Source organism: Zingiber officinale, chromosome 6B (assembly GCF_018446385.1).
Source record: "Zingiber officinale cultivar Zhangliang chromosome 6B, Zo_v1.1, whole genome shotgun sequence".
Lineage (NCBI taxonomy): Eukaryota > Viridiplantae > Streptophyta > Magnoliopsida > Zingiberales > Zingiberaceae > Zingiber > Zingiber officinale.
The window spans coordinates 10,375,259-10,447,347 of record NC_055996.1 but is presented as its reverse complement, the minus strand read 5'-3'; the positions used below and the strand labels follow the sequence as shown (position 1 = coordinate 10,447,347).

The following is a 72,089-nucleotide window of genomic DNA, read 5'->3' as shown; positions in this document are numbered from 1 at the left end:
CAAAGGGAACCCCCCACCATCTCTAATATGCCCATTTTACCACTCCTTTGGTTGCACTAAGATTGAAAATTGTTCATTTTATCTAATTTCTCTTGTAACTCTAGACATGCTACGAGTGAATATTCACATAAAACTGCCTCCATTACTAATTTAAAAAAAAAAACTGTTTGTTTTTATAAGAGTTGGGATGATTTTTGTTTCAGTTGATAAAAGTGAACAATTTAATTGAAATTGTTCACTTTTAATAAGTATGGATAAAGAGAGGAACAATCGTTATACTTGAGGCAATAGGATGCTATTTTGATAATTTTCCTTTTCATGATTTTAAGTATAAAGATTACTTCTTTGATATAATTTTGTCCCAAGGCTCGTACCATTATAGGGTCTTGTGGTGGTCACTGGATGTTAACTTACATTTCGGATTAGGAGACTTTGTGACAAGGGCACTCTCTTTTAATTAGAGGTAGTTCATCATTGTAATTTCTTTGGATACTCTTATTATAGTTTGGATTTGATCCCTGTTCGAAGCATTTGTTCAGATAGGGGACCATAGATTAATGTAAAAAAATTGATCTGATGCGTGTAGCACTTTCTGTAATGGAATTCCAGGTCAATCAACTGTTGAAGCTATACAATGAATTAGAGGTTTCTCCACAGCGTTTACTTTTCAAAATTCCTTCAACTTGGCAAGTAAGACATGAATTTAGTTTATCTAGAATTTCTAATATTGAATGAATTAGTATGCAAATATTGGCTGATTCATGTTCAATCTATTGTCTTCGATTAAAGATTTCCCCCCTATATTCAGGGAATAGAGGCCTCTAGATTACTGGAATTGGAAGGAATACAAACCCATTTAACCTTTGTATACAGGTATTTACATTTTCTAATAATTCAAAAAAAAAATACTAGTTCATCAAAATTGAAAATTAAGAATTTGGTGGGACAATGAAATTGCTCGAGTAAAAAAGAATTTGCTAAAAGATAAGAAAAATAGAAAAACTATTTACTATTTTTTTTTTGTCAAAAAAGAACAAAAACTTGAATATATTTGGAATTGAACAGTTTTCTGAGAAAATAGGAAGCTATTAAAACATTTGCTAAACAAACATATTAGTCTATATTTCAAGTGAATTGATTGACCTTGTGTTAGCTTTTGCGGTTTCAAATTTAAACAATATGGGAGGTTAAACACATATTATTTATTCATTATTGATTAACCATGGTGAGTTGTCAAATCTTTTATTGGATCAAGTGATCCCATAACCTCTGACATGGCTCTGCCCCTAGACTTAAGGGCATTTAAACATTCATTTCCCATAAATAAGATACTGACATACATAGTCATAATTTTTTAAAATAAAACTTGCAACATATTTTGTGTCAAGTTTTAAGCAAATGCATTGTCAACCATTTTATAAAAACTTTTTTGGTACTTTTATTTTGGAAATGCTGTCGTTGATTAACTGCAGATTTTATATGTCTGACCTCTGAAAAAAAAGTTCTTGACCCCATTCCTCCATTTTTTTCCAAGAGTATTTCCATACTAAAATCATAGAAATTCTGTGTTTCTTTTCTCATTTTATTGCCATTGTTTGAATTTCATGTTATTTGAATAATTAACTGCTTGCTGTTGTTTACTAGTTCAAATGCAAAATCATGTCATTTGGGTACTCCTTGTTGATTGCACATAGACAAACCTTGTCCTTTTGCCCTTATCTATTTAATCAAAGAGGATTTTCAAAATTCCAACTTAGCTTCTTGTTGGTCATTGGATTATATCATCCATTACTTTGCAACAACGATAACAAGTGTAGCTGTCATTTTTATGCGGGCAATTCCATCTTTGGGCTGTTCTGATCTTTAATGTTTTTGCCTCCTTTGAAGTTTTCCTCAAGCAGCAGCTGCAGCTCAAGCTGGTGCATCTGTTATCCAGATATTTGTTGGCCGTATTAGGGTAATTCTTGTGTTGATTTATTATGCCTTAAAGTGAATATTCTTATAGTCAATATGAAAGTACACTTCAGGATTGGGCTCGCAATCACTCTGGTGATCGTGAGATTGAATCATCTAGCAAGAATGGTGAAGATCCTGGATTGGCTTTGGTGAGTTCAATTGTTCTCATCTGGTGAAAGTTTATGTAAGAATTGATATTATGTGGCTAATGAGATAGCAATACCTCGTGAGTCTCATGAAAATGACTTTACTACAGAAAATATAACTCTATTCGAGTGGTTTATCAGAATCATTTCCGAAAGCGTGTTAGAATAAGATTATAGACACTTCATTGGTCAACATTTTGTAGATCAAGTAATCAATATAACAAGTTTATCTAATAAAAAATTAAATTGGAACATTGAGAATAATGTTTATCAAAATAAGTTTTATGACTCCTCTTATATAGGTTATACTACATGATAAGTGTTGACCTAGGGATGGGTTGACGGGTGTGCTGGGGGCTAGTGAATCGCCTTTTGCCACACATAATACAAGATAAGAGGGGGCCAGCCATTTCGAGGCACCCAGGTCAGCATAGGACCTTTTTGCAAAATTTACAGAAATATAATACAAGATAAGAGATAACTAGTCCATGCGGGATTACCATTTTAACAATTATTCAAAAACAGTAGACAGTCAATGATGAATTCAGGAACCAACAATAATTAATTTGTGAAAATATTATTATGATAAACATAATATTATCATAAAAAAGACGATTACATTCTATTATTACCATGCTAGGTCTAGAATAAAGAGTCTTACGCCTTGACATTATATAATCATGAGACTTTAGGAATGTTTATATATCTAAATGTTTAGCCACCTGTTGAATAGAATGTTACATAAGGATGAATTTTAAATTATTTAATTTTTCTTCTTTTAGTTACTATATAATTCTGAATAAACTATTACTCATAAAAAATAATTAAAAATGATAATATGATATGGTTAGTAGTTGGAAAAGCTAGGAACATTGCACTATGTTTAATGGAGAGTAATTTTCTTAATGAAAAAGAGAACAAAAATGATCTATTACATTTGTGATTACATATAAATATTATCATATTGAACAAAATTTCTAGAAAAAAGACTGAGTAGAAATATTAAAAAAAGAGCTAAAAATATGTTTCATTCAATACTTAAAACTTATAAACAGCCTAAGGATTATAAACTTTTCTCCATGAATCCACTGAGCTCTGCTTATATCCACCCATATATATAGCTAAAAACAATTTTTTGTAAGGCCAAGTTTTCAAAATAATATGCTAAAGAGGGAAGTGAGGTAGTTAAATACATTTCTAGGGAAGGATAGGTAAGTAATGCCTCACTCGTGTTCTCTTGGAGTGAATGAAATTATGAGAGAAATCTTTCTTGATGTTTCCTTGGTGAGAAATATGTTTGTTCTGAAATTGATTTTGTATACAGGTAGAAAATATAAAAATAGTCTGCTATTCGTCTTTTTTTTTTAATAACAACGCAGGCTGAGAAAACTTACAACTACATTCACAAGTATGGCTACAAGTCAAAGCTGATGGCAGCTGCAGTTCGGAATAAGCAGGATTTATTTAGCCTCCTCGGGTAGCCTTTATTCTATCTTCTTGTATATTCTGGGATTTGCATTGCTCCTGTCAATTGAACCTTAGGAATGTTTCTCAGAATTGATTACATAATTGCACCTCTAAAGATTCTAGAGTCCCTAAAAGAATCTGTTACTGATCCTGAGGAACGTTATTCTTATGTGAGAAGGCTAGCACCAGGGTCTGCTAGTGTGTACAATTTTACAGAAGAAGAGGTAAGATTTTAATTCTTCTCTATTGTAAAAATTAATTATCCATTTTTGTATGTGTTTGTGATTCATTTTCATCAAATTCATATTATGCTTGTTTTAAGATATCTGTTTGATTTTACAAATTAAGATTATGCGTGCTAACTGGTGAGGAGTTCCCCGACCAAATCTGCTTCTGAAACCATGTCATCCTGCCATACTATTACTGTGTTACATCCCATACTCTTATTTCAGTTAATGAAAGATAAAGATGCTTTAGATGCATGAACCATGAGATTGATTTCACTTTTGTACACTTCTATTTATTAATTACGTCAACCATTACAACCAAGCCCAAGTACCTTGTAACAAATGTAGCCAATTGGGATTTTGACTGTACAATCTACTACTTTTTTGACTTTCCTGTACTCCATAATTTATATTTATGTTCAGTTCCCATATCATGCAGGAATTGAGATGTTGAATTGGAAGTCTTGCAATTAAATCTTAGTATAATTAGAACTGAAGTCTGTAAAATGATAACTATTTATACTTTAAAGTTATCAGTCAAACGCTTAAGTTGAGCGAAACAAATTGGTGCATTGATCAAGAGGAGTACTTGATGATGCTCCTCCTTCCTCTTGTTATATTATATTTCAACAATCTTAAAGCTTAAGAGAGGGCTCAAATGTCAAGATATTTCAATTGGGAACTTCTTAGTATTTAAGCACATTATATTGATGATATAGAACTTGAGAGGGGGGCACTGCATTAGATGATATTGATTCTCAAATCCACAACCTTTAGTCAAAAGTCCTTTGCATCTAACTCACTTACCACTAGACTTAGCTATTGTTGGCTCTTCCTATTTTCTTTTACATGTTCTATCATGTCAGCAAGGGCGAGAGAATGGCAAGTCACTTAGGTCAGGACATCTTGCTATTTAAGCATATTGTAGGAACCTTATTTGGAGTTACGAGATTTACAGGTCTTCACACCTTCTATGAGATGTGAGAGATTGTTTGAAGGTTTTCCCCTCCACACTTTCTACTCTTTACAAAACATCAACATCGAAATTGTTTGTTGATTCATATGCAAAGATTCACTGTTATATTGCATGAGGAAACTGCTTCAGATGTTTGTCTTCCATGCCACAGCTTGTGAAGTGGGATCAAAGGAGTTTTGCATCTGCAATTGGACCTGCTGCAGAGGAGCTTCTGGCTGCTGGTCTTGAAGGGTATGTGAACCAGACCAGGCGCATTGAAGAGCTTTTTGGGAAGATCTGGCCACCACCCAATGTCTGAACTTCATACCTTTCTGAAGATAGAGCTACCAAAGAAAATTACAAGTTGGAAGATAAAAATTTAGTCGCACCAGGTTTTCTTGGATTATCTAGGGTTATGTATGAGCCAGTTGTTCTGAACCTACATTGGTTTAAGGCAAGATCAGTTCTGTCCATCGAGTTGAGAATTAAAGACCGGTTCGATACCATTGTTTTTGTCTTTATTTCTTTCTTAACGACGTTCAGGTTTCTCAGACCTTTGCTCAGAGATCAAACAAAAGGAGTCTGATCAGGTAGGCTAAGGAGTAATTCTGTTGTTTACTTCATAAACTCTGGATTGTTTTTGTAGGATTTTCATGGCTGTATTTACGATGAGCTAAATGAGGAAGTTACATGTTCCTTTGCGTGTTAGTTATCAGATCATTATTGTGGCAAAAAAATCGAATATGTTCGTCTCCAGCTCCCCCGTCAATCCGTCCCAAGGTCAACACGGAAGAGGTAAATCACGGTTGGTTACTAACCTTTGGAATAGTGACTAGCACATAAAGGAGATATTTATTTCAATTTTATCGAGATTTAAACCCCAATCTTATTGTGGTAAGGATATGTTTAAATGGCTGAATATATTACTTAATGGTCCAGTGTGACAAATGTCATTTGCGTATCGGCCAGAGGATAGGGCTTGAATTTGATTTGCGAACATTATTCAACTAACGATTTAACTCCATAAATTGTTATAGTTTTCGTTTAGAATTGGATACCCGACAACAAGCTCAAAATCATCTCATTGATAACTCTACTTTCTCAGTTATTCACCGTCTCTCGATCACCTACTCCAGTGAAAATTGAACTGATCGTCTTTTTTTTTTTTGAAATAAATTAAATGGATTAAATTTTACTATTACAAATCAATAAATTAAATTGATTAAATTATACAGTTATCAAATTAATTATTTTTTTTTAAAAAAAAAACAGTCAATTGATAATGTATTCCATTGTTATTGGAGTTTGTTCGACTTATCAATCACGGTTCAATTTAATTAAATTTAAAATTTTAAAATCATCTGCTCAACTTCGTGGAATTTTCTTTTAATATATTTTTTTCAAAATAAATACGGTACAACAGGTTGTACTTGTACATTTAGTTAGGGAAGTTACGAATAATAATGGGCTCGACCGCGCGCGTTTTTTGTTTTTTCGTTTTTTTGGCGGCCGGTTCCGATGAAAGCGGATATATCATTATATATATCTATCTATCGAGGCGAGGAGAAGAGTCAGATCATTCCACAACCAAACCTCAGTCTTCCTGCGCCGACGTCGACGTCCAAGTTCTCCATGGCGATCTCCTCGTCCAAGACGCTGGATCACTGGCGGGAGGTCTTTCGGGCGGCCGGCGAATCGGACGTCTTCCACGTCATCCGACAAGCCATCCACTTCGCTGCCTCCAATCATCCGGATGAGTTCAGGATCCGGAAGGATAAAATTGTACAAATGCTCTTCACCGCAATTCCCCACGTCGAGAAGACCGACGAGGACCATCGCAACGATGTCAAAGCAATGAAGGAGAAGGAAGATGATAGCCTTGACAACGCGATTGAGGATGAGGAGGAGGAGGAGGAGGAGGAGTCTGGCCGTGGCAACCCCGTCAAGAGTGCTGAAGGTTTATTGGCTGAACGGACGACAACTCCCTCAGAAACCTGGAAGATAGTGTCGGCCTCGAAAAATGGCAATATCCGCCTTAGAAGAGTACTCCATGACCATGATCAAACTAAGCCATCGAATCCGCAGACAACAGAGCATCAACCTGCAGATAAACCTCTTAATCTAGAAGGGTCGCTTAAGCTTATTCCAACATTTGCAGAGCAAAAACCAGATGAGCCTCGCAATCTGGAAGGGTCGCATCATCCTGAGCCTGTGACTGCTCATCCTGAGCCTCGCAGTGACGATCAGGAAGGGTCGCCTCGATCTAATCTGTTAGCGGCAACAAAGCGCAAGCTCAGCGAAGGCTGCTACCACCCATTTGAGCCGAGACCGAAGAAGTTCTGCAGAAGGCCTCTCCAGTTCAGGATCTCCGGAGCTCGGTTGCTGCGATAAATTCATGAATTCAAACACAAACCATCCACCAGTCGCAGCAAATTAATTAGGGTTTAGGGTTTAACCCTAAACCATATATATTCTGCTTCGGGAGCTCTAGCTGCTTCCAACATTCTTGATTTCTTTTCCTTTTCTTTCTTTAGAACATGACACACTTATGTTTATCTTTGTGCATTTGTCTGCTGTAAACAATGTAAATGCATTCAATGCGAGGCTTTATTATTGTGGCATTACCTTACCTTGATATATATGATGCTTCAATTCATCAAGAATATATTTCTAATAACTTTATTTATAATTCATAATTAAGATTAATTCCATTACAATCCACAAAGCAAACACTTTGATTGTAATCCAACAAAGAAACAGTAACATTAATTCCATGGTCTAGCTCGTATCATGGAATTCAGAGAATTAAGCAACACAATCCTAAAAGCATCTTCAATGCAGCTTTTTTAACCGGTTTATAAAGTTGAAAAAGCTCAACAAAAAAACTCTAATGAGTGGAGATATAAGTTTTAAGGTTTTTATTTTAAGAGCAGGTTTGATATTTTAAATCTGCTTTTTTCTTTTGAAGATGGAGCCATTAATCATTGAAAAATTAATATTGCATGTTTAATTTTTTTAAAATCATTAAATATTTTATTTAATAGTTAAATTATACACTTTTCTTTTAAAAATAAATATATTTGATAAGTTAAAAAAATACAAATGACTATAATTAAATTAAAATTTATAAGTTAATTAAATATTAAATAAAAATTATAAATTAAATTAAATTAAAAATAATAAGTTTATTAATTTATTAATTAAAAATTACGAATAAATTAATTTAAAGATGAGAATTAAATAAAATATTAAATAAAAATTATATAGAGATATTAAATAAAAAAATAAAAATACAGAGGTATGATTTGTGATGTAGGACCTATAAAAAAAAGTTGTATGGAGGTTTTTTGATTGTGGAGAGAATAATAGATTTTTTTATTTTTGATGTGACATTAATGTAACATATTGAAAATTAAAAAAAAATTATGAAGAAGTTTAACTAGTGAAGATGCCCTAAGCGGCATCTAAACCTCTTTTTCCGTCGTTGCCGTCTCGCATAGACGCTTTTATACGCCGGCCGATCAGAAACATATTCAATTCTCAACCTCGATCGAATCTAGCAATTAACACCTGGATTTCACTCATCTTTTGCATTACCCCTATCGGTGTAGAGCTGAAGGACCCACTCGTCCCTCTACGTACGTTCCCATTGGCCAAGATCACCGTGGTCCCGCTTCTGATGTTGCTGCTTGGTGTACCAATTAGAGATTGAACTCGACTCGCACTCACTCAAAAGATAAATATGAATATAATCGGACTGTAGAAATCTAAAGTTCATTAGACAGATTTAACCAAAACTTCAAACCCCCACCAGTGTTACGTACGTTCTTGAATATTGATATTACTTAATCAACCCTTTTTAACTATGGAGTTCACCTTAAAGAAAATAAAAACACACACACAATGTGGAACATAAAGTGGGCCCTTTAGTTCCTGTTAACAATCCCTCCATCTAACTTGTTAATATAATTCTCTTTGGTCCTCTTGGCTGCTCAGTTCTTGGCGGTAGAGAAGCATCGTGCTGATATGAGCAGTTTGCCCCATGCCGACACCCTTTCGGCGTGTTGAAGAAGGCGCAAGGCCTAGGGATTTAGGTCTTACTTCTCTTAGACGACTGGGGCCATAATTTACTAGTTAACAACATTCACAGCCATCATAACAGCAGCATCTGGATTCTCACCGCCATGTTCATACATTTTCTTAATGATATTTATTATTTTAAAATTAGTTATAAAAGGACACTAATTAAAAATGATTCATTTCTTTCTTTAAAAAAAAGAAATCAGAGTAGACCCACACATAGTTTATAAATGCCATTATATTATAGGTATAGACGTATTAATCAACTTATTATATTATATGTATAAACATATTAATCAACTTATTTAACTTTTATAATGTAAACCTTCCCTTCCTACTCGCCCAACAGCATGATTTCTACACTCTCCTTAGCACCAACTTCTTGTCAGAAGAAGAAGAAGAATACGAAGAGGGAAAAAAAAATGAGAGCAATAATAAATCTTATTATTTATTAATATTTATCACAGTATAATATATAACATATAAGAAATATTTAATCAATTAATCAATTAATAAATAATAAAATTATTTTAATAATTATAATATAATTAATTTAATAATCTTAATCCTAATAATAACTTGATTTGATTTGGTTATTTGATCCGGACAATTCTGGTATATTAAATAATTCTTTTTTACCACCAACAAATTTAACGAGAGATCTTTGACGTTGAGTTTGCTTGTTAATTTATTGAAATGTTATCTGGATAATGACTTAATAAATATATTAGTAATTTAATCTTCAGCAGAAATATAAGAGATGGATAACTGTTGAGTTGTCACATGTTCACGAACAAAATGAAAATTAATTTCCACATGTTTTGTACGAGCATGAAAGATTAGATTAGCTGTAAGATATATTGCTCCAATATTATCGCATCAAATTTTTGGTACAATATTTGATACAAGATGAAGTTCAGAAAGAAATGGTTGAAGCTAAATAATTTCAGACATTGTATTGGCTATAGTTTTATATTCAGTCTCTGTGCTTGAACAAGATACTATAGGTTGTTTTTTCAAATTCCATTTGATAAGATTTCATCTAATAGATATTGCATATCCATTTATAGATCGTCTATCTTTAGGAGAGAGCTTGCCCAATTTACATTGCTATATGTATGTAAATCTATAGATGATTGACGATATAAAAGAAGACCATGTAAAATAGTACTATACCTTTGAGATAGTAAAATTTTCTTTTTTACATATCCCAATTTTGTTAAGTTAGAGCATGACAAACACGATTTACTGCAAAGGTAATATCAGGTTGTGTGATAGTGATATATTGTAAGGCTCCAACAATTCTTCGATAAATCTATAGATTAGACAGAGTAGGAGAGGAAGAAGTTGTAGAGTTATTTATAGCAATTGGTATAGAAACTGGACGTGCTCCATCTATTTTGACTCTTTAGAGAAGCCCATTAATGCATTTGCTTTAATTTGAGAGAGAAGATAGTCTTCCTCATATGGAATAAGTTCAATACCAAGATAACAATGAACATTACCCAAATCTTGAGTAAGAAATTCTTAATTAAGAAGACTTAATAAAGTTGTAATACCCTTGTAATCATTACCGGTTATTAGGATGTCATCTACATATATAAGAAAAAATATCATAATTCATCATTATATTTGTGGAATAGAGACGAGTCAGTCTATAATCTAGAAAATCATTGAGCATGTAACCAATTAGATAATCGATAAAACCATGCACGAGAAGCTTGCCGAATACCATATAAGGATTTCTTGACTTGATAAATATGAGATGGAAACTATGGATGAATGAACCTAAGTAGTTGATCCATAAATACACTTTCCTCAAAATGACTATGAAGAAATGCATTTGAAATGTCTAATTGTCGAGTCCTTAAGGAGGCCGAGTCGAGTCCTCAAGGAGATCGAGTCGAGTCCTCAAGGAGGTTGAGCCAAGTCCTCAAGGAGACAAGGAGACTGAGCTGAGTCCTCAAGGAGGCCTAGCTGAGTCCTCAAGGAGGTCGAGCCGAATCCTCAAGGAGGCCGAGTCAGTCCTCAAGGAAGCCGAGCCGAGTCCTCAAGAAGGTCAAGCCCTTAAGGGAGTCGAGCCCTCAAGAAGGCTGAGCCCTCGAGATGGTCGACAATCCTAGGCGACCTAACCCCATCCGAGAATGAGGTCCAATCGGACGTCAGAGGAGACTCGTCCAACACACCGTCAAAGTGTATTACTGACCGATTAACTCAACGGTCTAATATCCCTTTTTATCATTTTATGTAACCATCAGAGAATCAAGAGAATATTGTTGGAAATCGGATGACCAACTAGAAGGGGGGTTGGATAAACGGTGACCCTAATTCATAGTTCTTCCTGCTTGCCTATGCTGTTAGCACAGTGGAATAATATAAAACAAACAAGCTAAACACTAAAAGAAAGGCAAACTGGTAACACACTCAATGTAACGTGGTTCAGAGATTGCTTGCTCCTACTCCATTCCACGGCTTGCCCTTGAGGTGGATGATTTCTATCCATCGGTGGATTAGTCCCCGAAAAACTTCGACTATCTCAAGTCTCCTTGTGGGTGGAGAAACATCACCACAACACTAACTAAGACCTCTTGGGTTACAATGAGTACTAGAAAACTTGTTGACTACTAATTAGAGTTATCCACTACTAATTTCATCAACATTAATCAAGCTTCCAAGCCTTGGTTATATACTTATATAGGTCACAAGTTAGAAAACCCTGCCTACCAGTCGATTGGTGAAAGTGTCTGTCAATTGTCCTCCGTGATATTTTGACCATTACATCCCAACGACTCGATACCGGTCTACTGGTGAAAGTGCTAGTAGACTGCTCCATAATGGCTGAGCAAATAGAAGCATTCTGTTCGCTCCCAATCAACTGAACCAGTCGACTGATGAAAGTACCAGTTGACTGGTACCCCGAGTGCAATCTCTCAGCACTCGAACTCTCACCCTTATGACTCACTTGACCCTTCCTTGCAACCTTAACATTTTGCCTTCAAGCCTACTTCCTTTGACTCTCGTTCCTCGGATGCATTCAAGCTCGTGGCTTGTACCAATGTCATCCTTCGCGTATGCCTCAAAGTTGCTTCCCTCAGCTCTTGTCCTTGCTGCCTTGTTTACAGTCCCTTGGATGCTCCATCCTTCATCGGACCTGAAGCTATCAAGCTGAGTCATATGTGTATCCTGCAAACCTGCACACTCACATACACATATTAAATAAAAGGGTAAACCTAACTTAAACCTTTTGCCCAAACCATCAAAACTCATGGTCACCCCGAACCATCTTGAGGCAAGATTGCTCCAACAAATATTCCCTGTGCAATCTATATGACAGAAACTTTTACCCTACAAAACACAGAATGGTGGGTCTATTTCAGGAAAGATGTCAAAATAGTCAGCCTTATTTTAGTAATGCATCGATATTCATGTAGAGAGAGAAAGTAATATCATATAAGGAGTCTCCATCTACAAATGCAAGTAAACTTCACTATCAGAGTTCACTCTTTGTCGCCACTGTTCTTCATTTTCTCCACAATCCTCTATTTAATTTGAGCGTCGGAATGCTTGTGCTGGAGATCCCTCCCTGATCCAGTTAATGACATTTTTTACTTTTAGTTCTTCTCTTTGATACGTAGGCACAATCTCAGCACCAGGTCCCTCCTACTCGAAGTCGCCTCACAATCAACCTCAATGCCACCTAGCCATTTTGCTATCTTCTCCGATTTTAGATCAATAAAGTTCTTGACCAACGAGCCCTCCATGAGGATCTTCTTCGTCTAGCAACACGCCCAGGTGTAGATGCCCTACCTTCTTGGCGTCAAGGTAGCTCTATCTTCTGTTTAACAATTCTATGACTTCCAAGCATGATTTCCATTCCAATCTCCCCGGTTCAGAAACGCAGATCTGACTTTTGCAATTCTTGTCCTCCAATTTCAATCGCAAAGTTGATTTTGTCGGATTTAGCCCGGGCATTCTTCCTCCCCTTATTAGGATTTTAACCTGAATGTTATCAAGGATGCAAGCAAAGGTCCTTAGATCTTCCTTAACGAACAGTGTTGCTTAACTATGGAAGCTTTTATTGAAGCCTTTTATCTTCATTCTACATTTTCCGTATCAATTTATTTGAGGTTCTTGTGTATCTTCCCCTAGAATTTGGTTTTTAGTATTTGTTAGATTTTCGATATAGGTGAGCACTTGTTTGTCAACTCAAAATCGTTGAAATTAAGTTCAGTGTCGCTTGAGTTTCCCACACTAGTAAGCTCAATCTAGCAGAAAAAAAAAACACATATCTGCTGTCTGAGTACAAAGAAAAGCCTTTTTACTCATATTGTTTACCATCATCCTTCTCTTCTCTTTTTAAACGTTTACACTTGGTGTTCTATAATGGATATCAAGTAGAATACGTGAGGTTTCTGATTTCGTTAGCATGTCATGTAATGATTGAAGCAATATCTGTAACCATATCATATATGTGAACCTTGCTTTTAAGGATTTTGTACTTGAAATGTCTAGATCAATATGCCTATTTATTTGAAAGGGATTTATTTATAGAAAAAAGTTACGCGTCACTCAATATCTCTAATCCATGATCCCATAGAGTCGTATTATACCATTAAATAACTCAACTTTATATGTCATTCCAGGTGGAATGACTGAAGGAGATGAACGTCCTGAGTCCTATTATATCCACATTCTTAGTGAACAATCTTCTTCTGTAGGATCTTCATGCTCACTTGGAAAAATTATGATTCTTATGTTTTGCGTCTCTCTTCATATCTTGTGTAGGATTTTTCATGTTCACTTGAAAAAAATTGTCATCTTGTGTTCCTTCTCTATTCTTACCTTCACTATGCTTATTCTTTGAGTTCATTTTTGAATGTTTAGTTTTATAGAAACATGAAAAGTTTGAGCATCCATTGTAGATACCATGCGACCAAAACGCCACGGAATCAGTGGAATAAAACAGGATTAAATTGAGGGGAGCGAATTATATTTAAAAGCTTGATAAATATTTTTTTAAAAATAATAATTCTGAAATAAAGTTTGATAAATTCTTATAGAGATTTAAAGGGGAGTAGGTTGCTATTTCTTTTGGTGTTTATCCAGATAACACGAATACAATCAAACACAGTTTTAACAAAAACTGGAAATCACAGTTTTAATGCTTTTGTAAGATTTAACTTTGAACACAGCTTTTTAAACGGATCGAGATTGAACTTTGACTCGAACTCACTCAAAAGATATATATATATATATATATATATATATATATATATATATCTTAAGGGATGTAAATGAATCAAGCCGCTCGTGAGCTATTCGAATCTCGATTCGATAAAAATTCGTTTGAGCTCGTTTAATAAGGCTCGTTAAAATAAACAAACCAAGCTCAAACTTCGTAATATTCGGCTCGTTAGCTCGGGAACACGTTCGTTAAACTCATTAATCAACTTTTAAATGAAAAAAATAATAATTTTGATATTAATTTATAAATTTTACACTCTACTTATGAAAAATATAGACAAATATATTAAATTTATTTATTAGAATAAAATTATAAATTTTAATAATAATATTATAATTTTCTCTAAATATATAATTTAGTTTTTAATGAATATTTAAATTTATGATTTATATTTATTAAGCTCGTTTAGGCTCGATAAAAGATCGAATAAACTCGTGAGTCATGAATATATTCGTTAAATAAAGCTCGAACTTGACTCGATTATAAACGAGCCAAGCTCAAACATTCAAGAGTTCGGTTCGACTCGGCTCGGCTCGGCTCGATTACACCCCTATATATATATATATATACATGTTCCTTTGCGCGTTAGTTATCGAATTAAGTTATGAATGAATTTGGACGACGACTTGTATTTTAATAATTAAACAATGGGCCGATTTACTCGATAGCGGACCCAAAACTCTAATAATGGGCTGGATGCGCACGTGCGCGCGCTTTTTGGTTTTTGTATTTTTATTTTTTTGGCGGCGGATATATATCGAGGAGGGGGGGGAGAGTCCGATCATTCCGCTACCTAACGCCAAAGTATCACTCTCCGTTTTCCTTCTTTCGCCGACGCCGCCAAAGCCTCCGTTCAAGTTCTCCATGGCGATCTCCTCGTCCAAGACGCTGGATCACTGGCGGGAGGTCTTTCGGGCGGCCGGCGAATCGGACGTCTTCCACGTCATCCGACAAGCCATCCACTTCGCTGCCTTCAATCACCCGGACGAGTTCAGGATCCGGAAGGATAAAATTGTACAAATGCTCTTCGCCTCAATTCCCCACGTCGAGAAGGCCGACGAGGACGATCGCAACGATGTCAAAGCAATGAAGGAGAAGGAAGATGATAGCCTTGACAACGCGATTGAGGATGAGGATGAGGAGGAGGAGGAGGAGGAGGAGTCTGGCCCTGGCAACCCCGTCAAGAGTGTTGAAGGTTTATTGGCTGAACGGACGACGACTCCCTCAGAAACCTGGAAGATAGTGTCGGTTTCGGAAAACGGCAATATCCGCCTTAGAAGAGTACTCCATGACCATGATCAAACTAAGCCATCGAATCCACAGACAACAGAGCATCAACCTGCAGATAAACCTCTTAATCTGGAAGGGTCGCATCATCCTGAGCCTCGCAGTGACGATCAGGAAGGGTCGCTTCGATCTAATCTGTTAGCGGCAACAAAGCGCAAGCTCAGCGAAGGCTTCTACCACCCATTTGAGCCGAGACCGAAGAAGTTCTGCAGAAGGCCTCTCCAGTTCAGGATCTCCGGAGCTCGGTTGCTGCGATAAATTTATGAATTCAGACACAAACCATCCACCACTCGCAGCAAATTAATTAGGGTTTAGGGTAAACCCTAAACCCTAGATTCTGCTTCGGGAGCTCTAAACTCTGCTTCCAACATTATTGATTTCTTTTCTTTTTCTTTTCTTTAGAATAGAACATCGTACACGTACTATGTTTATCTTTGTAAACAATATAATTTCATTCAATGCAAGGTTTTATTACTGTGGATTTCACTCTATCTTTTGCATTACGCCTATTGGTCTAGAGCTGAAGGACCCACTCGTCCCTCTACGTACGTACGTTCCCATTGGCCAAGATCACCGTGGTCCCGCTTCTGATGTTGCTACTTGGTGTACCAATTAGAGATTGAACTCGACTCGAACTCACTCAAAAGATAAATATGAATATAATCGAACTGTAGAAATCTAAAGTTCATTAGACAGATATAACCAAAACTTCAAAGCCCCACCAGTGTTACGTTCTTGAATATTGATATTACTTAATCAACCCTTTTTAACTATGGAGTTCACCCCTGTTCCAGGTTGACGGGGTGTTGAGGACGAATGTAATCATCTTTTACCACCGTATAATGGGATTTAACAAATTCACAATTCTTGTCGGTCGACAATATTTTGGATCATATATAAAGTGAGCACTTTAGTTCATGTTAACAATCCCTCCATCTAACTTGTTAATTCTCTTTGGTCCTCTTGGCTGCTCAGTTCTTGGCGGTAGAGAAGCATCGTGCCGATATGAGCAGTTTGCCCCATGCCGGCACCCTTTCGGCTTGTTGAAGAAGGCGCAAGGCCTAGGGATCGATCTTAGGTCTTACTTTCTCTTAGATGACTGGGGCCATAATTAACTAGATTAACAACATTCCCAGTCACCATATAACAGCAGCATCTGACTCTTAGAGTTATGGTGCAGCGACATGATATTTAAGTTATCATTCAGACATTCATAATTTGATCCCTAACTATGATGAATTTATAAAAAAAATTCTTCCAAATAGAACGTGCAACCAAAGAATATCAAACCTCTTGACCATCTACTAAAACACTTTCCGATTCAATAAGACTAACTAAATTTATCACATATTAATGATTTCTTCGCTCTAGCACCCTTCTTTCTTTCCTATCCACAGTAGCATGGTTTCTTCCCTCTTCGCAGCATCGCCTTCCTTCTTTCCTCTCCACGGCAGCAATATTGTTTCTTCCCTCTCAGTAGCAAACAAGGAAGAGTTCAAAGGTAACCTTATTAATTTTTCTTATTTCGAAGCACTGCCTTCTTATTGCCTCACCAGCCAGCCGATTCACAAACGGCCGCACACGAGATGACTTGATTCGCGAGCGGCCGCACGCAAGGGAGCCGATTGCCTCACCAGGCAGCCAGTTCACAAACAACAGCGCACACCAAGAGACAACTGCCTCACCAAGCAACATGCGCCAGATCTAGTAGCATTAATTCCATGATCTAGTGCCATGTAATTAGAAGCTCCGCGCCAAAGTTGATTCAGAGGCAACAAACACAATCCTAAGCAGCATCTAAACCTCTTTTTCAGTCATTGCCGTCTCCCATATATGGACTGATTTATATGCCGATTGTGTCTCCGGTATCATGATAGAATATTTAAATTATCATTTAGATATCCACGATTCAATTTCAAATTATATTATATTTAGAAGAATTTTTTATAGTTTGGGGATTGGAAATCGTTACAATTCTCAACCTCGAATATAGCTGGCTATTAACACATGGATCGACGGCTGTGAGGGGTGGGCTCGCGACAAGGAAAAGAAGGATTGGGACGGGGCAGTGTGTGGGTCCGAGTGATTAATTTATTTTAATTGGAATTTTGATCATGTAATTTTATTTTTACCTATTAATTTAATTCTTTTATCAAATGAAAAATCTTAATTTTTAAAATTTCTTTCTAATATAAAAATCGTGACAGCGGACGTTGCGAGTTGGTCCCGCACGCAGCTAAGGCAGCGACCTGGTGAGTTGGACGGTCGAGATGACTAGGTCGTGATCATAATAGCTGCTGCACGGCAATAAATTCTTTGATTTTTTTTTTTTTAAAAAAGTAGATATTTATTCATCTACTTCCCATATTCATTTCGTTTTACTATCAAATATATAAAATTAATTAAAAATATAATTTATGTTATATATATATATATTAAAAAATAAAAATGATGAAATAGAATTAATATAATATTTCTCTAATCTATTTTATACTAAAATAACTAACAACTATACGATTTGTAATTCTCTTATAACCTAAAGTATACGTAGACATATAATCATTTAATATATTTTTATTTTTATAAATTTATAATTTTTAAATATTTTTTAAAACTAATTGATAATAATTATGAATCATATCGAATTACGCGCTTGTTATTATTTTTATTATTATTTTCTTTTAGGTTTTCTTTTATATATAAATCTTCCCGCAGATTGCTGAGAGTGAGAGTGAGAGTGAGAGTGAGAGTGAGAGAGTCAGAGCGGCCGGCGACGATTCCGTGAGAGAGGGAGCGACCGGCGACGATTCCGTGAATCCATCCGACGACGTTTCGCATGACGACCACCTCCCTCGACCACTGGCGGGGCTTCTTCCGGGAGTCCGGCGACTCGGATATTTTCGACGTCATCCGGGAAGCCATACGCGTCGCTGCCTCCGATCACCCGGACGAGTTCAAGAGCCGGCGGGATGAGATTGCACAAATGCTATTCGCGGCGCCTCGCCGCGTCGAGAAGGCCGACGAGGGCCGCGGAAATTCGGTCGAACCGATCGATGAGGATGACGGCCGTGGCAACGCCGTCAAAGCGACGGATGTCAAAGCGATCGAGGAGAGGGAGGAGGACTCTGGCCGTGGCAACGCCGTCAAAAGCGTTGGAACTTTATTACCGTCGTTGATGACTCCGTCTCCGTCCGAAGAACAGAAACCTGCAGATGTCGGTGTCGATCAAGAAAAAGCAGATACGATGAGCCGAGAAACCTGGAAGGTGTCCGTTTCAGAAAATGGCAAGATTCTTCTTAGAAGACTACTCTGTGATCCAACGAAGCCATCGGAGCCACGGAGAACATCGAATCCTCCTGTACCCAGCAATCAGGAGTTCCTTCGGGCATTCACAGAGCCTCCTCTGATTGCTCCATCCACAGGACATCCACAAGGCAGATTACAGAGAACATCCAGTACAGAGCATAAACCTGAGATTGCTGTTGCTCAACCAGAGCCTCCCAGATTACTGCCAAACATGCCTCTAGATGTAAGTTCATCAGCTATTATAAGTTGTTTCTAGCTTAATTTATATATAATTATATTTGTTATAACAATTCAAATGTCTTGATCAGGATGCATTGCTTCGATCTAAGCTGGAAATGTCAAAGCGCAAGCTTCGCGAAGGCTACCAACAAACTGAAAACGGTATGCTGGATATTCAACTAATTATTTATTTAATTTCTGTGCGGATTGAGTGTTTGATAATGTTTGATCCCGAAGGAAGATTAGTGGCATATGTGTTTACTCTGCAGCAAAAAGGCAGCGAAGGATACAAGTGATACAACCTCGAAAAGAGATACCCAAGGACAGCAATAAAAAGCCTTTCCTGTTTAAGAGCTTGGGAACTTGGCTGAGATAAATTCTATCGATCTTTCAAGCTGCATGTCACAACAACTCCAGAAATAGGCTACACTGATTTTCTCAACGTGAAGTCTTGATGTGTACAGGAACCACATCCACACCACTTACAGCAAACTAGCTAGCTTTCTAGTTCTCTGCGGATCGAGGACAAAACTCTTCAACACAAACTGTAACCTGATCACTTTGTAGTTCTCTTCAGCAAGTTGAAATGACTATGGAATGCCACTTTTACTTTTGGGTTTGGAATTGATTAGTGCGTGATTTTTCATTTTGGTTGTCACCTCATGATCATGAGGTTTAATTTCTGCAGCAATTCCAGTTGTTGAGATCTAAGATTCAATGGAAATAACCCAGTTTATAATCCCATTACTTAGTTCCAATTTCCACCATTGCATTTGATTGATATATTTGACAATATTCAGAAGGATCATCAAGAGACCTTTCAAATTTTAAGTTCCATCGATTCATCATAAAGCTGCTTCTTTTATTGCCTACTTGTAAGTAGAGTGGAAGAATTCAAGTGAACCAGTACTCATAAGACAGGAAAATAAGTTCCCCATGATCATAAACAGGAATTGATTGGTGAGTTGACAACCAAACCTCCGTCTTCCTTTGCAGACGCCGACGTCCAAGTTCTCCATGCCGATCTCCTCGTCCAAGACGCTAGATCACTGGCGGGAGGTCTTTCGGGCGGCCGGTGAATTGGACGTCTTCCACGTCATCGGACAAGCCATCCACTTCGCTGCCTCCAATCATCCGGACGAGTTCAGGATCCGGAAGGATAAAATTGTACAAATGCTCTTCACCGCAATTCCCCAGTCGAGAAGGCCGACGAGGACCATCGCAACGATGTCAAAGCAATGAAGGAGAAGGAAGATGATAGCCTTGACAACGCTGCAAGCAGGAGGAGGAGGAGTCTGACCGTGGCAACCCCGTCAAGAGTGTTGAAGGTTTATTGGCTGAACGGACGACTACTCCCTCAGAAACCTGGAAGATAGTGTCGGTCTCGAAAATTTATTGTGTTTATGAATATACTATATTCATATGAATGAATTGAAATTGAAAATTGTCTCTTCTCGTTATCTTATCATCCTCCCTTTTTCCTTAACAGATCATGCTTCCATGCTCATTGCTTTTCATTATTGCTGTGAATGCAGCAGAAGCAGCTGCGACAACATCAGGTTCTGTGCTGCCTAAAATCCTAGCAGCAGCTGTATCACCCTGTGCCGTGGTTAGGGCAGACTGCAGAGCGTCACCAAGGGAGTGTTCTGTATCTGAGGTATGAGCTGGAATATCATATTGTTGTATGTTCTGAGCACTTGTTCGTTGGAATTGGCCGAATGAAGATCCAGTTTCTAATTGTTCCGATGGATCTTCATCTTCAACAGCAGTTAGGGATGATATTAGTGTTTGGGAGTCATCGCAAAATGAATCTTGCATCTCGGATGAAACTGAAGGACAGTGTTCTGTTCGGACTCAGGTGACAAATTGAGGTTGGTAAAAGGTATTAAAATCATATTCAACAATAAGCTAGCTAACTTTGGCGGTACAGAAGTTGAACGCGGATAGATTGCTTCGAGCACTCTCATTTGTCTTTGATTCTGCATAGCAATTTCCTCACTTTCTGCTCCAACAGCTACTAACCATTTTGTGAAACTAATTTTAAAATTTATGTTCATGGTGTGTTGTTGTATGACTTTAACCTTTACTAAGGTAATGTTTGGTTAAATGATTAGAATGATTATAGGTATGAATTTAATAGTAAAATAAAATGAGAATGGAAATAGAAATGGTAATAGAAATGGGAATAAAATTATGATTTTGACTGATTCCTATAAATCTAAAAATTATTTCTAAATTATCATTCTCAAATCCACAATCCAAATATTATCTTTTACTATTATTTCATTGTTTCATTTTTAAACTCATCAAACAAACACCCTCTTAAATAAATTAGGAGCACCAAATCCACTCCTAAAACCATGTCATCCTGTAGTTATGAACACAACCATACTACTACTCTGTGTTATGAAAGATAAACATGCTTTAGATGCATGGACCAAGATTGATTTCACTTTTGTCTAGGCACTTCGATTGCTACTTGCTTCTATTCAATAATCACGTCAACCATTACAACCAAGCCCAATACTTTGTAACAAATCTAGCTTATTACCGGGGCTATAGTATCGTGGTAAGATATTCATATTATTATCCAGGTATTCGTAGTTTGAACCATAACTATAATATATTTATAAGAATTTTTTCTCTTTAATGGCCGACGGAAAACTTTCGTAGGACTAAGCCGATCACCCCTAAGGATAATTAATGAGACTAACTAGAATTATCATTTATTTTTAACGGTTCAGACCCCAGCTATGATGTATTTGTAGGAATTTTTTCTCCAAATGAGGAATACAACTAAAGAATACTAGGCTTCTGGACAAACAGCCATGTACACTTTTTGATTTATCTTAGTAACCAATGGAAAACTTTCATGGGATCAAACTGACCACCCTAAGTATAGTCAATAATAAATTTAATTGTCTCCTTAGAATGATCTAGTGATTAGTACATGCTGTTGCTATAATAATAAATTTAATTAGGATTGTTATTTTTTTTCAGGGTAACAAATGTAGCCAATTGGGATTTACCTGCACTCTCAAATTTATATTTATGTTCAGCTCCCATGTCATGCAGGAATTGAGATGTTGAAAAGGGAGTTTTGCAATTAAATCTCAGTAAAATTAGAACTGAAGTCGGTTAAAATGACAACTATTTATACTTTAATGTTATCAGTCAAAAGCTTAAGTTGAGCGAAACAAATATATCGGTGCATTGATCAAGGGGAGTACTTGATGATGCTGGGCAGAGAGTGTCAAAGGGCTCCTTACTCTTGTTATACTATATTTAACCACTGCATTTAAGGAAATATTCAACAATCTTAAAGCCTAAGAGAGTGTTAAAGGCCTCCTTACTCTTGTTATACTATATTTAACCAATGCATTTAAGGAAAGATTCAACAATCTTAAAGCCTAAGAGAGATGTCTCGTTCCTCTTTTTATATTATATTTAACCAATGCATTTAAGGAAAGATTTAACAATCTTTTATCATATTTAACTAACCAATGCATTTAAGGAAAGATTCAATAATTAATCTTGTTATATTATATTTGGCGGCCGGTTCCGATGATTACGGATATATAAGAGAAGTAGAGAGTCCGATCATTCAACCACCAAACCAAAGCCAGAGGATCAGTCTCCGTTTTCCTTCGTTCGCTCTCCATGGCGATCTCCTCGTCCAAAATGCTGGACCACTGGCGGGAGGTCTCCCGGGCGTCCGGCGAATCGGACGTCGTCTTCCACGTCATCCGACAAGCCATCCGCGACGCTGCCTCCAATCACCTACATGGCAACTCCGGCAGAGAGGTGAAGGAGAAGGAAGATGATGGCCGTGACAACGCCGTCAAATCGATTGAGGAGGAGGAGGAGGGGGAGAAGTCTGGCCGTGGCAACCCCGCCAAGAGCGTTGGAGCTTCATTGGCTGAACGGACGACTCCTCCCTCCTCAGAACACAAACCACCACGAGCCGCTGTCTCTGTTTTCGAAGAAAAAACAGAGACGAAAGAAACCTGGAAGATAGTGTCGGTCTCAAAAAATGGCAAGATCCTCCTTAGAAGAGTACTCCATGATCACGATCAGGAAGGGTCGCTTGGATCGAATCTGTTAGCGGCAACAAAGCGCAAGCTCAGCGAAGGCTACTACCACCCATTTGAGCCGAGACCGAAGAAGTTGTACAGAAGACCTCTCCAGTTCAGGATCTCCGGAGCTCGGTTGCTGCGATAAATTTATGAATTCAGACACAAACCATCCACCAGTCGCAGCAAATTAATTAGGGTTTAGGGTAAACCCTAAACCCTATATTCTGCTTCAGAAGCTCTAGCTCTGCTTCCAACATTATTGATTTCTCTTCTTTTTCTTTTCTTTAGAATAGAACATCGTACACTATGTTTATCTTTGTAAACAATATAATTTCATTCAATGCAAGGTTTTATTATTGTGGATTTCACTCTATCTTTTGCATTACCCCTATTGGTTTAGAGCTGAAGGACCCCGCTCGTCCCTCTACGTACGTTCCCATTGGCGAAGATCACCGTGGTCCCGCTTCTGATGTTGCTGCTTGTGCACCAAATAGAGATTGAACTCGACTCGAACTCACTCAAAAGATAAATATGAATATAATCAGCTGTAGAAATCTAAAATTCATTAGACAGATTTAACCAAAACTTCAAAGCCCCACCAGTGTTACGTTCTTGAATATTGATATTACTTAATCAACCCTTTTTAACTATGGAGTTCACCTGCATATGCATATGATGAGGTTTAACAAATTCACAATTCTTGTCGGTTCGACAATATTTTGGATCGCAAGGCAGTGAACAGCACTCGCACAGGTATTTTTCCGAGCAGACGAATGATAACAATGATGTAAAGAAGAAAAAAAGAAGGAACCACAAAGTGGAACAGAAAGTGAACACTTTTAGTTCCTGTTAACAATCCCTCCATCTAACTTAATTCTCTTTGGTCCTCTCGGCTGTTCAGTTCTTGGCGGTAGAGAACCATCGTGCTGATATGAACAGTTTGCCCCATGCCGGCACCCTTTAGGCGTGTTGAAGAAGGCGCAAGGCCTAGGGATCTTAGGTCTTACTTCTCTTAGATGGCTGGGGCCATAGTTTACTAAATCAACAACATTCCCAGCCACCATAACAGCATCTGGCTTCTCACCGCCATGTTGCTGGACTAAGCTCTTCAAATAATTTGCATCTCTAATGACCGCTTGAGCACTCTGCATAGGTTTCAGAGGGATTGAAGGGACAGGAAGGGATGGCACAATATGAGCATGCATAACTGGGGGCGGCAATGAACTTGGCAAAGGATACATTTGTGGAGTTCGATAACCTGGCAGGGGAGGTGCACGGTTACTTATTGAAGGAATTCCTGAAGGTGGAACTGAAGGAGGGTGAGCTGGGGATTGGACTAAGTGAGATGGATGTGAGAATGAGATGGATGAAGAAGCCAAAGCTGGCTGAGATTCTTTAGCAGTTCCATACTCCGAAACCAACTTCCCCACTAAGCTAGGATTGGTGAGGATAGTAATCAGAAGGTCACGGTCGATCATGTTTCCTTGCTCATTGCTTTTCATTATTGCTGTGAATGTAGCAGAAGCAGCTGCGACAACATCAGGTTCTGTGCTGCCTAAAATCCTAGCAGCAGCTGTATCGCCCTGAGCCATGGCTAGGGCAGACTGCAAAGCATCGCCATGGGAGTGTTCTGTATCTGAGGTATGAGCTGGAATATCATATTGTTGTATGTTCTGAGCACTTGTTCGTTGGAATTGGCCCAGTGAGGATCCAGTTTCTAATTGTTCTGATGGATCTTCATCTTCAACAGCAGTTATAGGGATGGTTAGTGTTTGGGAGTCATCGTAAAATGAATCTTGCACCTCGGATGAAACTGAAGGACTGTGTTGTTTGGACTCAGGTGACAAATTGAGATTGGTAAAAGGTATTAAAATCACATTCAACAATAAGCTAACTTACTTTGGCGGTACAGAAGTTGAACGCGGATAGATTGCTTCAAGCACTCTCATTTGTCTTTGATTCTGTATAGCAATTTCCTCACATTCTGCTCCAGCAGCTACTAACCATTTTGGACTCAGAAGTATCTAGAATTGAAAGTCCAGATGAGCACATGCGATGTCACAAGCCTCTCTCCATGTAACAAAATTAAATATAAACGTTTCATGAAATACAAACTGAACAGATTATTCCTTACTCTGAGAGGACATTTCCACTCGGCCAAAGGGATTTGTGTGACTTGAGATCTTAATTGATATGCAGGATGAGGTGATTCAAAGCCTGGAGGAAGAGAAGAATCATCATTGCTGATGCTGGAAGAATGCAATAGCCATGAACCCTTTGCTTGGAGATTATCTTGGGCCCCCGATCCAGAGAGAGCAGGGGCATCCTCTGCTAAAAATAATCTTACCTGTTATTCAAGAGGAAGAAATAATCATAATTAACCTAGTAATTTGTAGCAATAAGTTTATCATCTGAAGAATCAAATTGAGAACAAGCAAATGAAAAATTCAGAAAATAAAACTCAGATCCACACTGGTGCTAATTAGCCCTATCATTTAGTGAACTCATGTTCGTAGCAAGATATGTTTCTTTTGGTTGTAGATTATTTCATTAATCAAGGTAATGCTCACAAAGATGGAGAATTGTTGCTTTTGCAAGTTAGTTACTTGCATAATGATAGACATCTTTTGTTGCAAGTATACTTTGCACATTTGTGTTCGCTAACTTGCTTTGTCAGCTTTCAGCTTTAGATGTTAAGAAGGTTTCACTAAATAATCATGGTTTGTTGCAATTCTCAGTGGAGGTACAGTATATTTTATTGTGCTTTGATATATTTAATATAAGTGTGTTGGACAACACCTAACATTCGGTGGTTTGACCCTGGAAACGACTTGACCTTTGTTGTGTTATCCTATCCTATCATGTTAAGATTCTGATTCTATTGCCATAGCCGAAAAAACTCAAGTTACAAGCAAAGCCCAGATATAGATTTAAAAAAATGATGTTAGTTCAACTCCATATGGAGAAAAAATAAATCCTAGGGAAAAGTACAAGCTCAGTTGCAGGAAAGATATTCCTCATACATGTACAAACAAGCTGAAAAGATGATGGCCACGCATATGAAGAATTAAGATAGATAGAAAAAGAAGTGAGTAAAAGCAGGTCATACTGATCTTACAGATATGGGCCATGTTTGAGATTTACAAAGATGCCAAGAGGATTAGTGACGCAAAACAACTAGTACAAACTAAAATGATTGACAAATTTGAAGAAGAGAAAATTTCAAGTCTCTAGCTCATTCAGATAGAGGATTTATGCTCAGTTGAAGAATGAAGTTTTATTTTACAAGAAGACATAACCAAATGTGGTCTCTTAAACTTTCTTGGCATGAAACAGTGTGTTTATCAATACTTTCAAGCCAGCACAAACCATCAAAATCTGGTTTGTGTGAGCAAAATCTCACCAGTTATTTGAGTTAATTCTTCAATAACATTCAAATTACAAGCATACCAAGGTAAATCAATTCAAATGGTGAGGGATAGAAAAATTAAATATCTGAATATCACTAGAGAAACAATCTTACTTTGACTGAATAATGGGATCAAAGTCATATAGCCAATCCTCAAAAAATGTGGCTCATGGCTTCTTATTGTTATTATAAAGATAACAACTGTTAGTTTTCATCTAAGATCAATTCCTTTGGTATGAATGAATGAAAACAAGTATAAATTCTCAGAGTTTCCTTAACATTATTGTATTAAATTGACTTGCAAATGTCAAGTTACTTTTTGGAACAGTTACTATTAAAATGGCAGATATTTCACATATGTGAATAGCAAACAACAATGCAGTTACACTTCATATAAATCCATTGCCAACAACTCAATTCTCAGTAATCATCTCAGTTAATTTACTGTACCTGTCCATCTACTACAAAAAGATTTTCTATAAGTTGTGTCTCTTTAAATGAAAAGAGTAATACCAGCATTTAAAATCTCAGCAAAATTTTTCAAAAATCAAGCAACACTGGACTTATCTTTGCCAATGAATCACAAACCATTGATGCAAAACATACAGGAGCCAGAATGGCATCATCGGCAATCCATGTCCGATTTTCTCTAACATTCATTATTAATTTAGTTTAAGTAGGACAAGAATAATCAGTATTCCAAATCTGAAAGGAAAAAATGCCTAACATATGACAATGGCACAAAAAATGATTTCACCTTCAAAAATAAGATTATATCCATACTCCTTTTTTCCCTTCATTAAGATATTAGTTAAACTTCATTACAGATTAAATTTCCATTTAATACTATAAATGTATGTGTCCACTAAAAATGTTCCAATTTTCCAGCTTCACTACTTATGAGAATTGCTGGCAGCTTGGCATGTAAAGAATATATTGGAGATAATCAATTCTTTTACTTTCTTAAACTTTCTTGTGGATGATAGTAACAAGATCAGATTGTGCTTTCAGTGGCAAAGCATTTCGAGTAGAATGATTGTATGCATTATTATTTGAGCAACATGCCCTAATCAAGCTCATCCCATTTTTCGAGACCAAAATACCATCCACTGTTTTGTCAAAAAACATTATTCTTACTTGATCAAGGATCAAGCTATTTCATAGAACAGCATTTGTGGCTGGAAGATTTCCCAAAAAAAAATACAAAATGAGGTAAATACCAATTTAACTCTATAGTTAATTATTTTTTTTTACATTTTTTGTTAGTTAATTTCAATCCAACAAGTAGTTTAGTAAAAATGTCTTGATACACTGAAATTAGGAAAAAAAAATCATTTTATAAAGAAAAAAAACCACCAGACTTAAATAGGTGTTCAAGTCTTATTATTATTATTTTTTAAAGTTGAATAGCAGCTTGATACTCAAGTTGTATGATGAAATAGTTTGGCGTACCAAAATAATTCAGAAAAAAAAATTATAGAGGAGGCAATTGTCCCTTTTTTTTTAGTTGGCACTAGGTATGCAAGTCTTTGGCTCGACTAATCCTAAAGGTGGTCGGCCCAGCCCCATAAAAGTTTCCCACCGGTCACTTTGGCAAATCAGATAAATGCACATGGAAGCCCATCTTGATAGTCAACGTTCTCGGGTTCACTATCCATTAGGAAGAAAATCCTCCATAATACGTCGTATGCAATTGTCCGTTTAATTTTATAGGTAAGATTTCTTTTAAAAAAATTAAAAAGGAAAAATTAATCAATCTCATTCTATCAAGTTGTATGGTGAAACAGCTTTGATTATCATGAAGCCCATGATGATAGTTAACGTTCTCGGGTCCGCTATCCATTAGGGAGAAAATCCTCCGTAATACACCACAGGCAATTGTCTGTTTAATTTGATGTGTAAGATTTCTTTTAAAAAAAAAATTAAAAGGCAAAATTAATCAATCTCATTCTATCAAGTTGTATGGTGAAACAGCTTGATGCACTGAAATAATATAAGAACTAAATTATCATGTATTTTTCATTTTATTTTTTGAAAAAAAAAAATCAATGGTTTCAGTTATACAAGTTATTTCACTAAATAGCTTCATTCTTGATTCAAATAGTTTGGTGAAATACTATGAAATATATTTTAAAAATATTAAAAAGAAACTTTATTATTAATTTCATTCCACCAAGTTGTTCTGTGAGAACAGCTTGATTTTTTACTAACACCCACTAAAGATAAATAGGCGTTTGCCACTTTTCATGTTTTTTTAAATGAAATATTTCAGTTCATTAAGTTATTTTGCAGAAAGTTGAAATACAAGTTCGTTGAAACAATTGATGAACCAAAATAATTGAAAAAAAAAAATATAGAAGAGGTAATAATCCAATTAATTATATGGGTAACTTTTTAAAATATTTTTTAAAACTGGCAAAATTAATCAAACTCATTTTGTTAACTTGTTTGGTGAAACATCATGATGGACAGAAACTTGATAAACTGAAATTAGCAAAAAAAATTTATTTTTTAATTAAAAAAGATAAATACCAATTGACTTGAATAGATTTTTATCTGTTTATTTTTATTTTTTGGAAAAATGAAAATCATTCAGTTACTCGAGTTATCTTAGCAAATAGTTTAATTCTTAAATCAAGTTAATTGGTGAAATAGCTTGGGAGGGTATTTTGGTACAATAAAAGTGGAATGGACCTGATTTGGGAATTTTTCAAATTGAGAGGGTAATTTTAAGTATTCTCTAATTTAGGTAAGTGCTCTTATTTTTTACTTGTGTGTAAAAAAAAAAACAAGGACGGCCAAAAAGAAAGACATAATACTTTGTCACTTGCTCTCATGTTTGGTCAATGGGTTTACCAAACAGTACAGAATTATTATGTTTCAGAAAGATCTAAGATGAAGTCAGTATTGAGTTTAGAGCAATCTGTCTTAACCACATCATCACAGATTAATTACATAAAACCGACAAAGCCTCAAATCTAAATTGATTTTTGAAGAGATCAAATAACTAATTGGTAAACTTGTATTACATGTTCTTGTATTAGTATTTTAAGAAACTATCTATTGGTTTGCTGAAATGATAGTTAGCAACTAAACTTTCTAAATAGAACAGTATGCTAGTTCTTTTATGTCAACAATGACATGTCTGGCTAGTCAATACTTACATAGTAAATTGCACAACTAATTGTTGAAACTTAGCTCAGACATTGAATAATAAGCAAACAATTGCATACAAAATAAGCAAAAACATAATAGGAAATATAAATAAGATTTAGAAAACAAGTTTAGTAAGAAATATACTTATTAAATTCACTTTGATCATTTTAGTTGATCATGACGTTCAAGTAAAGTGATGTTCAATGAGCAATGAGTATGTGCATCCAATAATGTAATAGATTCCTTATATGGGAAATCTTTTGTGAATGTGATCAAGGTAAATCTTTGTTAAAAATTAGCTACAAGGGACTTCTTTAGAGGGGAAAAAGTAAACAATAATAATTTGTGGCTTCCATTTGGACAGTATTTTAATTATTTTTCACATCACCGGGAACATTTTAGTTGGGAATGTTTGTTATTTATTACTTGATGCTCCGCTGCAAGATGTGAACAACTTTTACAGGAAGAATTGGAACCTACATAAACATCCAATTGTTAGTTGATACTGAAGTCACATTCATTAGTTTGTTATCCATGGTGATTCTTAACTCTGATGATAGAATCCGAATTAATTCCTTTGTTCGTAACAGGCAATTTTTGGTACTGCCAGTTCTCCATCCAATTCCTGCTAAACATTTCGTCCAAATCTTACCGAACAAGTAAATGAAGAGTTAACCACCAACCCAAACCAGGAAATCGATTAACAAAGGCAGGAAATTTTAACTACACGCGAAATAAAACAAAAGATTAAAAAGAAAACGGCGACTTTCGAAATCAGGAATACAAAAACTCATAACATTACGCCGATCGGCACTTTCGATACCCCCAATCCCAACAACAAGAAACTTGGTCATAATCGAGAAACGGCAAGGGCGAGCAATCAACGAGCCGAAAGCAAGATCAGCAGAAATCGCGCACTCCCGGAGATTCATAGCATCGGGATGGATCCAGTTCGATTGTTACCTGATTCAACTCTCTGGCCCAGGAAACCCTCTTCAACTGCTTCAATCCAGCCATGCAACTCGACCCGATGAAGAAGTTAAACGAGCAGCAGACCGCTCCGAGCAAGGCAACGATTCCTGGCCTGGCGAATGAAGAAAGGGAGGGGGATCTGCGGTAACGATCTCTTCTAGAGGGTTTCGGGAGAGAAGGGGAAGAACCAAACCCTAACAAAGGCAGGCGGGCGAGCGAGTCCGTTTTGCGCCGCTGGCATTTGGACATGCCTTTTCATTAATAATTGATTATTTTTCTACTATTTTTAGGAATTTCCGAAAATAAATAGCATCATTCCTTCAGTACGTGAGGCCGGTAATAGATCGGTTGATCTGAATCAGTAAGTTGAATTATTAATTATTTTTTAAATATAAAATATATATATATAAAAATTATTAACCAATACTTTGAAAATTTAGAAGCTAGCTACAAAATATATTATTATTAATATCAAAAACTTCCACCTCTAGAAGGAACAAGGTAGAGGTGTTATCATTATAAGATCTATGATTCGAATTTTGATAAAATCGAGATAAATATCTCCCTTATATACTAGTTATTATTCCAAAGGTTAGTAGTCGTCCGTGATTTACCTCCTTCGTGTTAGCCTTGAGACAGGTTGGTGGGGGCGCTGGAGGTGAGCGTATTCGCCTTTTGCCACCAAGGTAGAGATAGTTGCACACCTATAGGCTACTAGTGATCCTAGGATGTCGTATCAGGAGTCATGCCACTTCTTGGATTTAATTGATAGATGAAATATGAGATCAACTGTCTATATAGATTTTTTTTTAAAAAAAATAGGGATAGTCTAAGCAAAGATCTAGTTTCATCCTATCGGGAATCTGAGAAAACGGAACTACCGGAGTAACGTGGCTGGAATGTTGACCACATCTCCATGACCCGGATGGTGAGCTGTCTTCTGTGTTGATCAAGTCATCAGAAGTTCTCCGGTCAACAATACCTGCAGCCAGCGACCAGATTGCCCTGATCTCTGGTACCCCGGTGCTCGAGGCGGATTCCACAAATATATATATGAGCAACCGAATAATAGTGTAACAGTGAAATAAATACAAGGTGAATACGGTGATGTACCCTGGCCCTAGGGGGCGCCCTCGGATGGATCGGTGAGCTGATCGCAGTGTTGATCGAGTCGTCGCGACCCTGACGGATAGATGGATGTGAGTCACCTGAGGAGCCGGATCTGAGGACGACGACACGGAATCTGATGCAGCATGGATCCAAAAAGACGGCGCGTAGGTCGGATATGATAACGGCTCGCAGGGCGGCACATGGCACGCAGGCTGGATATGATAGCGGCTCGCGGGTCGGATGATACAAGTAACTCACAAGCATAATAATAGTACAAATAGGAAAGCACAACGGCTCGATGCCCGGAACCCTATCTCAACTCGAAGGTCGGCATAGACAAATAGTACGAGTGGCGCCGACCACTGGAGGCGATGGTGGTGGCCGCAGGGGGCGGCGACGGCGCTCGCTGGGGGCGGCGGTGGAGCCCGCTGGAGGAGGCAGCGGCGACGCGTGCTGGGGGTGGCACCGGCGCCCGCTGGAGGAGGCAGTGACGGCGCGCGCTAGCGCGTGGAGGCAACTGGCCAATGGGCTGCGGCGTGCTCCCAGCAGCGGCGATGGCGCAGGGAGGCCACGACATACGGGGAGGAGCAACGGGAGCGTTGTCGAAGTCGTCGGTTGATGTCAGCGTGGTTGAGGCTATGCGAAAGAGGAGAAGCGGCGACCGGAGGTTTCTACCGGCAAGAGGAGAAGAGAGGAGGAGGCGGCCTCCTCTAACGGCGGAAGAGATGGAGGCGGAAGAAAGATCCCTAAGCTTCTTGTGCTCAGCAACGGCAGAAGACTCAAGCACGAAGCCTCTTTCGTGCTCGACGGCGACCTCCAAACCCGAACCAGCCTCTTCCTTAAATCTGTGAACAGTGCTTCTTATAAACTCAAACCCCTTACTCTGTGAAATGACGGAAATACTCCTCCCTCTTATCTCCTCACCGTATCATAAGTCTCCCCTTTAAGTCTAGTCGAAAGAGGCGCGAGTCCGACTGAATTGACAGTCTATCGCAAAAGCTGCATCACTCTCGATAATAGAGTCAAATCGTGAACCCCTCGTATAATGTCACGCAAGCGATCGCTGTAGTAATGGTGTCACACGGGAGATGATAGCAATGCCGAGCGAACTACGGAAAATGGTACCAAGTCGATAACTGGATAGATGCTGAGCGGGTGGCAAAACATTAAGCGAACGACGAGTAAAATGATAGTCGACCGAGCGGCACGCGGGATGCCGAGCAGACCGAGCGGGCGATGCTGAGCGGGTGATCGAGAAAGTATCAGCCAGTCGACTGTAAGATGCTGACCAGACCATCGAGAGAATGTCGAGCGTTCGACCAAGTAGTTTAAGTGTGTGGCCGAACGGACGGTTGAGCGATACTTGCCAAGTGCTGACAGAATGGCGCGCGCTTGGCAGAGTGGTGAGAAAAACGTGTCGACCGAGCGGCGAAAAATAGTGCCGAGCGGATGCCACGCAAGCTATCGGGCGAACACCAAGTGAGCACCCGGACGAATACCGAACGAGCAATGAGGCAATGCCGGGTGGAAGTGGTGCTCGAAAACGGAGCGGAAGCATAACCCGCAAAATCACATGCGCACGGAAACGAAAGTCGTGAGTCGAGCGGGCGCATCGCTTGTGAACTGAATGGGAGTATAGCCCATGAATCGAAAGCGCACGTGAGCAAAAGTCGTTAGCCGAGTGGGCGCGTCGCCCGAGAGCTGAACGGAGGTGTAGCTCGGGAATCGAAGACGCACGGAAGCAAAAGTCGTGAGCTGAGTGGGTGCAGAGCCTATGAGATATTTCGGTCCGAAATCAGTGGGGATACTCTTGTTCGCGACCAATGGAGATAGCTCGACCCCGAACGGGGGAGATAAGCTGCTCTGATATTCTTCGTGACCAATGAAGACCTCTCGACCCCGAACGGGGGAGATATGAGATCCGATGAGCTAATTCGAGACCAGTGAAGATCACTCGACCCCGAACAGGGGAGATAAGGAAATATGATATGCTGGTCCGATACCAGTGAAGACCGCTCGACCCTGAACGGGGGAGATAGAATATCTGATATGCTGGTCCGCGACCAGTGAAGACCGCTCGACCCTGAACGGGGGAGATAGAATATCTGATATGTTGGCCCGCGACCAGTGAAGACCGCTCTACCCCGAACGGGGGAGATAGAATATCCAATAAGACTAGTCCGTGACCAGTGAAGACCGCTCGACCCCGAACGGGGAAGATAAAATATCCTTTAAGACTGGTCTGTGACCAGTGAAGACCGCTCTGTGACCAGTGAAGACCGCTCGACTCCGAACGAGAGACATAGAATATCCAATAAGACTGGTCTGTGACCAGTGAAGACCGCTCGACCTCGAACGGGAGAGATAGAATATCCAATAAGACTGGTCTGTGATCAGTGAAGACCGCTCGACCCCGAACGGGGGAGATAGAATATCCAATAAGACTGGTCCATGACCAGTGAAGACTGCTCGACCCCGAACGGGGGAGATAGGAGATCCAATATGTGACGATCGCTCAACCCCGAACGGGGGAGATAGGAGATCCGATGGTTGAGACCTGGGTTTAAGGTCGCTGCTCGACCGTTGGTGAAGACCTGGGTTTAACATCGTCGCTCGATGATTTGATGAAGACTCAGGTTTAAGGTCGTCGCTCGACCGTTGGTGGAGACCTGGGTTTAACCTCGCCACTCGACGGTTGGTGGAGACCTAGGTTTAACGTTGCTGTTTGACGATTTGATGAAGACTCGGGTTTAAGGTGGCCGCTCGACCGTTGGTGGAGACCTAGGTTTAACGTCACCACTCGACGGTTAGTGGAGACCTGGATTTTGTAAGACCGTTGGGTCGGCTAGGAGGGGGTTGTTGGATAGTCCTGTAGAATAAAAACAAACAACCCTTCTCGAACTCTTTAAGCTAACACTTGTATATAAAAAGTAAGCCGATAAATTAAAAACATAAAGAAAAAGCGAGGCACAAGGATTTACTTGGTTACAATCGATGTGGTTGTTAATCCAAGGAAGATTAAGCTCACTAAAAACTCCTTCAGGCGGAGAAGCCTCGTACAACGTTAAAGTGCAGAAAACAGAAGTTCAACTCTAGACTAAAGCTTACAAGCGTTGGATTTACAATTCAGAGTTCGTTGAAAAGCTTCTGGACCAAGACTATATTTATAGCCTTGGTCGGGGCGCCCCGAAGGGGTTCCGGGCGCCCTGGGGGGATAAACTTTATCTCCCAACGATCAAATCGAGTCAAATCTCGATCCTGGTCAAAACTCTGGTCCGAGCACCCAGAAGGGTTTCGGGCGCCCCGGAGCCCAAAGTCAACAGATGTTGACTTTTTCATCCGGGACCTCTTCTCTGGTTCAGTCCCGCCTCGGTCCGGTTCTTCTCCTCCGGATCCGCTCGCTTGGGTGATCTCTTCCATCCGGAAAAGGGCTCACCCGAACCTAAGTTCCGGTCTTCTCGAGCAGTCTTCCGCTCCGGCTTCTCGTCCCTCAGAATCGCCGCGTGTTTCCTTCTCGTCCACCAATGTACTCATCCGCAGTCTTCGTCCCTCGGTCGCACCCCATGCCGACCTTCTCGCTAGCTGCGTCTTTTGCTCCCCGAGCAATCTTCCGCTTCGGCTTTCATCCCTCGGAACCACCGCACGCTTCCTTCTCGTCCACCGGGGTACTCTTCCACAGCACCTCGTCCCTCGGACGCACCGCGTGCCGTCCTTCTCGCTAGCTACGTCTTCCGCTCGAGTATCTGTGCTCCTAAGCTCCTGCACACTTAGACACAAGGTTAGAACAACACAGGACCTAACTTAACTTGTTGATCACACCAAAACAACCTTAGAGTTCCAACAGGTTTAACGTTGCTGCTCGACAATTTGATGAAGACTCAGGTTTAAAGTCGTCGCTTGACCGTTGGTGGAGACCTGGGTTTAACGTCGCCTCTCGACGGTTGGTAGAGACCTAGGTTTAACGTTGTCGCTCGACGGTTTGATGAAGACTCGAGTTTAAGGTCGCCGCTCGACCGTTGGTGGAGACTTGGATTTAACGTCACCACTCGACGGTTGGTGGAGACCTGGGTTTAACGTCGTCGCTCGACGATTTTCACATGGGTTTATAGTCGCTGCTCGACTTCTAGAGCCTATGACTCTAATATAACTCAAACTCAACCAATCGACGCGGGAGTCTCTGATTTTGAGCTCGTGGCTCTAATATAATATAATCCCGGCCCGATCGGTGTTGGAGCAATCTAGGTGCCCTAGGTTTTGATATTTGGACAAAGGTTTAAGTTAGGTTTATTGTTGTATTTGATATGCATTGTGAGTGTGCAGGATACAGGTACAACAAGGAAAGTCCAAGTGTGATCTTTGCAAAGGAGGAAAGTCCAAGTATGTAGTCTTGGCGGTGTAAGTCCAGGTATGTAGTCTTGGCAACATAAGTCCAAGTGTGACTTGACAATGGATGAAGTCCCGGAGGCGCGACCTCTTGGCAAAGGAATACCCGACAATAATGACAAGGCCGATGGAAGTTCCAGAAGGCAAGACGTGAAGGATGGGGAGGCATCCGAGGGATGCAAGGCTGATGAAGGAGGCTAGAAGGCTAGGTCTAGGTTGGTCGGGCGAGAACGAGTGCTGAGCGAATGTACTCGAGGCAAAATCCTAAAATTAGGGGGTACTGTAGCAGTACTGTAGCAGTCGACTGGTGCACTGTAGAGAGCCGTTGAGAGAGTCGTTGGGCTGGCACCAGTCGACTGGTGCAAGGACCAGTCGACTGGTAACGGGCAAATCAGCTTACTGATTTGCTCCAAGCTCTATAAGAAGGAGCTTGGGATGACCGGCCAAGGTGACGAAATAGACTTGGTTAAAGCCTATTAGAGTCTCCCAAGCCCTCGTGTGATCGGTGTGCTTGTATTCAAGTGTTTGTGGCGAGGTTTCTCCACCGACAAGGAGCTTGAGCTAGCCGGAGGTTTTCCGGGGAGTCATCCACCGACGGATCGGGATCGTCCACCTTACGGACAGCCGTGGAGTAGGAGCTTTATCTCCGAACCACGTTAAATCAACGTGTTAGGTTTGCTTTCTCTTGTTAGTATTTGTTTTTGTATTTCCGCTGTGCACTAACATTATAGGAAGCGATTGATTTGGGTGAGACGCTATTCACCCCCCTCTAGCGGACGTCAAGGTCCCAACAATCGGCACGGGAGTCTTCGACATTGAGCCCGCGGCTCTAACATAATATAATCCCGGTCGATCGGCACGGGAGTCTTCGACATCGAACTCGTGGCTCTAATATAATGTAAACCTGACCAATCGACACGGGAGTCTTCGACATTGAGCCCGCGACTCTAATATAAGACAAGCCCGGCCAATCAGCACGGGAGTCTTCGACATCGAGCATGCGGCTCTAATATAATGTAAACCCGGTCGATCGGCACGGAAGTCTTCGACATTGAGCCCGCGTCTCTAATATAAGACAAGCCCGGCCGATCGGCACGAGAGTCTTCGACATCGAGCCTGCGACTTAATATATTGTAAACCCGGTCGATCGGCACGAGAGTCTTCAACATTGAGCCCACGACTCTAATATAAGACTAGCCCGCTCGATCGGCATGAGAGTGTTCGACCGGAGAACTATGGCAGATCCTATGATCGAAAGAGAAAATACAATGGAAAAACTGACCTACCGTCCAGTAGAGGATCTGACTCAATTCCTCGACTCCCAAATACCCATGGAGTGAGGAGAATATGATACGCTCGTCGAAACCCACCAAAGTCATGAGTATGGCAGAATTTTCCGGCGTCGTCCATCTTCACATTCCAGATCAGGCGAAGTTCCCACAGACGACGGCAATATGATCCTATCGGGAATATGAGAAGACAGAACTACCGGAGTGACGTGGCTGGAATGTTGACCGCATCTCCATGACCCGGATTGTGAGCTGTCTTCTGTGTTGATCAAGTTATCAGAAGTCCTCCGGTCAACAATATCTGCAGCCAGCGACCGAGTTGCCCCGATCTCTGGTATCCTGATGCTTGAGGCGGATTCCACAAATATATGAGCAACCGAATAATAGTGGAACAGTGAAATAAATACAAGGTGAATACGGTGATGTACCCTGGCCTTAGGGGGCACCCTCGGATGGATCGGTGAGCTGATTGTGGTGCTGATCGAGTCGTCGCGGCTCTGACGGGTAGATGGATGTGAGTCAACTGAGGAGTCGGATTTGAGGACAACGACACGGAATCAGATGCAGCAGGGATCCAAAAAGACGGCGCTAGGCCGGATATGATAACGACTCGCAGGCCAGCACACGACACGCAGGCCGGATATGATAGCGGCTCATAGGCAAGATAATACAAGTAACTCACAAGCATAATAACAGTACAAATAGCGAAACACAACGGCTCGATGGCCGGAACCCCATCTCGACTCGAAGGTCGGCATAGACAAATAGTATGAGCGGCGCCGGCCGTTGGAGGCGATGGTGGTGGCTGCTGGGGGAGGCGGAGAACGCTAAGGGCGGCGGCGGCACCCGCTGGAGGAGGCAGCGATGGCGCGCGCTAGCTATGGCATGTGGAGGCGGCTGCAGCGCGTGGAGGCAGCTGGCCAGTGGGCTGCGGCGTGCTCCCAGCGGCGGCGATGGTGCGAGGAGGCCACAACATACGAGGAGGAGCGACGGGAGCGTTGTCGGAGTCGTCGGCTGATGTCAGCGTGGTTGAGTCTGTGCGAAAGAGGAGAAGCAACGGCCGGAGGTTTCTACCGGTGAGAGGAGAAGAGAGGAGGAGGCGGCCTCCTCTAACGGCAGAATAGATGGAGGCGGAAGAAAGATCCGCAAGCTTCTTGTGCTCAGCGGCGGCAGAAGACCCAAGCACGAAGCCTCTTTAGTGCTCGGTGGCGGCCTCCAAACCCGAACCAACCTCTTTCTTAAATCTGTGAACAATGCTCCTTATAAACTCAAAACCCTTACTCTGTGAAATGATGGAAATACCCTTCCCTCTTATCTCCTTACCGTATCATAGTTCATAGGAAAGCAAGGCAAACTAAGGGACAACAATGTAGAAATCATCTCTAAGCTCAACGACATCATCCCATAGATGTATTTAATTTTCTACTCAGGAATGAGCAATCTCAGTGCTTAAACTAACATCATCACCCATGTCTCCGTTCCATACAATTTCACCATCACTCATACAACAATACATGAATCTCTCCAACAGGCATGCCCTAAACCTAGGGGGGGAAAATACAACAATATACAAGATGGGCTGAAGAAAAAAATCCTAATAAGTTAGAAGATCACTCTTGCTTTGTGATCTCAGGCATGATCAAGCTCTGGTTCTGATGTTTTGCGCAATGTACATCAATTTGTTCAATGGTTTATGCAAAGCCATCCGTAAGCGGCACACCATCCTCACTCATCTGTTGTACCTCAGAAGGTGACAAAATTCTGATGCATCTAACACAGTTGATGAACTCCCTACAAGCACACAAGTGAATGTTTTTTTTCATATTAGCAGTAACCCATTTACTAAATCCTTTTATGTGTGAATATTTCATGAACTGGACATAAAGTTATCGAAAATCGGATGCTTGAGCAATTAAAAGTAACAATAGCTTGTGTATGATCAAAGCGTTGAGAATGCAAGAAAAAGTGATTATTTTAGCATGATTAGTAACTATTGATAGTTGCAAGAGAAAGATGGAAGAGTGCATACTCCCATGGATCGTCTCCAACCAAGAGAACATCATTTTCATAATCCACATACACAAGCTTCCACTCGGAGCTACGTGGATCATCTAGTTGTCCCTCTAATCCAAACATGCACGATATGGCCAATCTCAATTCGCGGTAATTGTTGAAACGCATCACGTCAATGGATCTTCCAACCGATCCAAGTTTCTGAACCTGTTCAGCATAGATGAATAACATGTCAGGAAGAAAACAAAAAGGTCCATTTGGATTTTAGTAGTTTAGTTTGAGCACTAATGGTTTCACCTTAGTATATGTTCTTAAAGGTTGTTGACATGTTTGCTTCCTAGATCCTCGGTACAGGTTGTAATCATTCGCTGCCATGCTGCTGGTTGAAGTCCCTGCGGAGCTGTCAGGGATGTCTTGTAGAGAAAAGGCTGAATCTGTCATTCTTGACGAAGTAATCTGAGACATTGTTTCATGATTCGAAGTGAAATTGCAAAGGGGCATCACTGGAGGAATATGAAACTCTGAAGACCCCAAGTTATTCAGGCCTTCTATGGCCATATTTGGAACATGAAGATTGTTAATTGCATTGCTCTGGTTGTTGCTTTCCTCCGATAAGTCCATTATCCCACATGAGTTGGATATACCATGCATGAAACTGCACTCTCCTTGAACCTCAGACGATAAAATACCTTGGACGACTAGCTCATCATCAATTGAGTTCAATTGATTGCCTAAATATTCTTGATTATTAGTCGTGAAGCGCTGAGGGGTCTGCGAATCTGAAATGCATGGAAGCTGAAATGTCTGAATGGGCTCAAAAGCACGGGGATCCGCTATAAAAGACACATCCGTAGAGCAAGTTGCACCATTTCCGGTAGAAGATACATAGGAATCTGACTTGATGCTCATGTAAGGAAATTCCAGTTTCTTTGACGAACCTACAAAGGGTTGCAGACCGGAATGCTGCATCATCCAAGCATCATGGCCCGGGACATGATGCGGGTAGTCATGATGCAGAAATAAGTTATTTAAGTTTGTGATATCAGATGATTGTGTTGTGTTGAACCCGTGTGAAACCGATGCTAAAGTTTCATTATGCTGCTGATGAACAAATTTGCCATGACCTTGTTCTGTCACCTGTAAATCTTGATTTACAGGTACATGATCAGTATTCCTGCGATCACTGAAAGAGCCTGAACCTGTTGAATTTTCTTCATTTTGATGTTTCACAAATTCTTCCAGGCATTCGAGTATGTCACCAGAATCTGATTTGACCATGTTTTCTGATTTCTCTTCCAATTCAACAGCCGGTTCCACGGACACTATCGCTTGCTGACAAACAGACTCATGCAATGATGCACTTTCACTCATTTGTGGGTTATTTGGATTCACACCCTCTACATCATGATCATGAAAATTTTGTTCATCTTCTGCTGGATGGGCTTCTTCAGTGCTCGATACTAGTGAAGTAACATTGGTTCTGGTAAAATCTGATTCAACACCCTGGGGTATCGAACTATGTTCTTGCGGGATTACATTTCCAGAAACAAACATCGATTGCTGCAGACGGAAATGCTGTTTTTGTTGAATTGCTGCTGAACCGACCACTTGTTTGGTAGAATTTCTTGTTGTCCCTAAAGCCGGCATAGTTATGTTTCTGTAAAATTCATTACTTCTGGCATTTTGCAATATATTGGCATATATTGATGGATGGTGCCCAAGCAGACCATTGTAGTTAGGATTACATGACTTATCGAGAAACCTAAGAAATTCTTCTGGACCAATGCCGGCAAAGTTTGGTGGATCGATGTTCCCATTGCTGTTTGGATTCGGTAAGGTTTTCAGATTTCCTAGATGCCTGTTTATTGCAGGACCTACAAAATACAAGGACAATCAGGATCTTATTAAATCAAAGTGCATGACAAAAGGACAAAGATGTTAGATCTGTGACAACTTATAGAGAAAAATCCCATTCTATCAAACAATAGAAAATTATTACACAACAAATTTCATCAAATTAATATGAAAGAATTAAAGAGAAAAGATGAAGAACATAAAACTGGTGGTGACAAAAGATGAAGACTTTGTCTTCATTGTAGGGTGATTTGGATCTCTACCCAAAATCACTGTCTTTTTGAAGTTGAAGCTACACTAGGAAAACATGAAAGCTTACCTACATATCCAGGAAGACACTGTCTTTTTAAAGTTGAAGCTACACTAGGAAAAGCAAAAAGGCTTTCTGGGGTTTCGATTTCCCATACACTGACCCGATCAGATCTCTCTCCATAACCATGTTCATCCCATTCTACCTGACAATTATATGAGTCGCAAATATTAGGCACATGGGCGCTGCATCACCCTATATTACTGAATGCTAAGAACTTCAAGAACAAAAATGAATTAGAGTTGACTTACTTGCAAATTTCGCCACTTTGAATTAGGCCATCTTAGAGGATCATAATCACTGATGCCTACAATTGTGCCCATGTATCTATAAACATGACCAATAACGGTCATGCCAAATTGCATACGGTGTAGGTATTAAGCATCGACTATATGAGGAGTATTAGAAACTAAAGTTGGACTTTCTTATATTAGAATAAGAACCTGCGTTTGCTTGACTCCTCGGTTTCAAACGTCATGCCAAATCGCATCCCAATTGATATTTGGGTATATGCAGCTTTATGGAACTTGGTTAAAGGAATTACAAACTCTGAAGAACATGCTCTGAAAAATTCAGATAAAGACTAATAACTAAGAATTGAAGTTTGAAGCAGGAAAGATGGACAAAGAGGAATCCATTGTACCTAGGATTATAATATACAGTGAATGGGCTCCGACTTGATGCAGCATGAGCAGCAGCAGCAAGGACACCGATGTGCATACTGTCTGCGGAGAGTACAGATGATGGCAGGGATATTTGCTTTCGATTGGCACGTCTAACACCCAAGAGTAGCTGAGACTTCTCATCCCTATGAATCAAAAGTTGCATCAGTTCCTATTTATATCCGGAGGAATACTTTCTCAAACTCAATAGCTGAAAAAAAAGTCTAGTGATAAACCAGCCAACTCCAATATAAATATTCTACTAGTACTCAGCATATGACCAAGTTGTTCGACTATTTGGATAAGAGCAATTTGTATTGTAACATGTTTAATATGCCACTAGTCCTAGTTGTTGTACAGGCGAGCAAATTGTTATTTCACCTGATAAATAATACAGAATCACCAGCTTTTAGTCTTTTTGCACCCACAAACAGACTCCATCCCGTCGTAAGAAGATGCCTCTTTGGCTGTCCTGGAAAGAAGAGCAGCACAAGAATAAAAACTCTATGCCAGTAGAAAATGCATATGAGAGAAAACACCAATTAGGATTAAAAAGGATGTTTTTGCATAAACATTTTTCTTTAAAATGAAGTTGTATTAAGTTCCCAAAACACCAATTTTCATACCACGATAAATGTGTCTAAATGTCCAGGAGTTATCATGCAAATCTCTAACAATAAGTTCTTGATTTGGAGGTTGCATAGAATAGTCCTGGAAAAAGAAAGCAGATTTAGAGGCGCACATGATAGAAACGAAGAATTCACAAACTACTCACCAATTGTGGAAATAGTTTTTCAGCAGCCCTTCTAGGTACAGAGAATCCACCGTGTGTGCTAGTATCACTTGCAGTTAAAATCTTACAGAAGAATTCAGATGGATGCTTACATTTACTAAAACCAAGGTCCGGGATGGGGAAAACATCACTTTCCTGAAATGGGAAAACAGATTCATGTATTGTTGTTTGAGCCTTTGAGGAACTTTGTAAAATGACATGACCATATGACCATTTTAAATCTTTCACTCTGAGGTCATCTTATATGTCACTAAGTGTTCTCAGGTGTTACTGAACAGCTCTAACTTTGAAGGAAACTAATAGGAATACTCTAATACTCATATGTTGCTGCATTCTAGTGGTTTACTTTTCTATAATATAGTTATATAGATGAGTTGTTCATCATCTGTTCACCAAGCAATAATTCTTACAAGGTATCACACAAGCAAAAAATGATTCTAATTTTTTGATACTGTCTAACCAACAAAACATATTGATTCTTAGATTGCAACACACTGAACAACATTTTAAAAAAAAAAAAATCCATGATGAAAAGTGAGTATCTTACAGAATTGGCAGGCTGAAGTGTCATCTGAGCATATATTTCATCAGTCTCTTTGTCGGCCTGTAACAGATGCCAAAATCAACAATGTATATAAATAACTCTTTTCTGAAAAGATGTGGATTGACAACTTCAGTCAAAGTATTCTCACATGTAACGTGACATTATGAACTTGGCACATCAACTGAGGTGGGAGATCTGTGTAGGCAGGGATCTGTGAATTTGCTATTTTCCTAGTCGATGCAGTCACCTAGCAGAGTGCCAGTAGAATACGCAAGAAATAAATACTTATTTGTAAAATACTTTAGAAGCAACAAAAAACTGATCATGTCTCATTGTAGCTATACGCTGTGTAAATGTGAACTTTTAGTCATAATTTTAAGCGAAAACAAAGCTTGAAGTTCTATCCATATGGATTCTTGAGCAAATAGATCGTATCATGGATGTTGAAACTTTTGAAAATATGTTAAGGAAAGAAGGAAATTAACCTGCTCGCTATGCCCTTGTGGGAAATAGTAGACAAGGTTGCCTGGTTGGGGTAATGATACAAGTGGCCCAGCACAGGCATGCCAAAGCTCAGAGTTTATCACCTTTCTTGCGCCTGCAAAACCAAATTGGTTGCTTCAACAGCAAGAACACCAGGATGAACACCATAAAGCTAAGTAACAGAGGCACACGCTTTGGATAGTTGCAAGAGTGATACACATTACGCAAGAGTTATGACATGCGAGCAAGATACTAACTTGACTTATTGGGAGCTTCTCGCAACAGCTTCATTTCATCGAGCAGGGCAGCTGCATTATTTAGACTAATGGAAGACATTTTCAAGTTGTAGTATTAGAGTAGTTTCTAGTGTGAGATATGTGAAGACTGAGAGCAAAGCCACTGTTGCCGCATTTTGAATCCCTCTGAAGAGAATCCTTCAACGTCGTCAAATTTGCATCTTTGTGAAGCATGGAGAATTAAAATTTCATTTTTAGTGGAAGAACGCTGAGGAACAGGGCACACATCGAACCAACAGAAAAGAGGCGAAATCGCAGAAAAATCCAAGGCCAGAGAAGCCAAAGTAGCAAGAGACCAAACTGTCCCAGTTCGCAGGAAGAAGAAGAAGAAACAGATTACGGCCACAGTAACAAGCAATCGACTTATGAGGAGCTAGATTGTGACGTGGGCGGCGAATGCGAATGCAAGTTTTCGTCGTCGAGCTGATGATGAAGAGGAGGCAGAGGGCCACAAGATGCGTTAGAAGAAAAAGGTGGAATTTTTTGTTGCCAGCCAAAGAAGCACGCGAAACTATAGCAGCATCGCAATGAGTGGTCGAATTCGGGGCGCTCCTTTTTATCTTTTTATTCTCTTTTCGCCATAAAGATACCGACCTTTCGATGATGGAAGACGCCATGATTCACCCCCCTCTCTCTCCCTACGTACCCTTTTTAACCTTTCTACCATTCCAAATAGTGTAAACGAATCCAAATCCTCGCATCTCTTCTCATCATCCATCGTTTTATCTAATCCCATTCCAAATTGTTTTTAGCGGAGCAACAAATTCTTTTTCGAGAGCAAAGTGGCTTCTTTTTCTCATGGCATGTTGTCTGAGTTGTGGCAGCTTTAGGCACAGCAGCGGGCAAAGTCGAGAACTACACGAAAGCAGTGGCCTGCCACAGAGTCGTTGTTGCAGAGCCTCAGCAAGAACGAAACAGCTCACTGTTCTTGTTCTTGTACTTAATGTCTAAAAATATGCAAATAAATCACTCTAAACGCAGCATCAATCTCTTCAGTTGAGCCCCAGGCGCGTTGGGTATGCTTTAAGATTTTCTGCGTGAATGGAGCAAATCCTCACTTGACTGCGATCTCAGACAATCTAATCCGGGTTGCACTTTCCCGTGCAAGGCCGGCAATTCATTGGCACAGAAAAAGCTCAGCTTTGACCGGGCTATTTATTTAGCTTATCTATCCATCACGCAAATTAGGCAGAAGAACGGGGAAAATTTTTGCGCCAACTCCGAGGAGGAGTGCAGTCTGCATCGTCATCTACGTGGTTTCGTACGCAAGGAGCGTGCATGAAGCATCAATTCGCCGATGGAACAGCGACTTGGACGGTATCTGGTTGCAAGCATGCATGGGCATTGGATGCGGTGAGCAGAAGGCATCAATGGCGACGGGGCCACCAGGGGAGGAATGAGCCATTCAAGAGCAGGGAATGCTGCGACCATGCCTGCTCCACACGCGACAGGGTCGCCTTTGTGACGTCAGGCGCGAGGACCGACGGCGCAAAAGCGAAGGGCGGAAGAAGAAGAAAGCGCCTGCCGCTGCTCCCCTGTTTCACTCATCATGGCACGTCACCACCAATCCAAAAGCATGGAACTGAGACGAAATACAAATTTAATAATTCTATATTTTTATTTTATAAAATTATTATTATTATTATTTGGATAAAAAGTAAGATGAACGAATTCGACATAATATAATATTTAAATGTAATATGAAAAGCACTTTATCAATTTTTTTATTATAGATATTCTAATTCCAATAATGACATTAGTTATACTTATTATAAGTTTTAATACCTAACTTAATAGTAAAACACTCACATAATAATAAGAAGAGTCCTCCCGACTTGATTAAAACCCAACTCTCCTCTTGGCTCGATAGATAATCGAGTCTTTTCAATTTACTCGGAGCCTCTAGATATATGATCCAACCGAAATTCTTATCGGATCGGATATCGAGTTTCTAAGATGGTCAATCTTTTTCAGGTGACTTAACTTACTTAAGAGCGATGTTCAACCGGACAATAAAGGGGACTCAGATCAGCTCACTGTTAAAATACGTTTCGTCATTCCAAAAGTCCAATATCCCTCAGCGTCTTGTATAATTATTATTAGAAAATCAAAGGCATATTTTTTTTACAGTCCGTACAGATATAAACACTGAAGTGGTGAGCCCAATTTAGAAAAGATGATAAAATATCTAAATAATTGATCATATTTTAACAATATATCCATATTCATTAAACTATACTTTTCTTATTCACTATTTTTTTTTTCTTCGTCCTCTAACTAACTTAAGCGTCAAAATATCTGTATGAAATCCCTCCGATCCTTAGTTGGGGCGTTTTTTTCTTTTAACTCTTCTATTTGACATCATGACATGCATACTCAATTGTGACATTAGATTCTTTTTGCTTGGAGTCTTTTCATTATGACAAAGGTGAATATATTCGTCCCCAGCGTCTCCGTCAATCTGTCTCAGTGTCAACACGGAAGAGGTAAATCATAGATGACTACTAGCCTTTGGAATAGTGACTAGCACATAAGGGAGGTATTTACTTCGACTTTACTGAGATTCGAACCTCAGACCTCATTATAACAACACCTTATGTGCTAGCCATTAGACCTATCCGAGAGGACACTTGGAGTATTCTCATGATCAAACTCGATGTCACCTTGTTAGCACGTCATTTTCCCTTATTTCATAGGATTATTTATCCATTAGATTTTAAGTCGAGTTAAAGCGTGTGTCGTGTAAATAGTTCTGAGTGCAAGGGTGAAAATGAAAAAGTACAAATGCTAAATTTGTGTTTATAATAAATGGGTACGTTATACGTAGGGGGAGCGGGAGAACAGGAGAGGGGGCTTTTTGTGAATACGTGGTGTTTTGGAGTGGGAGGGAAAGCTTTTTGTTTTATCCGGACCATGAAAAGCATGCGTCGGCATCGGCGATGGCGATCAGCAAAGCCGACGGCCACGATGGCGGCGCGGCCTCCGAAGAGCACGCGCGCTGGTAGTCTGAGGGCCCCGCGGATACAAGAGATCAGAAGGAGGAGGAGTATGCAGCGCAGAAGATTCAGGAAGAGCCATATGCGTTTACCTGGAGGGGAGGGGAGGGGAGGGGAGGTGGAAGGACAGGCTGCAGGTAGAGGTGTACAGAAAGGAAAAAAAAGGAAAAATTCGAACGCGTTTGTCTTCTCCGTAACAAATTTAAATATCTCTTCCCTATTAATAATAATAGTAATAATAATAACTCTCTTTCCATTTTTTAAAAAATCTCATTATTTTATTGTTTTTATTTTTTAAAAAACTAAATAAAAAATTCATACATTTTTCTTTACAAAACAATGAAGGAAAGCTTCGTAAATCTCTCGTCAAATATGAAAAGAGCTCCTTTCCACTATGAGAAAGAGCCCCCATCTATGACATAAATGGAAGCTCCTAATATGCTTCAGGAGCATCCATGTTAATTTTTCTAAATACAAAATTTTTATTAAATTTTATATTTTATATAATAAAACGCTTATATCAATTACCATATTCATTTCCTAAAATTAAATTTTACTTCTCTAAATTTAGAAAATAACATTCATTCTTTATAAATATTAAAATATTATTTAATTTGGAAGAGAGAATAAAGGGGATGAATTGGATAATGAAAAGTAAATATTATATATAAGATGAGAGAAAAAATAATAAAAAATAAAAGAGAAAAGAAAATTAAAAATATAATGAAAATTTTAGGATAAATGATGTAGTGTATAGTGAAAAATAATTACCTAAATTTAATAAAATAAATTATTTACTCTAAATTTTGGAGATATTATACATGATGTGGTGATGAAGGGGGATCCACCCGAGGGAAGTCAGAGTCAAAAAGGGCAGACACGACGTGGCGGTCAAAGTCAACAATCAAAGGACAAGTTTCTAGTGGCCAAGCGACCTACTTGTCCGTCCGATCAGACGACTTCTCCGACCGGGTGGACGATAGTTTTCTACGCTCTTGTCAATATAGGAAGGGCAGTAGGTTCTTATGTTCGCAACAACCGCAGAAAGGGTCGTCCGCCCAGATTGACGGTCGGGAAGAGCTACTCAACCACGCGGTTGTAATAACTGATTGCCCAAGTGGCGAGGCGGTGGCCCCAAGCTGAGCGGCTCTCCCACTCGGCCAAGTAGTGGGACCCCTTGCCCCACTCAGCATACCTTCTTAGGAGTCTGTGCCACTGACATAGGGGCATGGTCAAGCGGTGAATCGTACGATAGAAGATTTTACCTTCACATCAAGGATATGCACGCCCCGTTAAGATAAGGTGTCAGAGATGCTTTACTGATATATCATTTCATAGGACAAGTATGGAAATGTGTAGGTGCCTTGGGACGTGTACCTACACGTTTATATGGCTCCATACGTCTTGGGACGCCTGCTTGCACATCACCACAACTCTATATAAAGGGGGGTCCAACCACCGGAGGAGGTACACACGTGCATTCTCACTGTTGAGAGCTTTCATCCACTATTTTACTATTCCTCTTTGCTACCGGTGACTAACTTGAGTGTTCGAGGGTCAACGCCGGAGACCCCTTCCGCAGCCTGACACTAACATTTCTGTTCTTACAGATCACGCGTAATCTTCGCACAGTCAATCGAGGAGTCATATCCTCAGCCAACCGTCTTTATCAAGTTTGGACAGGATCAATACATTTTAAGGCCCTAAACAAAAATATTTTGCGTAAATATTTTCTCTTACATTTTTGTTCTTCCAGAATCTGACTTTAACTAGCTTTAAAAATTAATTAAGCTAGTTAAAAATTAATTAAATATTATTAATAAAAATTAATTAGGTATTATTTTTAAAAATTAAATATAAAAATAGTTGAGAAAAAATATAATTGGCTCATTAAATATAATATTATTTTGACACATTTAATAATTAACCCTAAAACTTTAAAACAAAAAATCATTTATATCCATTTAACATTATCTTTTAAAAATAATATTCTAAAATTTAGGATAAAAAAATTACTTTATTAAATTTAGATATCTAATTTTCACTTCACAATGCATGAGTTTCTTTATAATTTATCATATATTTATTTTTTAATTATTTTTTTCCTTTCCTTCCTATTTATTAATAAATGAAGAAGATAGAAATTATTTTTTTATCAGATAAGAGGAAAGAGAAATACTATTTTAATATTTAGAAAATAAAATTTATATTAGTTATTATCTCTAATTGATGAGTTTAATTGTAAGTAAGTTGTATATATGAGTATCAACTGAACTCATTAAAGTGATCTAACTTAGGTTTATTGAGTTTTAGTTATTGGATGTAGACCTTGTATGTGTAGAACCTATAGTCACACATCTATTATCATTTATGAGTTGATAATAGATATTCACTATATATAGGGTTGATCCCCAAGAGTTTAGAGTTTTAATCTTGACAGAGCTTTTGGTTCCCCATTGACCTAAAACTTTTCGACGCCGTCACTCTTAAGCCCCTTGGAAGATCTTCATTTTCTTTCCGCTGCATCTTCTTCCACACGGATTATTTCTGGACGACGCTAAAGACAATGATGACCCTTCAATCAGGTTCTTTGTCATATTTGTTTATGCTTTATGTTATTATGTAATGTTCTCGATGAAACGAAGATCCATGCTCATATGTTCTTGTATTTCCTATATACGAATTCTTATACGGTTCTTAGAATCCATGTGACTTAGGTTTACAAGAACTAACAATTGGTATCAGAGCCATATGTTCTATTTCATCGTTTGCATTGGCAATAAAATTTAAGTTTTTCATCAATTTATTGTTTGTATATTAGATCAAGTTTTATATAAATTCTTATACCGTTCTTAGAATCCGTGTGGCTTAGGTTTTACAAGAACTAATAATTGAGCCACATGTTTTATTTCATTGTTTGCATTGGCAATAAAATTTAAGTTTTTCATTGATTTATTGTTTGTATATTAGATCAAGTTTTTCCTCGTTAATATAAATTTTTTTGATCGTCAAAAATCATCATATAAGAGAAAATTAGGATAGACTTATTTTTCGAGTGTTTCTACGAAGAATACGAAAAACAAAAAAAAATTGTTAGTATTTGATCCTGCCCCGAAGTTGAGGAGATGACAGCCGAGAAGTAACGCTGAGGTGACTCTTTGTCTTCACTGATGATCCACAAGTCGTTAGTGTCAAGCCGGGAGGGGGTTCCCGACGACGGCCCTCTGACACCCAAGTCACACATTGGTAAGTAAAGCTAGGAGCAAAGAGAAAGTGATGAATAGTGGATTCCAGGGATGTATTCTGCGTACCTCCGTGGAGGGCGATCTCTCTTCTTATATAGAGCTTCGATGGGTAGACTGAACGCTTCCCGAGTGGACACGCTTCCCCAAGCTTTCCCCAAAAGCTAGCATCGAGAAGGTGTCCTTGACATCTTACCATAACGGGACGAGCATATCTCTGCAGAGGCTGTGGAAGCTTCTTCCGTACGATTCTCTATCTTGCCGTTCGATTTTCTGTCCATCTGCGCCGATCGTCGGCAACACTAACTCCCAAAAGGATGTAGGCACGTGCCCCCCTGTCCTGTTTGTTGGCTACTAGTCTGACTGGGCTCCCCTCGGTTGGTTCGGTCGGCCGATTCTTTAATCTTATATGCATGTGTTGTGGCTGATCGGCTAGAGTATCCTTGGCCTTTATGCGTTGTAAGCTCGACCATCTCTCGCCGAACTCTTTCGGCCGATCGAGGATGGAGAGCTTTCCGATCGGTTGGTCACTTAGTTGACCCCCACTGACCTTGACGCCTACCGAAGCCCTGAACTTCCTCGGAGGTGGGCCCTCCTGAGTCATCACTGAGTCATCACCGGATCACATGTCTCCCCTTTAAGTCTAGTCGAAGGATACTGCAAGTCTGACTGACTGGACAAAATGATGCGAAAATATTACTCTCTAATCGACGTTTCGGTCGACTATGCCTCTTTTCTGGAGCTCCGTTGATTGGCCTAAGTTTTCTTCTCGAGGCGATGCCTTCAGCGGGCTGATCAGTCATTATGAGGGAGCGTCTGACCACGAGTCTGCTATTCTTGTTCGCTCAGCCCGTAGAGCCGTTGCTTTGGTACTTCCCCTTCCCTATAAGCAAAATCTCTTGGAACCCGCACCAATCCGAGGCGTTAATACGGAGCATGCCTCCTTAATTATTCTGACAACCGCCCTATGAGCGCACGCCACGTGTCACCGCCTGTTGCCGCACGCTTGAGGTGACAGGATGGGACGTGACCCTTGGCGATTTGAATTCGACGGCCAGATTTACCTCTAGGTATTCGTGCTACCGATCGGACGACCTAGCCTTGCCTTTTGATGTTTATAAGCTCACGGTCGCCGCCTTCCCCCCACCTTTACTCAACGTTCTTGTTTCCGGCGATTTCCTCAACGTTCCTCGGCGAATCCTTCTGCTTCTCTCGCTGTTCCTGCCCCCGGTGAGTCCGTTACTTTCTTCTGTAGCCCTTTTCTATTATGCCATCTCCGACACCCCTCCGGCGAACTCTTTTACCTACCCTTTGCCCCTTTTCCTTCGCTTCTCCTCGGCTTTTCTCGGTTATTTCTTCGACCATGGCCAGTACCTCGCAGCTCTCGATCCCTGTCTCGGGTCCTTGGTATGACATCATGGAGTCCAGGTTCGACGAGGGCGATGCTCGGACTCTCGTGAATACCTTTAAACTTCCTCCCGGCTATGAGATCCATGTTCCGTTGGCCACCGATCGACCATCCACTCCGCCTAGAGGCTGTGTTTGCTTCTTCCGGGACCAATTCGCGGTCGGCCTGTGGATCCCCCTCCATCCCTTTATTATAGATGTTTGTAACTATTTTGGCTTATCCCCTTCCCAGTTAGTCCCAAATTCTTTTTGCCTTTTGTGCGGGGTAATTATCTTGTTCCACTTGCATCGCATCCCTTTGACCCCTTCGATTTTCCATTACTTTTATTACCCAAAGCTTTTCGATCAGCCAGGCACCTTCCTCTTGTAGGCTCGCCCTGGCCTGGTCTTTTTTGATAGGATGTCTTCCTCTAATAAGCATTGAAGAGAGTATTTCTTTTTTGTTCACTTTCCCGATCGGCCACCCTTCCAAACCACTTGGCAACTTTCGTTGGGGCCCCAACCTTCACTGCCCCGTTATAAGAGCACTCCGACTTACTTACACACTGCCTCGATGCTGGTTGGTCAGAAGTTCAACATTCACAAGCTGCTGGAGGAAGGGGTCCTGACACTCTTCGGCCTTAGCCCGATCAGCCCATCCGAGCTGATCAACTTAGGTAAACTGTTCACCCGCTTCTTTTCCTTTTGTCTAACTGATTTCTTTCTTTATTTTGCAACCGACATCATGATGAGGGCACACTTGGTTGGGAAATCGAAGCTTACCAATGCCGACATCGACAAAGTAGTGGTCGAAGTTTTGGCCGAGCGCGGATTCCGACTGGACGATCTTCCAGAACAGACACCCATCGAGCGCGGGCTTGTTTTCATTCAAGAGGCTGGTGGGGAGTCGGGTCAGGTGTTGATCGAAGGAGCGGCGATTGGTGCGCCGATCGCAGAACTTCCAACCACTCATTCCACTCCAGAAGAGGGCTCGCTATCGGAGACGCCGCTCGAGAATACGCGCAAGAGGCGCCGATCGGAGAAAGCTGCCCGTTCAGCTTCCTCAGCGACAAGGATCATCGATCGGACTAGTATTTCTAGACCGGATGTGCAGGAGGCCGCCAATGTCTCCTCCGATCGGACACCCTCTGACCCTCTTGTCGCCTCTCCAATCACCAGCTTCCCGCCGCCATCGGGTCAGGGTCGTCTCTTAAGGTCAAGCATTCACCCCGCACCCTCTTCTTCTCGCATCGGCCGGTCGACTTCCTCTCACTCAGCCCCGACCGGCTGAAGACGCGTCACTGCCACCCTCCATCTTCCTACCGAAGAGCTTTCGGAACCGGGGGGCTTGGCGGGTCAGACTGAGCACCAGATCATCATTCGAAGCCACCTGGCCGAGGTGTGGGAGGATGCACGTGCTCGAGCGGCGACCGCGCCCCCAGGTGTGCTGGCGGATAGCCACACTAGGCAACTCACCGGCGTGAGTTTTTCTTTCAGGTCTTGCACTGGTCTGGCCTCGTCTCTGATTTACTCCAGGTTCTTATTACCGCAGTTTTGGATGGACGGCTTGGCGATGTGCCAAAGGCTCACTTTTGTGGAGGATGAGCTGAGATGATTGAAGGAGGCTCTCGGCCAATCGGGGGCCACTCATGGTCTGAACGACACTCAGGTGGCTCAACTGCAGGTTGACTTGGCCAAGAGTGAAGAGTTGTTAACCGTCGAACGGGGTAAGAGCACCGAGCAGGCCGAGTTCATCGACCGACTCAAAAAAGAGATCACTACCTTCGAGAGCAAAATCACGCTAGCCACCACCCGTAAGCAAAGGGTCATTGATGATCTGGAGAAGAAGAATGTGGAGGCCCGGGCTCTCAAGCAGAAGCTGAAACGAACAGAAGACGAGCTGAAGAAGGCGGAGGACCTCCTGGTGTCCGAACGGCAAAACCGCGAGTCTAAAGAAACCTCTTTAAGGAGCCAGCTGTCCAACAAGGATGCCGATCTTGCGGTGGTGAAGGCGGACCTGGAGAGCGCCCTTCGGCCCTAGAGGCGCATAAAGAAAGCGAGCATAGCCGCTTCGAGGAGATGAAGGTGGCCTACATCCGGTCTGACACCTTTGTTGACAAGTTCGTTGCCCAGGTTCTTAGACTCTTCGGCTACGCCGTGGACAATATCTTTGATCAACTTAAGAAAAAGGGGCACTTGCCTGCCGATCTACCCGGCACTATCATTGAACGCGATCAACTCAATGACTCTATCCCTGACGATGCTTTGGATTATTTGGAATGAACCCTTAAAAACCTTTCCTTTTGTTCACCTTGCTAGTTAATCTTTGAACTGTGCTTTTGTCTGCCCCGTAAGTACCCGGTCGACAGAAATTTTAAGGCACAACTCGGGTTTGCTTCATATTCGACGTCTTTCTCCGTTTTTTCGGTGGCTTTCGAATATGACAAAGCGATCGTCTCGACCCATACTTATCCGACCGACGATTTAGGTGCAATTTTGATGACGCGAGGGTTTAAGGTCGCCACTCGATCGCCGATGACGTGAGGGTTTAAGGTCGTCGCTCGATCACCGATGATGCAAGGGTTTAAGGTTTCCACTCGACCGCTGATGACGCGAGGGTTTAAGGTCGCCGCTCGACCGCCGATGACGCGAGGGTTTAAGGTCGCCGCTCGACCGCCGATGACGCGTTGGTTAGACGAGGACTTGAGGAAACTCTGAGTTGTTTTCTTCCCACATTCAACAAGGATATACAAACGAAGGGATACATGAATTCATTCGTGCACCTCTTCACCTAGCTCTATAGGGTTGGAGGTGGTTCGCACTCCACGGTCAATCCAGCTTTCTTCCCTCGGCGTCTTCCAAATAGTAGGGGCTTGAGCATATCTTTTCCAACACTTTGAACGGACCTGCCTATGGAGCTTCCAACTTCTTGACATCGCCGACCGGCCTGACCTTCTTCCATACTAGATCGCCCGACTGAAAAGATCTAGGGATTACCCGCCGATTGTAGTTTTTCCGCATCCTTTGCCTATACACTGTCAACCGAGCGGCTGCCTTATCATGAACCTCATTGACCATATCGAGTTCCATCAGCCTCCGCTCCTCATTTCCTTCGTCGTAATGCAACACCCGATCAGACTCTACTTCGATTTCCACTGGGACTACCGCTTCCCCATCGTATACTAGATGGAACAGAGTGACACCAGTTCCCTCTTTGGGTGTCGTATGCAGCGCCCATAATACACTCGGCAGCTCATCCATCCAACTACCTCCCATGTGATCGAGCCGGGCGCGCAGTATTCTGAGAATCTCTCGGTTGGTGACCTCCGCTTGTCCATTGCTCTGGGGGTAGGCTACGGAGGTGAAAGCTTGCTGTATGCCATAGCCCTCGCACCATTCTTTCAGCTCTTGGCCGGTGAACTGTCTCCCATTGTCCGAAACAAGCCGGCGTGGAATGCTGAACCGACATATGATATTCTGCCATATGAACTTCTTGACCATACTTCTATTATCCTTGCTAGCGGTTCGACTTCCACCCATTTGGAGAAGTAATCCACAGCTACCAGCAAGAACTTTCTTTGACCAGTTGCCATAAGAAAAGGGTCGACTATGTCCATACCCCATTGGTCAAACGGGCAGGCCATAGTGGATGCCTTCATCTCCGTGGTCGGTCGGTGTGTCAAACTATGATACCTTTGGCAGGACAAGCAGGTGGCCACCGCTCGGTTTGCATATTCCTGGAGCATGGGCCAGAAATATCCTGCCAGGATGACTTTCCTGGCCAATGACTGCCCACCCAGATGCCCCCCGTGTTGGGGTTGTAAGGTTGTAAATATAGTTCCACATTGAAAACACATGGAAAAGGCTTATAAGAGAAAAGATATCTTCATTGGAATGAGACCTTTTAGGTAGAGCCCAAGAGCAAAACCATGAGGGCTTAGGCCCAAAGTGGACAATATCATACCATTGTGGAGATATTTAAATTCTCTTCGATCGTACAATTGGTATCAGAGACTGGACTACTAGAAGGTTTAACCGTTGACTGTGCACAAGAGCTATGATATGATTGAGCCATGTGGGTACAATATTGACCTCAAACAAAGAAAATGACTCTACCCAAAAGGCCTCATTCCAATGGGATGCCCTGTGTTTGAGCTCCTCTTGGAGGATGTATTCGGCGTCCTCCGAGCCCACACATTTGAGCAGAGGGCGGGAGAATGCCTTTTTATATAGTTGCTCGCCTACCAGTGTGAACCGGGCGGCTCTCCTCCTTAAACTCCGATCGGCGTCGTGATTTCCAGTTAAAATTCCCGATTGGAGGAGCTTCACGATGGGTGCCCTCCAATCATCCAGAAATGGTATTCCTCTCGCTCGGTCAACGTGCACCACTAGGGAGACTTGCTCTATCGGACAATTGGTGACGATCGGCGTTAGTGCGCTAGCCAACTTTGTCAGTTCATCTGCTATTTGGTTCTCCGATCGGGGAATCTTGCATACGATGACCTCTTGGAAGCTCGCCTTGAGCCTCTCAAAGGCCTCCGCATATAGCCTGAGTCGAGAGCTATTGATCTCGAACGTTCCGTTCAGCTGCTGCGTGGCCAATTGTGAATCTGAATGTATGAGTACCTTGGTTGCCCCGACGTGTCGAGCAGCTTGCAGACCGGCTATGAGAGCTTCGTACTCGGCTTCGTTGTTGGTGGCCCGGTGATCCAGCCGAATGGATAACTGCACCCGGTCCTCTCTAGGAGAGATGAGTAATATACCGATCCCACTTCCTTGGCGAGCGAACGAACCATCCACGTACACCTTCCATGAGGACTCAGGTTCCAGATTTTGTACTTCCGCGACAAAGTCCGCCAGGGCCTGTGCTTTTATGGCAGACCGAGGTTGATACTGGATGTCAAATTCACTGAGCTCAGTGGTCCATTTGATTAGCCGGCCGGACGCTCCGGGGTTGAGCAGAACTCGACCCAAGGCGCTGTTGGTCATCACAATTATGGAGTGGGCCATGAAATAAGGTCGGAGCCTTCGAGCGGCGAGGATCAACGCTTAAGCGAGCTTTTCGAGACTAGTGTAGCGAGACTCAGCATCTTTCAATATATGGCTCAAAAAAATACACTGGTTGTTGTTCTCCCCCCTCTTGCTTGATTAATGCCGATCCGATCGCATACTCAGTGGATGATAGATAAATCCAAAGCGGCTCCTCGACAGTTGGTTTGGCCAAGACGGGCAGGGAGATGAGATATTGTTTGAGCTCCTCGAAGGCCCGATAACACTCATTGTCCCATTGGAACTTGGTCGCTCACCGTAATATCTTAAAGAATGGCAAACTCTGGTCGGATGACCTGGAGATGAACCTTGATAGGACCGTGATTCTTCCGGTTAGCCTCTGCACTTCTTTCAAATTGCGGGGCGGTGGCATGTCCTGGATCGCCTTTACTTTGCCGGGGTTCGCCTCAATTCCTCGGTCGGTGATGATGTAGCCCAAAAAATGCCCGCTCTTAGCACCGAACAGATACTTGGTCGGGTTGAGCTTGATCCCGAAAGTTCTCAGCGTCCGGCAGGTTTCTTCTACGTCTGCACAAAGGTCGACCGATCGGAGAGATTTAATGAGGATGTCGTCGACATATACCTCCAAATTTCGCCCGATCTGCTTTCGGAACACTTTGTTCATCATCCTCTGATAGGTGGCGCCAGCGTTCTTTAGCCCGAACGGCATGACCTTGTAGCAGAACGTCCCATCAGTAGTGACGAAGCTGACCTTCTCCTGATCTTCGCGCGTGAGTGGTACCTGGTGGTAGCCTTGATAGACATCAAGCATGCAAATCAACTCGCATTCGACCGTCGAGTCCACCATCTGGTCGATCCGTGGTAAGGGGTAGGCATCCTTGGGACATGCCTTGTTTAAGTCTCTGAAGTCGATGCATACTCGCCATTATTACCTAGCTTGGAGACCAACACTACGTTGGCGAGCCAGGTCGAAAATTGAATCTCCCTGATGTGTCCGACCTCTAGCAGCTTGTCAACCTCGACCCAGATGATCAAATCTTGCTCGACACTGAAGTCGCACTTCCTTTGCTTGACTGGTTGAGCGTCTGGCTGAACGTGCAGTTCATGCTGTGCCACGCTCGGGTCGACTCCAGGCAGTTCGTGGGTCGACCAGGCGAATACGTCGTGGTTCCTTCGCAGGCAGGCGATCAGCTCCTCCTTTTGCTGGTCTGGCAGATCGGAGGCTATGAAAGTAGTAGCTTCTGATCGGCTCGGGTGTATCTGTATCTCCTCCTTGTCGTCGTACACCAGTGTGGGAGGCTTTTCCCTGATGACTTTCACTTCCAACCGTGGGCATTTCCTGGCGACTTTAGCTTCCTCCTTGACCATTTCAACGTAGCAACGCCGGGCTGCCACCTGGTCCCCTCGGACCTCACCCACCAGCTTCCCAACAGGAAATTTAATTTTTTGGCAATAGGTTGACACCACTGCCTGAAACTCGTTGAGAGTCAGTCGGCCTAATATCACGTTGTACGCTGAGGGTGCATCCACCACAATAAAATTCGTGGTGCGCGTCCTAACCAGTGACTCTTCTCCGAGCGAGATGGCTAGCCTCGCTTGCCCAATCGGCAAGACTTCGTTGCCGGTGAAACCATATAGCGGAGTTGCCATAGGAAGGAGCTCGACCCGATAAATTTGTAATAAATCAAATGCTTGCTTAAAAATAATATTTACCGAACTTCCCGTGTCGATGAAAGTCCGGCGGATGGTGTAGTTGGCGATTACCGCCTTGATGATCAGCGCGTCATCATGAGGGACCTCCACTTCCTCCAAGTCCTTGGGGCCAAAACTGATCTCTGGCCCTTCCGCCTTTTCCTTGTTGCAACCCACCGCGTAAATTGATAATTGCCGAGTGTGGCTCTTCCGAGCTCGGTTGGAGTCTCCTCCAGTCGGGCCACCTGAGATCATTCCGATTTCTTCGCGGGAGGCGTTTCTTCTATTTTCTTCCTCTCGTGTAGGGTGCCTATTCTGATCGGCGGAAACGCGAGTAGGGCTCCGATCTCGCGGATGATGCCCTTGTTGGTCACACGCCTTCCGACCATCGGTCCTTTGCTCGGTTCTGCGTTTGGGATGCTGCTCTGGGGTGGGCGACCGGTGCTGGTATTCCCTCATCTTTGGTCGGTGCACATCAGGGTCGCCACGACACTCCCAGGTGTTGTGCGTTCCTAACTGGTGGAATTTACAGAACATTGGGGTCCATTTTTTGCCCTTCTTCTGCCGATTGGCCTCCATATGCATTGCATGCGTCCTTGGCTCGGGATACTGTTGTACTCCTGTGGCCCGGGGTCCGCACGTCCTCCGCGTTGATATATTTTGTGGCCTTCTTATGCAAATGGGCGAAATCTCATGGTGGCCTACGGATGAGTGACCGAAAAAATTTGCCTTCTACGAGTCCCTGGGTGAAAGAGTTCACTAGTACATCCGGGGAGACTGTTGGTATATCCATCGTCACTTGGTTAAAGCGCTGGATATAGGTCCTGAGCGTTTCTCGAGGACCTTGCTTCAGCGAGAACAAGTTGAGGCTTGTCTTCTGATGTCGGCAACTACTCGCAAAATGGTGCAGGAAGGCAGCCTGGAAATCCTTGAAGTTATGGATGGACCCGATCGACATCCTGGTGAACCATCACTGAGCAGGCCCCGATAGGGTTGTCAAGAAGACACTACACTTCACCCCATCGGTGTATTGGTGCAGTGTGGCCGCGTTGTCGAACTTGGCCAAGTGATCGTCCAGGTCAGCACTCCCATTGTACTCCCCGATCGCCAACGGGGTGTAATGGCGAGGTAGGGGATCCTCCATAATTCCTCGCGAGAATTGATTGTTGACCCGTTCGGGCGAATCATCATCTCGTGGCGCTTTTCCCTTCCTAGCATCCCTTTCGGGCGCCTCATCTAACGAGCAGCCCTGGTCTCGACGGTCTCGGCCTCCTTCCTCCCAGGGCATCCGGAACAACGCTCGGTGGAAGGGGATCAATGCGTTGGGTACTGGTCCAAACATGTCTGATTTTATGCAGATTTCTTGGTCGGCCACGGGTTCATTCTCTCGACCCTGATCTCCAGGTTGGCCGGATCCTGAGACGGCTGGTTCTTGTGCTGGGCGTTCGGCCAAAACTCATTGCTACTGTTCCATCGCCCTCGCCACTCCGGCCTGGATCATCTTTTCCAATTCTTCTGTCATCAGCGTTACGATCGTAGGTCGTTCGACTTCTTCCATCTTCTGCTTCCGGGTTCAGGTTGAAGTTCCCACAGACGGCGTAAATTTGATCCTGCCCCGAAGTTGAGGAGATGGCAGCCGGGAAGTAACACTGAGGTGACTCTTTGTCTTCACTGATGATCCTATATTACTGCAACCACAAGTCATTAGTGCCAAGCCGGGAGGGAGTTCCCGGTGACGACCCTCCGACGCCCAAGTCACACACAGGCAAGTAAAGCTAGGAGCAAAGAGAAAGTGATGAATAGTGGATTCCAGGGATGTATTCTGCGTACCTCCGCGGAGGGCGATCTCCCTTCTTATATAGAGCTTTGATGGATAGACTGCACGCATCTCAAGTGGACACGCTTCCCCAAGCTTTCCCCAAAAGCTAGCATCGAGAAGGTATCCCTGACATCTTACCATAACGGGACGAGCATATCTCTGCAAAGGCGGCGGAAGCTTCTCCCGTACGATTCTCTGTCTTGTTGTTCGATTTTCTGTCCATCTGCGCCGATCGTCGGCGACATTAACTCCCAAAAGGATGTAGACACGTGTCTCCCCTGTCCTGTTTGTTGGCTACTAGTCTGACTGGGCTCCCTTCGATTGGTTCGGTCGATCGATTCTTTAATCTTATATGTCTGTGCTGTGGTTGATCGGCTAGAGTATCCTTGGCCTTTGTGCGCTGTAAGCTCGGCCATCTCTCGCCGAACTCTTCCGCCGATCGGGGATGAAGAGCTTTCCGATCGGCTAGTCACTTAGTTGACCCCCATTGACCTTACGCTTACCGAAGTCCTGAACTTCCTCGGAGGTGGGCCCTCCTGAGTTATCACCGGATCAGTATTTAATCTAATTTTAAGAAAAATTATGATAGTTCAATCAATTACTTTGGTTGGTCAATCAATCGATTGTCGAGTCTAATTTTTTTTTAAAAATAATTAAAATTTAATTAATTAACCGTCTTAAATTCACAATTAATTTATTTTTAATTCGATTGAAATTGTATTTCATCTCGATGAAACAGTATGCTTCCTGTTTCAGGGAGAACACTGTTTCAATTGAAACAATGTTTCATAAGGAAAAGAAATAGTGTTTCAATTCGTAAGGGAAAAACCCAACTGTTTCAATTGAAACAACATTTTAAAAAAACAAATTGTTCGACATCAACACTTTATAAAAAAAAAAAAATCTACTGTTTCAACAAAACAATATTTCAATAATTAAAAAACATTATTTTTCTAATGCATAAATAATTAAGGAATTATATAATATTTAATTCTAGAACTTTTCATAACTTTTAACTTCCGAAAAGCGAAGGGAGTTATATATATATATATATATATATATATATATATATATATATATATATATATATATATATATATATATATATATATATAGTAAATTTTTAAATCGATTAGGTAAAATTAATTGACTGTCATATGGTATCAATTGATTGATAAGTCTAATTTAGAGTTGTTAATGTTGATTAAGTAATTTCTGTTCGAATTAAGTTCTTATAATTTTATTAAGTCTATCCATATAACGTGCTACCAAGTTGAACTAATGTATTAGTCCAAGGAAAGACATCTTAGATAGGTTTAGTAGATTTTGTGTTGGTAAACCTATATCTATGCTAAAAGTAATCGCCCCAAAGGAAGGTTGCTTTTATACCAGATATATGTATAAAGTAGTTTACAACTATGAAATAAAATATTATTTTATTTAGATCATGCACAAAATATGTCGATCCAAAGGAAGACATATTATGTGGCCGATTAAGGTTGTTGTGAGATATAGATCAAAATATAACTCATATAAAGTATCATATTATGCACACAATGAGTCGACGCAAAGGAAGACACATTGTGTGCCCAATTAAAGTTTGAGTTATATTAAAGAGTATCGCTAACAAATAATGTGTCGACCGCTCAGCGATGCTACGTCGAGATGATCAAGTCCGAAGCGAGAAGCGCTCGGAAGAATCCGCGCTTGGAGGTAAACACAATCACTGAAAAGCCTCCTACATTGGTGTACAAAGAGAAGGAGGAGGTTCAGATCCATCCCAGCCGAACGGAAGCAACCACCTTTATTGCCGCCGACCTGGAGGTGGAGAAGAAGGCAGAGTTGGTCGCCTGCCTTAGACAAAATCATGATGTGTTCGCATGATCGACACATGAGCTTCCTGGTATCTCCCCTAGTGTGACTCAGCATGAGCTACATGTCCGACCGAATGCTCGGCCGGTGAAGCAAAGAAAGAGGTACTTTAGCGCGAAGTAAAATTTGTTCATCTGGTCAGGGATAGAGAAGTTGCTGGAGGCTGGCCATATTAAGGAAGTTCAATTCCTGAGCTTGCTAGCCAATGTGGTGCTAGTCTCCAAGCCAGACAAAAAATGGTGGGTCTGCATCGACTTCCATGATTTGAATAAGACATACCCAAAAGATTTCTATCCGTTACCCAGGATAGACTAGATGGTGGACTCGACGACGGATTGTGAACTGATCTGCATGCTCGACGCATACCAAGGGTATCACCAAGTGTCGCTCGCCCGAGAAGTCCAGGAGAAGATTAGCTTCATTACGGCCGACGAAACGTACTACTACAACATCATGCCGTTCGGACTCAAGAATGTTGGAGCCACTTACCAGAGGTTGATGAACAAGGTGTTCCGACGGTAAATCGACCGTAATATGGAGATATACGTCGGTGACATATTAATAAAATCCCTCTGAGCTACTGACCTGTGTGCAGATATCGAGGAGACCTACCGAGCGCTGAGGGCTTATGGAATAAAGCTGAACCCCAGCAAGTGTCTATTTGACACGAAGAGTGGTCGCTTCTTGGGTTATATCGTCACTAAGCGGGGCATTGAAGCCAATCCAAGCAAAGTCAAAGAGTTGCAAGACATGTCGCCACCTCGGAACTTGAAGGAAGCTCAACGACTGACCGGTCGGATCATGACGCTGTCCAGATTCATATCTAAATCATCCAATCGAAGCCTGTCATTTTTCAAAGTGCTTCACCGAGCTACAAAATTCTAGTGGGACGTCGAGTGCGATCGGGCATTGGAAGAGCTTAAGGAATATTTTAACTCATTGCTAGTATTATCCAAGCTAATTGTTGGTGAGCCGCTCTGGATCTATTTATCATCCAACGAGTATGCGGTTGGGTCGACTCTAGTTAGGTAGAACGACCAAGAACAATAGCATGTATACTTTTTAAGCCATATATTGAAGGATGCAGAGTCTCACTACACAAGTCTGGAAAAATTAGCTTATGCTTTAATTTTCGTAGCTCAGAGGCTTCGTCCATATTTCGTCGCACACTCAATCATCGTGCTGGCTAACAGCTCCTTGGGATGAGTTCTTCTCAACCCCGAGGCATCAGGAAGACTGATCAAATAGACAATCGAGCTGAGCGAACTTTACATACAATATCAACCCCGAGCGGCAATCAAGGCTCAAGCCTTAGCAAATTTCGTCATAGAGGTTCAAAGTGATGAACCGGAGGCAACGTGGAACATATATGTGTTAGAGTGTATACTAAAAGCCTAGCTTTTGGTATAAACATTTATCTAGAAATAAGAATCACATTGGTCAAATATCTACATTTATGATAAATGTAGTTGTTCAATTAATTTATATTGTAGATAACATGGTGTGTGGTGTCACACACAGAGGATCATGTTATCAGTACCTTATAAATTATAAACAGTAGCTCACGACCATAATGGAAAGGAACAAACCATTGGAAGGTCGTAGTGTAATTAGGTATTAGTTTATCTTAACTATATAATTACACTAGTACACTTAGAGTGTATTGAGTAGGACCATTAGAGGTCGTTTCTTTTATACTGACTTTATAAAGAAACAAAGACCTCAGTTATTATGGAAGTGTGTGCTCTTAATCCTAATATAATAACAAGCACATATGTTTGATATTTATTTCTTTAATTTATCAATGGGTGAGATTTAGTTCGATGAATCAATAAACCCGATAAGTTGGGAAATGGTATCACTTATAGTGTGTTGTTGATTATAGAAGGAAACTGTGTCCTAGAGATACTAGGTTGATAATGTCCCCAAGAGGAGCTCATAAGGATTGTCATGTTAAACCTCGCAGTGGACTTAGTCCGACATGACGATAAGGTTGAGTGGTACTACTGGACCTAGATATTAATTAAATGAGTTGTCAAGAACTCACTTAATTAGTGGACATTCGATATCTTAAACACAGGGAGACTAACATACTCATAATAAGAAGGAGCCCAAAAATGTAATTTGGGATTGGTGCGGTAGTTCAATGATAGTTCTCTAGTGGAATGAATTATCATTGATAAAATTGTGTGTGGCGAACACGGATGCTTAATTTTATCGAGACCAAAACCAATTCCTCCTCTCGGTCCCTATCGTAGCCTCTTATTTATAGAGTTCTATACCCACCATACCCACCTTCTATACCCACTAATGACGGCCAAGCTAGCTTGGGAACCAAGCTAGGGCCTACCTAGGTATGGCCGGCCCTAGCTTGAACCCAAGCTAGTGGGGCGGCCAAATTAAATTAAAAAGGAATTTTAATTTTAGTTTTTATTATGTGGAAGAAATAATTTTTAAAGAGAATTAAAATTAAAATATCTCTCTTGTAAAAGATCTACAAAAGATTAAAGAAAGAAATTAGATCTCTTCCTTATTTGTAGATTGATGAGTTATTTTATTTTCTCTTTAAAATTATCCACATGTTGATAAAATTAAAATTATAGAAATTTCCTTTATCAACCATGAAGAGATTTTTAAAGAGAAATTTTATTTTTAAAATTTCCGGAAACAAATTAGGAAGTTTTAATTTGTTGATTAAAACTTGTCTAATTTATTTCCTCTAGAAGTGGCCGGCCATTAGAGATTAAATTGGGAAATTTTATTTATTTTTTCTCAATTAAATCATGTCAAGGAAATTAAGGAAATTTTATTGTAATTAAATTTCCTAATTTGCCTAGGCCAAGGAATATAAAAGAAGGGGTGAGGCTGCATTCATGGGGGACATCATCTATTATTATTCTCCTCTTTTTTCCTTGGTGTGGCGGCCTTCCTTTCCTTCTCCTCTCCTTTTGATGGCCGAAACCTATCTTCTTCGTGGAGCTTTTGTTGGTGGCCGGATCAAGGAAGAAGAAGAAGCAAGTCTCGCTCTAGCATCCCTTGAGCATGGTGGTGGTCAAATTCTTCATGCTTGAAGAAAGTTATTTTGCCGGCCATCTTCTTCTTTTCTTCCTCTTTGTGGTGGCCGAAACTTATATCTTGCTTGGAGCTCTTGTGGTGGCCGGATACTACTTGGAGAAGAAGAAGAAGAAGGAGAGGAAGCTAGCATATCTTGGAGCTTGGTTGATGTTTTGATTTTCTTCCTTGGTGAAGCTTCCTTGTTGTGGCCGAACCTAGCTAGGAGGAGAAGAAGGTGGTTGGTGGTTTCTCATCTTGGTAGATCGTTGCCCACACAACGTCCGAGGTTAGAAGAGGAATACGGTAGAAGATCAAGAGGTCTTTCTAGAAGGTATAACTAGTAGTTTTTCCTTTTCCACATCATACTAGTTATTTATGGAAATAATACCAAATACAAGAGGCCCAACATATGGGAGCCGTTAATGTCCTCATCCACTTGGACTCTCAGTTGGCCATTCAGCAGCTATCCGGGATGTTCGAGATAAGTAATGTCTGACCCAGGCTCTATGCGGAGGCCTTCGAGAAGCTGAAGACCAACTTTCAAGAGATTATCATACAAAAAATCCCTCGATCGGAGAAGCAGACAGCAGATGAGTTGGCAAAATTAGCCAGTTTGTTATTGTCGATCATCATAGGGCATCCGATCGAACAGGTCTCGCTAGTGGCGCATATTGATCGAATGGAAGGAATGACCTTCCCGACCGACTGGAGGACAACTCTGATAGAATTTCTGCGGTCGAGAGTAACACCTACCGATCAGGAAGAAGCTCGCCTGCTGAAAAACAGGGCCAGACGGTTCACATTGGTCGGGGACCAGCTTTATAAGAGAGCCTTCTCCAAGCCCTACTCAAATGCGTCGGATCAGAAGATGTCGAATACATTCTGCGGGAGGTGCACCAAGGTTCCTGCGGAGGCCATCCGGGCGACCGTGCGTTACCTCGAAAGATACTCCTAGCCGGATATTTTTGGCCGACCCTCCAAGAAGATGTTGCTCGGACGGTGGCCACCTGTTTATCCTGTCAAAAGTATCATAATCTTCCGCACTGCCTAACCGAGGAAATGAAGGTGCCCACAATATCTTGCTTGTTCGACCAATAGGGTATGGATATCGTTGGGTCATTCCCGATGGCGACCGGTCAACGGAAATTCTTGCTCATCGCGGTGGACTACTTCTCGAAGTGGGTGGAAGCTGAGTCACTTGCAAGAATAACCGAGCATATGATCATTAAGTTTGTTTGGCAGAACATCATATGTCGGTTCGACATCCCACGCTGGCTCATATCAGACAATGGAAGATAGTTCACCGGTCAGGTGCTCAGAGAGTAGTGCGAGGGCTATAGCATCCAATAGGCCTTCACCTCTGTGGCCTACCCCCAAGGCAATGGACAAGCCGAAGTCGCCAATCGAGAGATCCTCAGGGTTCTACGCGCTTGGCTCGACCACGTCGGAGGCAGCTGGGTTGACAAGCTCCCCAGTATGTTGTGGGTGTTAGAATGTATACTAAAAGCCTAGCTTTTGGTATAAAACATTTATCTAGAAATAAGAATCACATTGGTCAAATGTCTACATTTGTGATAAATGTAGTTGTTCAATTAATTTATATTGTAGATAACATGGTGTGTGGTGTCACACACAGAAGATCATGTTATCAGTACCTTATAAATTATAAACAGTAGCTCACGACCATGATGGAAAGGAACAAACCATTGGAAGGTCGTAGTGTAATTAGGTGTTAGTTTATCTTAACTTTATAATTACACTAGTACACTAAGAGTGTATTGAGTAGGACCATTAGAGGTCGTTTCTTTTATACTGACTTTATAAAGGAACAAAGACCTCAGTTATTATGGAAGTGTGTGCTCTTAATCCTAATATAATAACAAGCACATATATTTGATATTTATTTCTTTAATTTATCAATGGGTGGGATTTAGTTCGATGAATCAATAAGCCCGATAAGTTGGGAAAAGATATCACTTATAGTGTGTGTTGTTGATTATAGAAGGAAACTGTGTCCTAGTAATCTAAGTTGAGAATGTCCCCAAGAGGAGCTCATAAGGATTGTCATGTCAAACCCTGCAGGTGGACTTAGTCCGACATGATGATGAAGTTGAGTGGTACTACTCTTGGAGCTAGATATTAATTAAGTGAGTTGTCAGTAACTTACTTAATTAGTGGACATTTGTTATCTTAAACACAGAGATACTAACACACTCATGATAAGAAGGAGCCCAAAATGTAATTTGGGATTAGTGCGGTAGTTCAATAATAGTTCTTTAGTGGAATGAATTATTATTGATAAAATTAAGTTGTGTGTTCGGGGCAAGCACGGGATGCTTAATTTTATCGGGAGACCAAAACCAATTCCTCCTCTCGGTCCCTATCGTAGCCTCTAGTATATAGAGATTTATACCCACCGCATACCCACCTTCTTACCCATCCAATGGGGCCGGCCAAGCTAGCTTGGAACCCAAGCTAGGGCCGGCCAAGACTAAGTGGATGAGCCATGTAAGTGGCCGGCCAAAGCTTGGGTCCCAAGCTTAGGTGGTCGGCCACTAGAATATTAAAAAGGATTTTTATTAAAATTATTTCTTATGTGGATATCATGATTTTAAAAGAGAGTTTAAAAATTAAAAATTTCCTTTTATAGCTTTCTACAAAAGATTAAGAGAAGAGATTAATCTCTTTCCTTATTTGTAGTTTAAAAGGATGGTTTTAATTTTTGGTAAAAACTTTCCTTATTTGTAAATCGTCTACATGTTTAAAAGAGAGTTTAAAATTTGAAATCTTTCCTTATTTGTTGATTAAAGGAGGATTTTAAATTTTAAGAAAACTTTCCTTTTTAACCATGTTCATGATTTAAAAGAGAGTTTAAAATTAAATATTCTCTTTTATAAGTTTCTACAAAAAATTAAGAAAAGATTTGATATCTTTCCTTATTTGTAGATTAAAAGAGATTTTAATTTATAGAGATAACTTTCTTTTTATCCACATGCTTAAAAGAAAGATTTTAATTTATTAAATTTCTTTTTTATAAACCAATCATGAAGGGAAAAATTATTGGACAAATTTTTTATAAATTTCCGGAAGCAAATAAGGAAGTTTTAATTTTTGTTTAAAATTTTATTTGCTTGGAGAATTTATGTGGTGGCCGGCCATTATAAGTTGAAAATAAAAATTGTTTTTAATTAAATAAATTTTCCTTTTCAATGGCAAAAGAATTAAGGAAGTTTTTATTAAATTTTCCTTATTTGCCAAGACCAAGGATTATAAAAGAGGGGGTAGAGGAAGCTTCAAGGCTAAGGACTCTATTCTATTTTTCTCCCTCTTTTCCTTGGTGTGGTGGCCGGGCCTTCTCTTTCTCTTCTCTCCTCTTGTTGTGGCCGAAATCTATCATCTCTTGGAGCTTGGAGGATGTGGCCGGATCAAGGAAGGAGAAGAAGGAGAGAAAGCATGCATCCCTTGGAGCTTGGTTGGTGGAAAATTCTTCATCCTTTGGAAGTTCTTGTGCTTGGCCGAAACTTGAAGGAAGAAGAAAGAAGGTGCTTTGGTGGTTTCTCATCTCGGAAGATCGTTGCCCGCACAACGTCCGAGGTTAAAAGAGGAATACGGTAGAAGATCAAGAGGTTTTTCAAGAAGGTATAACTAGTATTTTTCCTTTCCGCATCATACTAGTTATTTTTTGAAATAATACCAAATACAAGAGGCATACGATTTTAGTATTTCGAATTTGCTTTCGATGTAGTGTTCTTTTGTTTTTTCTTTTCCTTGTGATTTGATTGTTCTTTTTGGTTGACCTAAAGTTATTTTAGGAAATTAAATATTAGCTTCCCTTAAAAGGTTTTTTCTAGTCGGTGGTGGTTGCTCCCATATCCAACAAGGCCATGTGCCTCGCCACGTCAGTACTGGGAACCAATTATGGAAATTAATATTTAATGGAATTAATAACTTAGGTGATTTGGATCGAACGTGTTAAGTTCCGCAGGAGATCCAAGTCAAAACCTAAAAGAACAAATAGATTAAATTTTGGATCAAACGTGTTAAGTTCCGCAGGCGATCCAAGTTTAATTTAAAAGAACACATGGTAGCTAGGAAAAGGTTCAGACCTTTGTGCAAAATTTTTGTACAGTGGAACCATTAGGTTTTCCGAGTAGCAACCAACAATTGGTATCAGAGCTAGGGTTTTGCCTCTGTGTATTTGGTATTAGTTTAATTATGCACATGTCATACATAATTTAGGCAGGTTAATAGTAGGATGTGCTAACTTTGTGGATGCAGGATCTAACTATTATGGCTTATAGTTATTATGTGTGTGATTGGACCCTTGGACATGTCAAGGGCATTTATTGTGTGTGTATGATTGTATTATAAAATACAGCAGGAGCTGTATTTAGTTTTATTAGGATTTTATTTTTGACCTAGTTACATGTACATTCCTTTTATGGAATATAGGATCGATGGATGTAAATTTTATTTTATGTTCGATCTAGTTCACATGTACATTCCTTCGAGGAATATAGGATCAAAAATGTAAAATTCTATTTATGTCGCGGATCGAATCTTGCAAGGCGTGGAATCTTTTGAGGACCAGAGGCGCAGCGGAACAAGGAGCAAGATGGATGCGACAACTAGACCCGGTGGCAGTGGCCAAAGATGGCAGCAGCTAGGGTTGGCGACACACGGAGGATAGAAAAAGCCATAATAGTTAAAAATTAATTTTCTATTTATTGCTTTTTATGCTGTGTTGTGTGTGCTTGTTAGTATGCATGCTAAGTAGGCTAGCATAGTCAAAATTCCTCACTTTAAATAACTAAGTGGGAGAGGGATTTATTTTTAAATAAATTCCACGGTCTCCATTACTGGTTTATAAGTGATGCAACAAGCTTGCGCGTTGGCTCTGAGTGCCTTCCTCCATATCGGATGAGCTTGTTTGCGGATCACTAGATTAAACTTCCATTTTGGATTACTATAGGAAGTTAATTAAGAGCATGTGATCTTCCCCATCGGAAGGGGCATAATCTTATTAATGGACTTAGTGTCAAGTAATGGTATACACTTAGGCACGTCTAATAGTATCCTCCCCATCGGAGTCACTGCTATTATTTGTGTGACCGAAGAAAGCCAACTATTGATTTGTCAAATAAATAAGTTGACAAGATAATAAAATTAAAAACCTCTCTTATAAATGTTTGATTTTGTATACGTCCACACTATCGTGGCATACAAAATTCACGGTGTTTGAGGTAATTTTATTTGTCATAAAGATTTATTAACAAGATAATTAATGGGTAAACCCCTCCTCTTACAAATGTTTAATTTTGTATACGTCCACACTATCGTGGCATGCAAAATTCACGGTGTTTGAGGTGTTGGTGAATTTAAATAATATTGTTTGAGGAATCAATATTATTTTAAATTCAAAAGTTTTGACCAAATATTTGATCAAAGATAGATTAACTATTAATTTTATTCATCATAAAGAAAAGTTGATGAGATAATAAAATTAATGGATAAAATCTCCTCTTTGATTTTGTATACGTCCACACTATCGTGGCATACAAAATTCATAGGGATTTTTAAAAGAATTGATCTTGACCAAATATTTTTGTGATTCTTAGGATTTAAAATGTTTATCAATCCCCTAGTTGTTATACTATAGAAAAGACTTAGTAGTCCCAATTGTATTGATTGGAAATAGGACTTGGACATTAAGGTAGACTGTCTTCTTAGAACTAAGAACAATTTAGGTGTATTTAATTCATTAGTTGAAACATGTTTAGTGGTGTTATCTACCAGAACCTGGAGTATAGATACAGATGCCATTAATCATGTCTGTAATTTATTGCAGGGTTCCAGGAAACCCGACAACTAAATGAAAATAAAACACCGTCCACATGGACACTACTGCAAAAGTAGCAGCTGTTGCAGTGGGAGAGGTTTATTCTCTAATAGGAATAAAATATGGATTATTAGAAATTGTCTTTACGTACTAAGTTTAAAAAGAACCTGATTTGAGTTTCTAAACTATTATAGAATAGATATTGTGTCTATTTTGATAACAAAGCTGTTATCAAGAAAAATAGAGAAGTTATCTATTCTAGTATGTTGGTTGACAATTTATAATCCAATAACTCCCACGATGCAACAAATGGAAATTAGTAACACATCTTCTAACTTTAAGAGAAAGCAACCTTTAGAAATGAACCAGTTATATCTTTGGCATCTAAGGCTAGGTTATATTAACTTGAGTAGGATTCATTGGTAGCTGATGAACTTTTGGGTTCATTGGTAGTGGAAATCTTTCCAACCTGTGAGTCTTACTTGGAAGGAAAATAACCAAGAAGCTTTTAAGTCTAAGGGGGTATAGAGCCAAAGATATATAGAAATTGGTTCATTCTGATTTGTGTGATCCTATGACTATCCAGACAAGAGGTATTTTCAAATATTTTATCTATTTTATAGACAACTATTTGAGATACGGATACATTTACTTGATGTGCCGCAAGTCTAAGTGCTTTGATTAGTTCAAAGAGTACGAGGCTGATGTGGAGAAACGTCAAAGTAAAAGTATCAAGTCACTACGGTAAGATCGTAGTGGCAAGTACCTTTTTGGGAGAATTTAGGAGTCACTTATCAGAAGTAGGGATTCAATCCCAACTAACTACACCTGGTATACCCCAACAGAATGGTGTAGAAAAAGAAAGGTATAGGACTCTTATGGAAATAAGTAGATTGATGATGAGTTATTTAAGAAGATTACCAAATTCATTTTAAGAATAT

The 72,089-nt window shown here is 40.7% G+C and overlaps 4 protein-coding genes across 4 annotated transcripts in view; 1 reads left to right on the top strand and 3 right to left on the bottom strand.

Annotated features, from left to right (window-relative positions):
- The window catches only part of LOC121991940 (transaldolase-like), a 6,480-nt gene extending 1,372 nt beyond the window's left edge, over positions 1-5,108 (top strand). Inside the window, exons 7-13 of the mRNA XM_042546026.1 lie at positions 610-690; positions 809-873; positions 1,888-1,957; positions 2,028-2,105; positions 3,482-3,579; positions 3,658-3,793; positions 4,924-5,108. Of these exons, the coding sequence (XP_042401960.1) occupies positions 610-690; positions 809-873; positions 1,888-1,957; positions 2,028-2,105; positions 3,482-3,579; positions 3,658-3,793; positions 4,924-5,070 (675 nt within the window). The 3' untranslated portion in view covers positions 5,071-5,108. The remainder of the gene's footprint in view (positions 1-609; positions 691-808; positions 874-1,887; positions 1,958-2,027; positions 2,106-3,481; positions 3,580-3,657; positions 3,794-4,923) is intronic.
- An 18,460-nt stretch (positions 5,109-23,568) lies between these two features.
- LOC121991939 (zinc finger CCCH domain-containing protein 30-like) lies at positions 23,569-30,774 on the bottom strand. The gene is made up of 4 exons (XM_042546025.1): positions 30,493-30,774; positions 25,099-25,311; positions 24,864-24,988; positions 23,569-24,785 (listed from the first exon to the last, which is right to left on the bottom strand). Exons 1-4 carry the CDS (start codon positions 30,748-30,750, stop codon positions 23,804-23,806), a joined length of 1,578 nt encoding a protein of 525 aa, XP_042401959.1. The 5' UTR covers positions 30,751-30,774; the 3' UTR covers positions 23,569-23,803.
- Positions 30,775-38,678: 7,904 nt separating this feature from the next.
- On the bottom strand, positions 38,679-45,327 carry LOC121991938 (auxin response factor 5-like). The gene is made up of 14 exons (XM_042546024.1): positions 44,200-45,327; positions 43,945-44,057; positions 43,608-43,706; positions 43,463-43,519; positions 42,898-43,050; positions 42,749-42,833; positions 42,504-42,594; positions 42,104-42,268; positions 41,904-42,023; positions 41,712-41,787; positions 41,470-41,605; positions 39,594-41,170; positions 39,313-39,503; positions 38,679-39,074 (listed from the first exon to the last, which is right to left on the bottom strand). The coding sequence occupies exons 1-14, from the start codon at positions 44,276-44,278 to the stop codon at positions 38,975-38,977; spliced, it is 3,042 nt and encodes a 1,013-aa protein (XP_042401958.1). The 5' UTR covers positions 44,279-45,327; the 3' UTR covers positions 38,679-38,974.
- Positions 45,328-54,772: 9,445 nt separating this feature from the next.
- LOC121990751 lies at positions 54,773-57,719 on the bottom strand. The gene is made up of 3 exons (XM_042544828.1): positions 57,528-57,719; positions 55,979-56,755; positions 54,773-55,438 (listed from the first exon to the last, which is right to left on the bottom strand). Exons 1-3 carry the CDS (start codon positions 57,717-57,719, stop codon positions 54,773-54,775), a joined length of 1,635 nt encoding a protein of 544 aa, XP_042400762.1.
- Positions 57,720-72,089: the final 14,370 nt, after the last annotated feature.

Excerpts from the sequence above, each read along its gene's own strand:
- LOC121991939 (XM_042546025.1), bottom strand. The coding sequence starts at position 30,750 with ATGTCCAAATGCCAGCGGCGCAAAACGGACTCGCTCGCCCGCCTGCCT. Across the intron at positions 25,312-30,492 it reads GGGCCAGAGAGTTGAATCAG|GTAAGATTATTTTTAGCAGA; the intron begins GTAACAATCGAA and ends CTTGAATAACAG. Across the intron at positions 24,786-24,863 it reads TCAACTTCTGTACCGCCAAA|TCCTTCAGTTTCATCCGAGG; the intron begins GTAAGTTAGCTT and ends CAAACAACACAG.
- LOC121991938 (XM_042546024.1), bottom strand. The coding sequence starts at position 44,278 with ATGTCTTCCATTAGTCTAAATAATGCAGCTGCCCTGCTCGATGAAATG. Across the intron at positions 44,058-44,199 it reads AGAAGCTCCCAATAAGTCAA|GCGCAAGAAAGGTGATAAAC; the intron begins GTTAGTATCTTG and ends TTGGTTTTGCAG. Across the intron at positions 42,024-42,103 it reads ACTGTATATTATAATCCTAG|AGCATGTTCTTCAGAGTTTG; the intron begins GTACAATGGATT and ends TGAATTTTTCAG.
- LOC121990751 (XM_042544828.1), bottom strand. The coding sequence starts at position 57,719 with ATGGTGGACTCGACGGTCGAATGCGAGTTGATTTGCATGCTTGATGTC. Across the intron at positions 56,756-57,527 it reads ATCAGAGGATGATGAACAAA|TATCAACCTCGGTCTGCCAT; the intron begins GTGTTCCGAAAG and ends TTTGACATCCAG. Across the intron at positions 55,439-55,978 it reads ATTGGAATGAGGCCTTTTGG|AAAGTTCTTGCTGGTAGCTG; the intron begins GTAGAGTCATTT and ends AACTGGTCAAAG.